This window comes from Cannabis sativa, chromosome 9, assembly GCF_029168945.1.
Source record: "Cannabis sativa cultivar Pink pepper isolate KNU-18-1 chromosome 9, ASM2916894v1, whole genome shotgun sequence".
NCBI lineage: Eukaryota > Viridiplantae > Streptophyta > Magnoliopsida > Rosales > Cannabaceae > Cannabis > Cannabis sativa.
Genome location: NC_083609.1, coordinates 10502260 through 10574348, shown reverse-complemented (window position 1 = coordinate 10574348; position 72089 = coordinate 10502260). Strand labels below are relative to the sequence as shown.

The window sequence follows — 72089 nt, the reverse complement described above, 5'->3', positions numbered from 1 at the left end:
TTAGTCACCAACTCAAGAAGCAGCCAGAGTGGCGTACCTGCGTATAAGAGCCATTAGTCCGTGGGGGAAGGCCCGATGGAGGCTTGAAATGAGAACGTTACAAATGGTATCAGCATGATAACATATAACAGAACGTCAGGGAGAGTAGTGATATCACTAAGGTAAAGAAGATTACCTGGATTACTTATGGTGATACGGTAATGATGGAGAATACTTTTATATTTTACTGGGTGGTATATCTGGTATACGAGGTGACAATTGAAATTCTGAGAAAAAAATTTCTTATTAAGCAATGATGAAAGGTATTCTCACCTAGAATGGGAAAAGCTTATAAACTGAGATACAATTTAATGGGCATGTATTCAAGTAGTTGGTGAATGTTGGATCACAAAGTAGGTTGTTTATTACTAAACGAACTATATAATTGAGTGTAAAATCAGTTTTAGAGTGGTTAAGCAAGTATGAAGACAATGATGATTGCAAGGGAGCAACAATAGCATATGAACTAGGGAGTAAAACCTTAGGAGTAATGACAGGAAAAGAATACGAGAGTCTTAGATATTGATAAATCAGTACCATCAACGAGAGAGTCACTATAAGTTGGTATGGTAGTTCATACACAAGATTTGTCAATAAAACAGGGAATCTACTTGAGGTATATATATTTCTGGATGTGTTTGAAGTTATTATACCTGAACTTCAACTCAAAGAATATAATAATAATGTTGTATCATTAAATACAATTAAATAACTCGTTACAATTAAACATAAGTTTGATAAAAAAAAATATAAAATTCTGAAGTTTGTTTGGACTGATTGGTGCAAGAAAAGTTTTTAGGAGTTAAAGCAGCGCTTAATTACCGCTCCAGTATTAACTCTTCCTTCTGATAAGGAAAAGTTTTTTATTTATTGTGATGCCTTGAGACAAGGTCTGCGCTGTGTTCTTATACAAACTAGAAGGTAATAGCTTATGCTTCTCAGTAGTTAAAAGAGTACAAGCAGAGGTACCCTACTCACAATCTACAACTCACAGCAGTAGTATTTGTGCTAAAGATTTGGCAACATTACTTATATGGCAAGAAATGTGAGATAGACACTGATCATAAAAGTCTGAAATACTTCTTTACCCAGAAAGACCTAAACATGAGACAAAGGCGTTAGCGTGAGTGTTAGGTTTTATGCCCTAAATAAAACTCCATTTCAATGTAATCTTTTTTTATTCAACATCAATAAAGAAACAGAAGTATTTTTCATTCATTTGTGTATGTTTTGGCTCACTTTATCAATTGCTTGTCTAATTGATTTATAAATTCATCTTAAACCCTTTTCACATACTTGATCATGTTTATTGTGTTGTCATCACATTGGAAAGTAAACATGACTATGTGAATAAAGTTTCCTAGATTTATCAGACACAGGGTTTTACTGATATGATAATCTACAACAAGAGTTTACTTGTATTTGGAGAAATACTATGTTCTTTCCAGAACATTGGTTAAAGTAAAGCTCAGGTTGGATGCATGGAGTATGCATCGGAAGGGACCGATATTGAACTTTGACTTAGATTTAATTAAACTTACCGTAAAATCTATTCAAGTCAATATCGCCAAGTTGATCCTAGATCAAATGATCTTAATCCTGTTATGATTAGGCTCAATCTTGAAAGGCTATTCGTGTTCCTTTGAATTGTTAGTTAAGCCTACTTTTAGGTCAGGGTGATACATACTTTTTGGGAACACGGTAGTGCAATTGAGTGGGAGCGCTAGCATAAACATGGAATCTATAGCTTCTACCTGGCGAATAGTGAGCAAAGGATGATCTCCTTCGAGCTTGACCAAACGAAAATAAATGGTGGAGATCTCATTTCACATAAGCTGAAATATCATTTATACGGGGTCAAGTGTTTTAAGGATAAAATACATAGTAGGGTGTTACGGTAATTTAATCCCTTTACTGTGTAGATCATTCATATAGAGGATCATTGATCACATTAGGATTATAACAATGGATAACTAATGATGTGTCTATATGGTGGAACATATAGAGCATTCTATATACTGAGAGTGCAATTCTAAGTTCTATGCGTGGATTCAACGAAGAATTAATAAGTTAGTGAATTTTAGTGCTAAATTCTTGATCTACTTATTGGAAACTCGGTTATATAGACCCATGGTCCCCCCACTAGTTGAGATAATATTGTTTGTAAGACTCGTGTAATTGGTTTTGATTAATCAATTATAATTCACGAATTAGACTATGTCTATTTGTGAAATTTTCACTAAGTAAGGACGAAATTGTAAGGAAAGAGTTAATAGGGGCATATTTGTTAATTATGATACTTTGTATGGTTCAATTAATAAATATGATAAATGACAATATTATTTAATAATTATTTATAGTTATTAAATAGTTAGAATTGGCATTTAAATGATTGAATTAGGAAATTGGCATTTTTGAGAAAATCAGATACAAAAGGTGTTAAAATTGCAAAATTGCAAAAATCAAGGCCCAGTCCACCTAAGCCATGGCCGGCCACCTTTATAGGTATTTTAAATTGATTTTTTCATTTTTATTAATGCCATATAATTCAAATCTAACCCTAGTGGAATGCTATAAATAGATAGTGAAGGCTTCAGGAAAATTACACTTTCTGAATCAGAAAAACCTGAGCCTTCATTCTCTCTTCTCTAGCCGCCACTCTCTCTCTTCCTTCTTCCTTTGAATTTCGAAATTACCTTAATTAGTGATTAGAGTAGTGCCCACACAGATCAAGCAATACCTCAATCATAGTGAGGAAGATCGTGAAGAAAGATCATCAGCAAAAGGAGATTCAGCATCAAGGATTCAGAGAAAGAGATCCAGGTTCAGATCTTGATAATATTCTGCTACAGAAAGGAATCAAGGGTTAGAGATCTGAACGGAAGGAGTCATTATATTGCTCTGCACCCAATGTAAGGTTTCTTAAACTTTATATGTGTTTAATTTATCGTTTTAGAAAGTTCTTATTTAGGATGTTAATAAACATACTTGTGAGTAGATTTAAGATCCTGGTAAAATAATTTCCAACAACTGGCCTCAGAGCCATGGTAATTGATTTACTTGCAAGAAATTTGGACTTTAAAACGATTGTTTGTATGTTCTTTGGATGGTATCATGTTGTATTGAGTGTTATTTGATGATTGATTGATGTTTGTGAATTTTTCGTGAAAAATAATTGCGATTTTATCTCTGGAATTATTTTTATTGGATAGTATGGAAAAAATTAAGCAAGTTAGCCTTTTACAGAACTTAATTTGGATTTTATTTGAATTAGTTATGATTTTTTGAGATTTGAAAAAATCGGGGCTGTGCTGATATTTTCCTGCGATCGCAAATCTGTCCGTACAGTTTCGAATTTTTTTGTTTTTCTTCAATTTTTCATGGAATTAACTTCCAATTTTTTGTATAGTTTTGTATTTATACTATTACTATTCCTAATTCAATTCTAATTATCATTTTGAATTAATTTATATTTTTTTAAATTTAATTCAAGATATTAGTGTAATTTGAATTTGAATAGAATTAGTATCTATCTTCTTGCTTAAAAAAAATCTATCTTATTTTTAAATTTGATTATATTTTTTTTAAATTTAAGGTCAGATTTTATAAGATATTTATAAAATCTTTTAAGATATTTTAAAATATCTTATCTTTTAAGATATTTTTAATTATATCTTATCTTTTAAGATTTTTTTTAAAAATCTTTTTAGATATTTTGACCTTATTTAAATTTAAAATAAGATATTTATAATCATGTAATTTTAAATAGATATAAGATAATAGTAGGTTTAATTTTAAATTTTTTTAATTTTTTGAAATTTAAATTTTATTTCCGAAATTAAATTTTTTTTAAAATTTTATTTTATTTTTCGAATATTAAAATATTTTTAATTATTATTCGAAATTATTTATTTAAAATTAAATAAATCCTACTTCCAACTATCCAGCTAACCCTGTTGCAGGAGTATGTGTTTTAACTTGTGTGTAAGTTTTCAAAACCTATTATTACTTGATTGCAAATAGCCATGGTTACCTTTTGCCAGATCTAATGATCAGATGGCTCCCTTGGTCAAGATAATAATTTGTAACAGGTATAATTTACAATCTTCTTTCATCTGTGTATGACCTAGCAACATTTTATATTCTCCTAAAACAACTTAAACAAGATTTTTTCAAATCTGTCACAGGTTTAATTAAATCTGATTTGAAAGATATTTAAGTTGATTTTTTTTAGATTCTCCTAAAACAACTTAAACAAGATTTTTTCAAATCTGTTCCATTTTATATTCAAATTTATTTTTTGAATTTAATTAATAATTGAAAATTAATTAAAGTTGATTTTTTATTTAAATCAATTTTGATTTTTAATTTTTCATTATTATATTATAACACTTGTTCGATATTTATTTGAATTTATTTTTCAAATTTAAATAATAATTGAAAATTAATTAAAGTTGATTTTTTATTTAAACCAACTTTAGTTTGTAATTTTTCATTATTATAATATCGAATTTAAATGATTATACAAAATACATATATTATTTTTAAATAATGAGCTTTTAATCAAGAGACATTCGATCTCCATTGTGGGTTTTACACCGCGTTTGTTTTAGTGAGTAATCCTCCCTAATGGAGGAACGTTCATTAGCAATTTCACACCGTTTAACCTCGCATGATAAGTAGTTTGTAAGTGTTTTGTATGGTATAGATCACCCTAATGGTGGCGACCATACTTGACTTGCAAGTTATGAAACAATGGTGGAAGCTCATAAGATAGAATTGCCTTGACTCTCGCCTAAACGGGACAACGCTGAATTCCAATCTTGATCGAATAAAAGGTTGCTAGAATGGTTATCATTTTAGATGAGCTGACAACTCTATTCAATGGATGATGCTTTGACTCTCGCCTAAACGGGACACTGTATCAGTTTGTTGAAATACCTTGGAAAATAAACTATGTTAGATTTAGTATTTCTGTAACATATGTCATTACTTGTTATTTTCTAAATTGTGTATGAATTTATGAGCCAAAACCTTACTTCTGTTTTATTGATGTGTTGTAGTGTCATTATGAATAACCCTCACCCCGATCCTCTCTTAGTTACTATCTTAGCAAAAGAACTCTATAGTGTGAAAATGCATCCTGGTAGTTGCATTAACTCGCACCTGTTGATGATGAATCTGAAGTTCCAAAAGGCAAATCTACTAGGAATTGATTTATCAAGAGAACAATGGGTCCAACTTATCCTTAATAGTCTTCCTCCGGAGTATAATGAATTTGTTATCTCTTACATGATCAACAATTCTAACTCCTCCGACATGGACAAGCTCGAAACAGAATTACGAGCCCATGAACGGAACTTGATTGCAATGGGTCCCCCTGGGTTTGCAATCAATAATCGAAGGAAAAGGACTAGGTATGAAGGATCTAGCAAAACTGCTTCTTCAAGTACAATTATCAGACATAATCTTCTATGTTCGAATTGTAATGGAAAGGGTCATCATGAAGAACGATGTCCCAAGCTTCTAAACAATTCAAACGAAGGTAATGCTTTTGTCTTTGAATCATGTGTTATAGAGAACGACAAATCCATCTGGATTGTTGATTCTGGGTCTACTAACCATGTATGTTCTTCCACTTAAGAGCTTGCTTGAAACTTGGGAAAATCTGCTTCCAGGAGAGTTACAGCTTAAAGTTGGCAATGGCGAATTAGTGTCGGTCAAAGCTAGAGGAAAAGCCCGCATCAAGTTTCAACAAAGATTTTTAATTTTAGAAAATGTTTTATTTATTCCAAACTTTAGTAGAAACTTGATTAGTGTCTCATGTTTGCAAACACAATCTTATATATTGAATTTTTCGAGTACAAATTGTTCAATTTCTCGTAATGGATTTCAAATATGTGTTGCTATAATGGAACAAGGGCTTTATGTTTTAAGACCAAGTACTCAAATCTCACTAAATAGTGAACTTTTCAGTGTAGCTAGACCTAGAAACCTAAAAAGAAAAGAGATTGATAATGATGATCAAACTTATCTATGGCATTTACGTTTAGGTCATATAGGCTTTGATAGACTCAATAGGCTCACCAAAGACGGTCCATTGAAAAATGTCGTCTTAGGTGAACTGCCAGTATGCGAGTCCTGCCTAGAAGGAAAAATGACTAAACGTTCTTTCTCTGCAAAGGGAGAGCGTGCCAAAATCCCTCTAGGGTTAGTGCATTCCGATGTCTGCGGACCTTTGAATGTCAAAGCCCGAGGTGGTTATGAGTATTTTGTCACTTTCATTGACGATTTCTCTAGATATAGTTTTCTTTACCTAATGCAAAAGAAATCTGAAACGTTTGAAAAGTTTCAAGAATTTCATGCTTTGGCCCAAAACCAATTAGGTAAATCATTAAAGATCTTGCGAACTGATAGGGGTGGAGAATATATGGATATGCAGTTCAAAGATCATTTAATTGAACTTGGAATTGAATCCCAATACACTGCCCCAGCAACTCCACAACAAAATGGAGTTGCAGAAAGAAGAAATCGCACTCTTTTAGAAATGGTTAGGTCTATGCTGAGTTATTCAACTCTGTCTACGTCCTTCTGGGGATATGCAATACAGATGGCAAATGACATTCTAAATGTTGTTCCATCTAAAGCAGTCCCTAAGACACCCGTCGAACTTTGGAATGGTCGAACACCTAGTTTACGCCATTACAGAATTTGGGGGTGCCCTGCTCATGTCTTAAGAAAGAAAGAAGGCAAACTTGAATCACGTACCGAAGTATGCATGTTTGTCGGAAATTCTAAAGAGACTAGGGGTGGACTATTTTATAGTCACAAGGATAATAAAGTGTTTGTTTCTACAAATGCTACTTTCCTTGAAGAGAACTATATTAAAGACTACAAACCGAAAAGTAAAGTTGTTCTAGAGGAATTGCTATCAGATATAAGTCCTTCCAATGTTCCGTCCTCTTCCACTCGTGAAGAAGACGATCCCACTCCCTCAGTTGAACAAACTGAGAAATTTACTACTAAAGTTTCTGTTCAGAAGACAACCGTACCTCGTCGTAGTGGGAGGGTTTCAACAAAACCTGCTCGTTATGGCTTGGATGGTGAAATCAATACGGTCGTAGGTGACGGTATTGATGACGATCCATTAACCTATAAACAGGCAATGGCTAGTCCGCAACGGAAATGATGGTCAGCCGGAATGGATTCAAAAATGGATTCCATGAAAAAGAACAAAGTCTGGGTATATGTAGACGCACCTGACGACTATCATCCGATAGGATGCAAGTGGGTTTACAAGAAGAAAAGAGGAGCTGGAGGCAAAGTCGAAACTTTTAAAGCTAGACTTGTAGCCAAGGGTTATACCCAAAGAGAAGGCGTGGACTATGAGGAAACTTTTAGTCCTGTTGCCATGCTCAAATCCATCCGAATTCTTCTCTCCTTAGCTGCTGCTTTCGATTATGAAATCTGGCAAATGGATGTCAAGACTGCCTTCCTTAATGGGGTACTTGAAGAAACCATCTATATGGAGCAACCAGAAGGTTATGTTCTTCCTGGGCAAGAAAAGAAAGTTTGCAAGTTAAACAGGTCTATCTATGGACTTAAGCAAGCTTCTCGCTCATGGAACAAAAGATTTGATGAAATCATCAAGACCTACGGCTTTCTTCAGAATGAAGATGAACCTTGTGTTTACCAACTCAAGGAAGACCAAATAGTAGTATTCCTGGTCCTTTATGTTGATGACATTTTGATCATTGGAAACAATATCAAGAAAATGACTCACATTAAGGAATGGCTCAACACTCAATTCGAAATGAAAGATTTGGGTGAAGCAGCCTATGTTCTTGGTATTCAGATTATCAGAAACCGGAAGAACAGATCTCTTGCTCTCTCTCAAACAGCCTACATAGACAAAGTCTTAGAGAGATTCTTCATGAACAATGCCAATGGGGCAAACATGCCCTCTAGATTTGGTATTCGTCTATCTAAGGAACAGTCACCGACTGATCCTCAAGAGATAGAGGACATGGCTAATATTCCCTATGCCTCTGCAGTTGGAAGTCTAATGTATGCAATGTTGTGCACTAGACCTGACATCTGTTATGCTGTTGGAATTGTGAGCAGCTATCAGTCTAATCCAGGACTAGAACATTGGAATGCAGTTAAGTATATTCTGAAATACTTAAAGAGTACAAGGAATTTTGTGTTAGTCTACAAGGGTGGTGCTTTAAATCCCATAGGCTACCCTGATTCAGATTTCCAGGCAAGTCTTGAAGACAGGAAATCAACATCTGGGATGGTGTTTACTCTTGGGGGTGGAGCAGTGGTTTGGAGAAGTGCTAAACAAACCTCAATATTGGACTCAACTATGGAAGCTGAATACATAGCGACGGCCAAAGGCTGCTAAAGAACTTGTCTGGCTAAGAAAGTTCTTCACCAGCATAGGAGTTGTTCCTGGAATGGAAAAGCCTCTGGTACTACTCTGTGATAACAATGGAGCAATAACAAACAGTAAAGAACCTCGAAGCCACAAGAGAAGCAAAACACATTGAAAGGAAGTATCACATTATCAGAGAATACGTGGCAAGAGGGGATGTACTAGTTGAGAAAGTTGACACAGAGGACAACCTGGCTGATCCATTTACCAAAGTCTTGGCCGTGACAGCCTTTGAAAAGCACCGTCAGAATTTAGGATTAATTGAAATGTACTAATTAGTTTTATATTAGTGCAAGTGGGAGTTTGTTAGGTTTTATGCCCTAAATAAAACTCCATTTCAATGTAATCTTTTTTTATTCAACATCAATAAAGAAACAGAAGTATTTTTCATTCATTTGTGTATGTTTTGGCTCACTTTATCAATTGCTTGTCTAATTGATTTATAAATTCATCTTAAACCCTTTTCACATACTTGATCATGTTTATTGTGCTGTCATCACATTGGAAAGTAAACATGACTATGTGAATAAAGTTTCCTAGATTTATCAGACACAGGGTTTTACTGATATGATAATCTACAACAAGAGTTTACTTGTATTTGGAGAAATACTATGTTCTTTCCAGAACATTGGTTAAAGTAAAGCTCAGGTTGGACGCATGGAGTATGCATCGAAAGGGACCGATATTGAACTTTGACTTAGATTTAATTAAACTTATGGTAAAATCTATTCAAGTCAATATCGCCAAGTTGATCCTAGATCAAATGATCTTAATCCTGTTATGATTAGGCTCAATCTTGAAAGGCTATTCGTGTTCCTTTGAATTGTTAGTTAAGCCTACTTTTAGGTCAGGGTGATACATACTTTTTGGGAACACGGTAGTGCAATTGAGTGGGAGCGCTAGCATAAACATGGAATCTATAGCTTCTACCTGGCGAATAGTGAGCAAAGGATGATCTCCTTCGAGCTTGACCAAACGAAAATAAATGGTGAAGATCTCATTTCACATAAGCTGAAATATCATTTATACGGGGTCAAGTGTTTTAAGGATAAAATACATAGTAGGGTGTTACGGTAATTTAATCCCTTTCCTGTGTAGATCATTCATATAAAGGATCATTGATCACATTAGGATTATAACAATGGATAACTAATGATGTGTCTATATGGTGGAACATATAGAGCATTCTATATACTGAGAGTGCAATTCTAAGTTCTATGCGTGGATTCAACGAAGAATTAATAAGTTAGTGAATTTTAGTGCTAAATTCTTGATCTACTTATTGGAAGCTCGGTTATATAGACCCATGGTCCCCCCACTAGTTGAGATAATATTGTTTGTAAGACTCGTGTAATTGGTTTTGATTAATCAATTATAATTCACGAATTAGACTATGTCTATTTGTGAAATTTTCACTAAGTAAGGACGAAATTGTAAGGAAAGAGTTAATAGGGGCATATTTGTTAATTATGATACTTTGTATGGTTCAATTAATAAATATGATAAATGACAATATTATTTAATAATTATTTATAGTTATTAAATAGTTAGAATTGGCATTTAAATGATTGAATTAGGAAATTGGCATTTTTGAGAAAATCAGATACAAAAGGTGTTAAAATTGCAAAATTGCAAAAATCAAGGCCCAGTCCACCTAAGCCATGGCCGGCCACCTTTATAGGTATTTTAAATTGATTTTTTCATTTTTTTTAATGCCATATAATTCAAATCTAACCCTAGTGGAATGCTATAAATAGATAGTGAAGGCTTCGGGAAAATTACACTTTCTGAATCAGAAAAACCTGAGCCTTCACTCTCTCTTCTCTAGCCGCCACTCTCTCTCTTCCTTCTTCCTTTGAATTTCGAAATTACCTTAGTGATTAGAGTAGTGCCCACACACATCAAGCAATACCTCAATCATAGTGAGGAAGATCGTGAAGAAAGATCATCAGCAAAAGGAGATTCAGCATCAAGGATTCAGAGAAAGAGATCCAGGTTCAGATCTTGATAATACTATGCTACAGAAAGGAATCAAGTGTTAGAGATCTGAACGGAAGGAGTCATTATATTCCGCTGCACCCAATGTAAGGTTTCTTAAACTTTATATGTGTTTAATTTATCGTTTTAGAAAGTTCTTATTTAGGATGTTAATAAACATACTTGTGAGTAGATCTAAGATCCTGGTAAAATAATTTCCAACAGTGAGCTGGTAAAGGATTATGACTATGAAATTCTTTATCACCTTGGGAAGGCCAATGTTGTAGTTGATGCCCTGAGTAGGAAAGGTCAGAACCAGATGAATACAATGAAACAGATCTCCAGCAACTGGCAGAGGAATGAGCAACTTGGCACTAATATAGATGATGAGAGAGTGGGTATTGCATTTGATCATTCAGATGAGTTCGATGCTCCCTTTTACAACAATGATCATGTGGTTGAATTGGGTGGGAATGATGACTACAGAGGTACCTCCATTGAGGATGGAACTAACTCCAAGCACCAAGTAGAGTGACAAATAAGACCCCCCGTAGTAAGAATTGTCAAACACCAGGAACTAGTAGTAGTCGGCCAGGTCCTCTAATAATACTCCTGTATCTGAATTTGAAGTTTCTACTAAATTCAAACCTCTTATGCGGACAAGGGAAGACATAAAGGAAAATAATGTGTATACATCTCTTAGTGATGCGCCTTTAAGGGAGAAATATCTTGGCAAGTTGTACAAAAACAAGGAAGAATTGAAGAATGTAGTGGGAAGGTATGCACTAAAAAATAATTTTGAGTGGATGGTAAGTAAGTCTAGCACTCACTACAAAAAAACCCATTTTCCCCGACTAGTTTTTTGGTCATTAAAACTCATTAATTAGTCACCTAAAATTTTTTGTGACTAATTATTTTTAGTCACTATTTAGTCGCTGAATGTCGGTCGTAGAAGAGATTAAGTGACTAATATATTTAGTCACAAATAATGTTATTTTCTATGACTAAAATTCTAAAGACCGCTTAGTTTAATTTGGAAATTAGCAGTTAATCATGTTTAATTATGAAAATTATTTATAGCTATTTAAATAATTATTATACTGTTATTATTGAATTCAAAGATGCATTTTTATGTCATTTAGTAGTTTTCATAAGTTTGCATTTCTGGTGCCCGGTATCATGGAACTCGGTGTTTGGCTCAATAAAATCACAACTTAGTATGTTAGTAGTGTGGGACGGTTTATTAGACTTTGGGAATGTCGGGAATGGCCGAGAATTTAGAATTTCCCAAAAATACCCCTTTAGTGTTATTTATGTGATTTTAGTGTGAATGGGCAAAATGGTCATTTTGCCCCATTGTTAGTTTGTCTTTTTGTGACTTAATAATTGGATTTTATGTGTTTAATAATGCTTTATGTTGGCTGAAATAGGTGGGTTAGGTGGCATTTCTTTCATTTTACAAAACTTAGAAAAATTACAAAATTTCAAAAGAGAAAAGCTCTCTCTTTTCCTCTCTCTATTCGGCCATTTGAGCAGCAAGGAAAAATGGATTTCCTCTTGAATTTCAAGCTGGTTTTTGGTTAGATTTTAACCTCTTGTTGTTGGTATGTCTTCTCTAGCTTCTCTTTTTAGTTTTCTTGAAAATTTGATGAAAAATGAGTAAATACATGGATGATTTTGAGGATGTTGCTGCTGTTGTTTCTATGTTTTAAATGTTGATTTAAGTATGTTTAATTAGGTTCAATTGCATGCTAGTTATTCTTGCTCTATTTGGATAGATTTCTTGTTAAAAAGCTTGAGTTTTCAAAGTGAATTTGTGTGAATTGTTGCTGTAGTTGTTGCATGAGATAGGTTTTAGTTTCTGTAGTTTTTATATGCTTGATTATGAGTTTGAATCATGGTTTGGATGCATGTTAGTTGATATTAACCAAGTTTGAGTTTTGGAACTCAAAGCTTGGGCTTTAATGGCACTTTTTGTTTATGTGCATTCTGGGTGAGTTTGATGCTTTAGAAATGTTCTAAGGGATATATAGAACAGGTCTGGAAGGTTTTGTGTGTTTTGGAGTTGATTTGAATGAGTTATGAAATTTTGAATATCTTCCTGCGAGGAACCGGAATTTCGGTTGTGCATCCGGAATTCCGGATGGGTTTCGAAAATTCCCAGAACCGAAATTCTGGTTGGGCAACCGGTCTACCAGTTGGGGAAATTTCAGAAACCCTAGTTTTCCTCGTTTTTATGTTTTTTGGGGCATTGCCATGCTTTTTATCGATAGGGTAACTTTTAGTTCCTAGTTTAAGTCCCCGGGAAGTGATTTAGCGTATCACTTATAGTGTTGTGATTTTTATGGTTTAGGAGCCTGTAATCCGCCGCGCAGATAGTTCCAGTCAGGTTGACCGGCACACCTGAATTCGGAATCCAGGTAAGATTAGTATAACAGTATGCATATGTAGATTACATGTTTAGCGTGCATGTATGAAGCCTGTTAGATTACATTAGATATGTATGTTGGCTTCGAACCATCCAACTGTGTCACGTCGGTACAGGCTGGAGTATGACCAGCAGCCGGAGTATGACCGGTTCGACCGATTAGGCTGACACTGTATCACGTCGGTACGATGGCCGGAGTATGACCAGCAGGCGGAGTATGGCCGGTTCGGCCGATTAGGCCGATACTTAGGTTGGTGGTTCCGTACTATTTGACGTATCACGTCGGTACGGTGCCGGAGTATGACCAATGGCCGAAGTATGACCGGTTCGGCCGATCAGGCCGATGCCGTAACACGTCGGTACGAGACGGGAGTATGACCAAGGCGGAGTATGGCCGGTTCGGCCGTCAGGCTGTTACTTGTCAATAGTGCGAAGTCCCCTATGAACGTTCGAACTCGATGCCGTGTTGGACACGGCAGTTAGGGGGACTCAGTATCGTGTTGGACACGGCAGTTAGGGTTATGGTCAGGGGTATGGGCGTCTGATCATGACCGGGATTTATGTATGAGTATTATTATGCTTTTCTTACTGAGTCTGTCGACTCACAGTGCTATGTTTATGTGTAGGTAAAGGCAAGGCTAAAGCTGATGGACCGTGAACGAGCCTATGAAGATTTTACATGTCGGGGCGGTTAGGCCTGGAGCGTACGATCATCGGGACAGCGAGGCTATTTTTGTTATTAGTCGCTAGGCGATAAGTATTTTGTACAAACAGTAAATTTTTGTAAATGGTTTTGTAATCGGGATCCCGAGTCTTTTGTATAAATATTTTACAAGTTTAATTAAAAAGCAAAAATTTTAATTAATCACGTTTTCCATAAACCTCGTTGATTAGCAACGAGCTGCACAGTATGTTTAAAAATCACGTAATACTCCTACGCTAGTTAGGGTGTTACAATTTGGTATCAGAGCCGTCAGGTTGTCTTTCGAAGATCGTCACGACATGTACAATCATCATCAGCAGTTAGCTCGTTCCACGGTTCAGTAAGCCTTTATTGCTTTAGTAGTTTATTTATTTATTTTATGAATAAGAAAAGCCTGATAGGAAACATGTTAGTAGCCTGATAGTAGAATAGGCGCATGTTTCGTTTTTAATTTCCAAATTAAGCGGCATTAGCAAGCTCTCGATGATCGTGACCTGAAGTGCCAACTCGGGGTTTCGAGGCTGTTCAGACTAGATGGACGCCAGACAAAATATTAGGAGTCAGGGCATCTCTGTCAGGTCAGATCAAGGTCGAGGAGCTCAGTTTCCCCCAAGTGTTACGGGCCGAGGTAGAGGTCCCAGGGGCAGGGCTCGTGGTTGGGGTGATGTCAACTCGCCACAGGCTGCCCAGGATCCCCAAGCCGATCAGGGAGCCTAGAATTGGGAGGTTAGATTTGCTGAAATGCAAGCCCGGATAGAAGAGCAAGACCTCGAGATACAGAGATTGCGGCAGCAGGGTGCTCCTGCAGTGCCTGTGCCACAAGTTCCAGTGGCAGCCGCCCCTTCTGCTCAGGCCGAAATAGTGGTGGCGGCCAACAGATTGGAACCTTTGTATGAACGGTTCCGGAAGCAAGCACCTCCGGTCTTTCTTGGAGGTCCAGATGTGATGAAGGCCGAACAGTGGTTGACGGTGATCACCAAAATTCTGAACTTTATGGGTGTCACCGGTAATGACAGAGTGGTGTGTGCCACTTTCCAGTTCTAGGAAGACTCTCTGGTCTGGTGGGATATGGTGTCTCAGATTCACGACGTCACCACCATGACCTGGGAAAGGTTTCGGGAACTCTTTAACGCCAAGTATTATAACGAGGCGGTCAAAAGCGCCAAGAGGAAAGAGTTCACCCACCTGACCCAGCGGGAGAATATGAGCGTGACAGAGTATTCTACTCAGTTCAACCGGTTGGCGAGGTTAGCCTCGGGAATAGTGCCAACCGACTTCAGCAAGAAAGAGAAGTACCTGGATGGGTTAAATGCGAAGATTAAACATGACTTGATGATCACTACTGACGACAAGACCACCTATGATGAGATGGTGGAGAAGGCACTACGAGCTGAAAGCGCAGTTGGATGTATGTCGAAGTCAGCTAGTACTCCGGCGAGTGGCGGGGCTCCTACCCCTCCTGCATCAGACTTTAGCAGGGGGAGTAGTGGTTTGGCCATGGACCAGAAGAGGAGAGCATCCACTGCATCCGGCGGCTCGAGGCAAGACAAGAGGTTCCGAGGGAACCAGAATCAAGGCAGTCGTCAGGGTAGTATTGAGACCCGTTATTCCTACCCGGAGTGTTTCATTAGTAAGAGGCATCCTCCTGGTGAGTGCTTAGGTCAAGGATGTTTTTGTGTGGCTGCCAGAATCTTTAGTAAATTGGATAGACCGTATGATAGATATGAATAAGGATTTGGAACCCTATTACCTGGCGGAGAGTTGGTTATCTCCAACAGGTGGATTAGGTCTATGCCGATCAGGATAGATGGTAGAGAGTTAAGTGCTGACTTGATAGAGATGAGCCTAGTAGAGTTCGATATTATTTTAGGAATGGATTTCCTATCTAAATATTCGGCGAGTATTGATTGCAAAAGGAAGATGGTGATCTTCCGACCGGAAAGTGAAGAACCTTTTGTGTTTGTTGGTTCAGTTCGGGGATCTCGGATTCCGGTGATTTCGGCCATGTCAGCTAGGGAATTATTGCATGGTGGATGCTTAGGGTTTCTGGCCGTGGTGGTGGACACCACTCGGCCAGATACCATTCGGCCAGAGGACATTAAGGTGGTTCAGGAATTTTTAGATGTTTTTCCCGAAGAACTTCTAGGGTTACCACCTCAGTGAGAGATTGACTTCGTGATAGATTTGGCACCAGGGGTGGAACCGGTTTCCAAAGCCCCATATAGAATGGCTCCAGCTGAACTTAAGGAGTTAAAGATTCAGCTGCAAGGGTTGCTTGACATAGGGTTTATCCGGCCTAGTGTGTCACCCTGGGGAGCCCCGGTTTTATTCGTCAAGAAGAAAGATGGAACTATGAGGATGTGCATCGATTACAGAGAATTGAACAAGCTGACAGTGAAGAATAAATATCCATTACCTAGGATCGATGATTTGTTCGATCAGCTTCAGGGGAAGACGGTCTTTTCTAAGATTGATCTCCGTTCGGGTTATCATCAGTTGAGAATCCGAGAGGAGGACATTCCGAAGACGGCTTTCCGCACTAGGTATGGACATTATGAATTCCTGGTTATGTCGTTCGGACTAACCAATGCTCCTGCAGCATTCATGGATTTGATGAATAGAGTATTCAAGGATTTCCTCGATACCTGTGTGATTGTGTTTATCGACGACATCCTCGTGTACTCTCAATCAGAAGAGGAGCATGAATTACATCTTCAGATGGTACTGCAACGGCTTCGGGAACACAAGCTTTATGCCAAGTTCAAGAAATGTGAATTTTTGCTAACTCAGGTGTCCTTCTTAGGGCACATTGTGAGCAAAGTTGGGATCAAGGTGGATCCCGAGAAGATCGAATCCGTCAGGGATTGGCCGAGTCCGAAGACAGTGACAGAGATTAGAAGCTTCTTGGGCTTAGCTGGGTACTACCGTAGGTTCGTGGAAGGGTTCTCTAAAATTTCAATGCCCCTAACCGAACTCACAAAGAAGAATCAGCGGTTTGTCTGGTCAGACAAGTGCGAAGCTAGTTTTCAGGAGCTGAAGCAAAGGTTGATTACCGCTCCAGTGCTAGCGTTGCCTTCAGACAACGAGAAATTTGTTGTTTATTGCGATACATCCAGACAAGGTTTGGGGTGTGTGTTGATGCAAGCCGATCGGGTCATCGCGTATGCCTCCCGTCAGTTAAAGGATTACGAACAGCGATACCCGACTCATGATCTAGAGTTGGCCGCGGTGGTTTTTGCATTGAAGATTTGGCGGCATTACCTTTACGGAGAAAGGTGTGAAATCTATACCGACCATAAAAGTCTCAAGTATTTCTTTACTCAGAAAGATTTGAACATGAGACAGAGACGTTGGTTGGAATTAGTGAAAGATTATGACTGCGAGATTCTTTATCACCCTGGGAAGGCCAATGTAGTGGCCGATGCCCTGAGCAGAAAGGGTCCCGGGCAGGTAGCTAGCATGGTTCAGATTTCACCTCAGCTAGCAGAGGATATGGTTAGATCCAGCATTGAGTTTGTGGTAGATCAGCTTCACAACTTAACGCTGCAATCTGATCTGTTGGAAAGAATTAAGGCCGCTCAGATGACGGATCCAGAGTTAGTGAAGATCAGAGATGAGGTTTTGGCTGGTCAAGCCAGGGACTTTTCAGTGTCAGACAACGGGATGCTTCTGTATAAAGCTAGGGTTTGTGTTCCGAATAGTGTGGAACTCAGGAATGAGATCTTTGAGGAGGCTCATTCTACCCCGTATTCTCTGCATCCCGACACCACTAAGATGTACCAAGATCTTAAACCGTAATTCTGGTGGAGCAGTATGAAGAAGAATTTGGTAGAATTCGTATCGAGATGCCTCACTTGTCAGCAGATTAAGGCTGAACATCAGAGACCAGCAGGGTTGTTGCAGCCTCTAACCCTACCAGAATGGAAGTGGGAAGATATCACGATGGATTTTGTGGTCGGTTTACCTAGGACCACGGGTTTGTTTGATTCCATTTGGGTAGTGGTGGACCGATTCACGAAATCTGCTCATTTTCTATCGGTTAGAACAACATTTACAGTGGATCATTTGGCAGAATTGTATGTCAGAGAGATTGTAAGACTTCACGGGGTACCGAAGTCTATAGTTTCGGATAGGGATCCGAAGTTCACCTCCAAATTTTGGCAGAGTTTGCAGCGAGCAATGGGTACAAAGCTGAAATTCAGTACAGCATTCCATCCTCAGACAGATGGTCAGTCCGAAAGGACAATTCAGATATAGGAGGACATGTTGCGAGCCTGTGTTATGGATTTTGAAGGCTCATGGAATAAATATCTACCGTTGATAGAATTTTCTTACAACAATAGTTATCAGAGTACGATAGGGATGGCTCCCTATGAACTGTTATACGGTAGGAAGTGTAGATGTCCCATTCACTGGGATGAGACAGGAGAGAGAAAATACTTAGGTTCAGAGTCAGTGCACCGGACCAATGAGGCAATAGAGAAGATAAAAGCTAGAATGCTTGCCTCACAGAGTAGACAGAAAATTTATCAAGATCCGAAACGTAGAGATGTTGAGTTCCAAGTAGGGGACCATGTGTTATTACGGGTATCTCCAATGAAGGGGATCAAACGTTTCGGGAAAAGAGGCAAGTTATGCCCTAGATTTACAGGACCTTTCGAGATTCTCGAGAAGATAGGTCAAGTGGCATACTGGTTAGCGTTGCCTCCAGCTTTATCAGTAGTTCACAACGTATTCCATGTCTCGATGTTGAGAAAATACGTTTCAGATCCCTCTCATATACTCAGTTATGAGAGCCTATAACTGCAGCCAGATATGACTTACGAAGAACAGCCAGTGCAGATCCAGGATAGAAAGGATAAAGTTCTTCGGAATAAGACCATAGCATTGGTCAAAGTTCTCTGGAGAAACAGCAAGGTGGAGGAAGCCACCTGGGAGCTAGAGTGAGATATGAGAGCTCAATACCCAGAGTTATTCAGGTTAGATTTCGGGGACGAAATCCTTTTAAGGGGAGAATAGTTGTAAAGACCGCTTAGTTTAATTTGGAAATTAACAGTTAATCATGTTTAATTATGAAAATTATTTATAGCTATTTAAATAATTATTATACTGTTATTATTCAATTCAGAGATGCATTTTTATGTCATTTAGTAGTTTTCATAAGTTTGCATTTCTGGTGCCCGGTATCATGGAACTCGGTGTTTGGCTCAATAAAATCACAACTTAGTATGTTAGTAGTGTGGGACGGTTTATTAGACTTTGGGAATGTCGGGAATGGCCGGGAATCTAGAATTTCCCAAAAATACCCCTTTAGTGTTATTTATGTGATTTTAGTGTGAAGGGGAAAAATGGTCATTTTGCCTCATTGTTAGTTTGTCTTTTTGTGACTTAATAATTGGATTTTATGTGTTTAATAATGCTTTATGTTGGCTGAAATAGGTGGGTTAGGTGGCATTTCTTTCATTTTACAAAACTTAGAAAAATTACAAAATTTCAAAAGAGAAAAGCTCTCTCTTTTCCTCTTTCTATTCGGCCATTTGAGCAGCAAGGAAAAGAGGATTTCCTCTTGAATTTCAAGCTGGTTTTTGGTTAGATTTTAACCTCTTGTTGTTGGTATGTCTTCTCTAGCTTCTCTTTTTAGTTTTCTTGAAAATTTGATGAAAAATGAGTAAATACATGGATGATTTTGAGGATGTTGCTGCTTCTTGTTGCTGCTGTTGTTTCTATGTTTTAGATGTTGATTTAAGTATGTTTAATTAGGTTGAATTGCATGCTAGTTATTCTTGCTCTAGTTGGATAGATTTCTTGTTAAAAAGCTTGAGTTTTCAAAGTGAATTTGTGTGAATTGTTGCTGTAGTTGTTGCATGAGATAGGTTTTAGTTTCTGTAGTTTTTATATGCTTGATTATGAGTTTGAATCATGGTTTGGATGCATATTAGCTGATATTAACCAAGTTTGAGTTTTGGAACTCAAAGCTTGGGCTTTAATGGCACTTTTTGTTTATGTGCATTCTGGGTGAGTTTGATGCTTTAGAAATGTTCTAAGGGATATATAGAACAGGTCTGGAAGGTTTTGTGTGTTTTGGAGTTGATTTGAATGAGTTATGAAATTTTGAATTTCTGCCTGCGAGGAACCGGAATTCCGGTTGTGCATCCGGAATTCCGGATGGGTTTCGAAAATTCCCAGAACCGGAATTCCGGTTGGGCAACCGGTCTACCGGTTGGGGAAATTTCAGAAACCCTAGTTTTCCTCGTTTTTATGTTTTTTTGGGGTATTGCCATGCTTTTTATCGATAGGGTAACTTTTAGTTCCTAGTTTAAGTCCCCGGGAAGTGATTTAGCGTATCACTTATAGTGTTGTGATTTTTATGGTTTAGGAGCCTGTAATCCGCCGCGCAGATAGTTCCAGTCAGGTTGACCGGCACACCTGAATTCGGAATCCAGGTAAGATTAGTATAACAGTATGCATATGTAGATTACATGTTTAGCGTGCATGTAGGAAGCCTGTTAGATTACATTAGATATGTATGTTGGCTTCGAACCATCCAACTGTGTCACGTCGGTACAGGCTGGAGTATGACCAGCAGCCGGAGTATGACCGGTTCGACCGATTAGGCTGACACTGTATCACGTCGGTACAGGCTGGAGTATGACCAGCAGCCGGAGTATGACCGGTTCGACCGATTAGGCTGATACTTAGGTTGGTGGTTCCGTACTATTTGACGTATCACGTCGGTACAGGCTGGAGTATGACCAGCAGCCGGAGTATGACCGGTTCGACCGATCAGGCTGATACTGTAACACGTCGGTACGAGTGGAGTATGACCCGGCCAATGGGAGTATGACCGGTTCGACCGATCAGGCTGTTACTTGTCAATAGTACCGTCCCTATGAACGTTCAGAACTCAGTACCGTGTTGGACACGGCAGTTAGGGGGACTCAGTATCGTGTTGGACACGGCAGTTAGGGTTATGGTCAGGGGTATGGGCGTCTGATCATGACCGGGATTTATGTATGAGTATTATTATGCTTTTCTTACTGAGTCTGTCGACTCACAGTGCTATGTTTATGTGTAGGTAAAGGCAAGGCTAAAGCTGATGGACCGTGAACGAGCCTATGAAGATTGTACATGTCGGGGCGGTTAGGCCTGGAGCGTACGATCATTGGGACAGCGAGGCTATTTTTGTTATTAGTCGCTAGGCGACAAGTATTTTGTACAAACAGTAAATTTTTGTAAATGGCTTTGTAATCGGGATCCCGAGTCTTTTGTATAAATATTTTACAAGTTTAATTAAAAAGCAAAAATTTTAATTAATCACGTTTTCCATAAACCTCGTTGATTAGCAACGAGCTGCACAGTATGTTTAAAAATCACGTAATACGCCTATGCTAGTTAGGGTGTTACAAAAATTTAGTTACAAAATATATTAAAGTTAGTCACAGTAAGATTAATATATTGGTCACATAAGTACCAATATGCACTTTCACCAACTAAAATTTAGTCACGAAAAAACTAATATTTTGTGACTAAATAGTTTAGTTAGCAATAATAAATAAAGAATTACATAAATTAATTATTCAGTGACTAATATTTAGTCATAAAAACTAATTGTTATTTTTTTTAATTTAAAATATATCATTTAATTTTCAAAAAATATATATTCATTTAAATTATATAATAAAAATAAATTATTCAAAAAGCTATATTTAAATAATATTGAACACATTTATTGATTACATAAAAATTACAATGGCAATCATAAAAAATTCAATTACATAATCCTTGCTTGAATTGTATTGTCTATGAACTACAACAACAAACTCCATGAATCAGAGTTGCCAACATGGAAAACAGAAAAAAGTTACCCCAATACAAACCAAACTAAATGAACAAAAAAAACTAACACTAAATTAAGCAAACAAACATAAAAAAGAATGTGAAGCCTCTATCCTAATCTGGCTCCAACTAAAAAGCTAAAAGCACACACCCCTCAAACTCTTAAAGCATCCTCTGAGCATCTGTAGGCATGATCTGTGAAAGAATTATAGAAAAATTATTAAAATCAGCAGCAGTACATAGCTGTCACTAAAATTTAGCCATTATGATAGTTCCACTTTGCATTATCTTGCAACAGAGAGGGATCTACAGCAGTGAGAGAATTTAAACATAATATAACAGTACTATAAAATCTCACCTAAAAAATTAGTAAATTACTACAGAACAGAGTTAGTTTTGAAACATAGGTGCTCATTCTCAAGCCTGTAAACACCAATCATCATTCATTTTATCTATCATTACTCATGACTCGATAAACAATGTCCAAGAAAACAAAGAGAAACAGAGAAAGTGGTACCTGTAAAAATTCCAATGGCCACGACGAATAACTTCCAATGAAGCCAAAAGAAAATCTACTAATCTTGACTCAACAACTCCAATTCGGAACCCCATCACTGTTTCCACCCATGTTACTCTTAAAACAACATTCAAACCCTGCAATTTCAATTTCATATTACTATTACAACTTGTTTTCTTTCATGTATATAGACATAAGCAAGCTCACTGAAGAGCCTTCCAGAGTGGTATGTTTCGAATTGATGCTTTCGTAAGCTTCCAGCACGAAAGTAGCAGGCTGTTGACAACATGTGTCTTAACAATGTAATCTAATGATATCATATGAATCAACACTCAATTTTGTTTAATATTCTACTACCTCATATTCATATTTATTTGCTTAATTACTTAGTAGTTAGTAAGTTTAACATATATACATATACCTGGCTAGTAAGTTGGTCAGCCATGAAGAAATCAACCATCAAAACCTGCATACATACAGAGAGAAGACAAAGTAGTAATTCAAATCATTAGTTGATATTGGTCAATACAGAGTATTGTGAATTATGATTGAATGAATAAATGTACCTTGTAAAATGGAGAGCAAATTATGTTACGAATCACTCGAATGAAGCAGTAGCGAGTTGGGCGGTTAAAGATGTCAAATGGGCTAACCAGGAATACTATGAAAACCTGCTGAAAGAATAATAAATTATTAGAATGATGATGATGATTATGTTATAAAAATAATTTGGATTTTGAACTAGGATGACCAACCATAAGGAGGAGTCCTGGAATGGCATCAACTTGGGATGGAGAAAATCCACTGGCTCTCAAGATGAGATGTAGAACCATAGCTGCCACAACTGCAGTCATGAAGGTTGTGCATATGAGGAAAGCATCCCTGTACTTGAGAGCTGTAGTTGGAGAGAATTCGAATATGAAGTTGTAATTGATTCTTGTCTTCTTCCACATGAACAGGTTACATCCATACATAAACAGGTGCAAACTCAGCAATGCAAACACACTGCACAGTTGACATCATTTTTAATTACTTAATTTCAGTTTCTTATTAATTAATTTATTACCAATAATAATAGTAATAAAAAAGAAGAGGGGTATGTATATAAATGGACCTAAAAACAGGGTAGACAGTTTCCATATAAATAATTCCTTTGGTAGGGGAGAAAATGCCTAATATATGTGCCAGAATTGCGTACACACTAAATAGTGATACAAAACAACCTGTTAACAACCCTGCAATGCATCCACACGTACACCAAAACAAAACAAAAGTTAAATGTTATATCCCATATAATAAAGGTTCACTACTGTTTAATTTAAAGTGGGGCAAGACAACACTAATCATTACTTAAACAATTTCAATTCTCACATGACTAATCATTCATTTATATGTCTACTCTACTTAAACAATTTCAATTCTCAATTCAAACTATATGTATGCTATAATGTTGTACTTTTTGATTGTGAGGTTGGAAAAATACCTTTTTATGGTAGTGTCAATTGTAATAGTAGTAGTGTTATATAATTGGTTTATTGGACCGACCATTAAGAGAAAAGGGTCTACAATTAGTTAAATAAAAGGTTAAAAAAATATAAGCGTGCTGCAATAAGCTCACAGTATACTTCAATAAAATTATAAGCTATCAATGTTTTCTCTTCTCTGATCACATGTTCAGCCTGAAACATAAAAAATTCCTAAAGCTTAAAAGACCATACAAAATTAAGTTATCCCCATTAATCTCAACTTTTTTCAAGTTAAAGCAGGTATCAAAAAGAAAAAATAGAAAAATAAGTTCAAATGATTGCTAAAGTTTATCCACGGCCAATTAGCCTCAATACATAAGAGCACAAATAAACTATGCTACTCTACAAAATGTAAAATCCTTATACCAATGAGAAAGTAAAAGCCCTTTCACAATGAAAAAAGAAAAAAAGAAAATTACTGTTCTTTTTTATTTCCAATCACCAACCAGTTTATAACTCTCTCTTTCTCATATGAAGAAGTAATCTTTCATTATAGCCTACACTACATCTTCAAATTTAGCATACACAAAAAAAAACAATATCACACCACGAACCAGTAACTTTTGGCTAAAATAGCAGAAGACTTTATTATTGATCCAAAAACTAGTGGGTTCTTACAATTTCTAGTCAATCCAATCTACCTATTCTGACATACTTCTCAGCAGGTCGCCTGATAATTACATCCACAAAACAAAAGGGTATTCTTTAGTCAATTTTGTAATTTACGTCAAAACAGACTGCCAAATAACAGAGTACAATAAACTTACTCTACTCTCTTCAACATATGCTGCGGAATTGGGCCAAGAACACGTTCCATCATGGCAAGATGCTCCAAATTCTCATGGGTTTGAAACAAAGCCTCACCCTATACCAATGACAATAAAAATAAGCATATGTATTATAGTTGGTATAGTTACACTTTTTCTTACTTTTTGAGCAAACCTTGAACGTAAAGAGCCCAATAACTACAAACTCAGGAACTAAGTTATGAGACTCTGCAATCCTTTTCAAGAGCCTGAGCCATGGTCCAATTCGAGGATTGGGTGGCGCAGCCCATCCAGGCTTGCCAAATCACCATATAAGCCCACAAATCACCATATCCCATTACCCCCAAATCACCAGCAACATCCTCTTCACGCAATTGAGGGACCCCTGTACCAAATCACCATATCCCATTACCCCCAAACACAAAATTTTCACATAACATAATTAATCTATTCATTCATCTGGGTCGTAATAAATTATATGAGAAGAAGTAAAGTTGAAAAATACCAATAGGATGCACAGTGAGGGCAGGTCTATTAGAGACAGCAGTGTGTTTACAAAAGAAGATAACTTCATTGACAACTTCGCCTGTGGCATCCTCCCACCATTTCTCCAAGTGATCCTCTCGGATTATACTGTTCCCGTGTACAAGCATTCTCACTCCTTGATTCGAAAAACTCTTCATATCCTTTGGTTTCAAAGTTTCAAATAATTATGGCATTCAAAAGAGAAACCCAGATATGAAATCGATACATGCGTTTGTAAAAAGGAATACTTGGGATATGAAATTGAACAAGGAATACCTGTAAAGAAGGGAGAGGTTGCCATCCGGGCATGGCGAGAAGCGCATTAGCCGGGTTGATTGAAGCCAGATCAATACTCGTCGCTACTAGCAGCGTCACCATCTCCCTATCTCTCTCTCTAGTTCACTGTCGAGTGGAATCTAGTTCCTGTCGTTTACTCAAAATGTTGTCGTTGTGTGTGAAGCAGAGGTTATGGTTGGGTGTGTTGAGTCTATCGTACGTGGTGAGGCTAGGTGGAGACGGTGAGCTGGGGTGATGAGGTTGTGAGAGAAAGCTGAGATAGAGTTTAATTTGGAGAAGAAGACGAGAGAGAGAGGTAACTGTGCCATAGTTATGGTAGGAAATTGAAATTAGAGAGGAAAAATTTGGAGTTTACTTCCAAAAATAAAATTAGGAAATGAATATTTAGTAGCAGTTTGGTTTTAATAATGAATAATTATATTTTTTTAAAAAAAATAATTCTATTATTTGTTATTTTTATATATTGGTTAATATTTTAATAAAATTATTTTCATATTATATTAAAAATAATATATCAAACTAACTTTAATATATCCAAAAAAAATATATATATTTATATATTATCCATACGTATATGAGCAAATATAATAGGTAAAATATATAATTAAATGACACCTTGTCAACTCATTTCAACTAAATTTTATTATTAAGTTTGATTCATTACTTAAAAAACTTTATTATTAAAAATTATTAATAAAAGTAAAAAAAAAAAAAGTACAACCAAATAAATATAATAATAAATTATTTGTTATGACATTTTGTTAGTAAAAATAATTTTCTTAACTATATATTTGCTACTAATTCAATAACTATATATATATATTTTTTAAAAAATATAATTTATGTTAATCACATTTTTTTAAGGATTAAATATAGTAGTTGATGTAAAAATAAATAATTACTTGGTACATATAAATTATTAATAATTGTAAAAATAAAATATTTTAAGACTAATATTTTAGTTGTAAAAGATCATTAACTTTTATTGACTAACTATTTCGTCACAAATTTTGAATTTTTAATGACTAGATAATTTTAGTCACTAAAAATTATTAGTCTCGCCACTATTATAATTTGGCGCAACAGTTTTAGTGACTAAATACTATTTTAGTCACTAAATATAACAAACAGTGACTAAAAAATTGGTCATTGATTTTTTTGGTTCTAAATAAACATTGTCTCATGACTAAAATTATTTGCGACTAAAAATTAGTCACAAAATCTAACTATTAGTGACTAAGTTGATTTGGTCACAAAAAATCTAGTCGCTGAAAATGTATTTTCTTGTAGTGACTGATGTGTTTTACGTTACTTGTAAGGATGAAAATTGTAAATGGAGATTAAGGGGGAAGAAGAAGGCACGTTGTGACATGTTTGAGGTTACTGTGTTTCACAACGAACACACATGTAACTTGGATTCTAGAAATTCTGATTACCGTCAAGCAGCACTATGGGTTATTGGTCACATTATTCAGAACAAGTACACATCAGATGGATCTAACTATAAGGCAAAAGACATACAGAGGGATATGTTTGATGAGTATGGCATCAAGATGAGTTATGAGAAAGCTTGAAGGTGCAGAGAGAAGGCAGTTATGTACAAGAGGGGTACTCCAGTAGAATCTTATACGAAGTTATATGGTTACTTCTACATGCTGGAACAGAAGAATCCAAGTACTATTACTGACATTGTCAACGATGATGACCGGTTCAAGTACTGTTTCTGGTCACTCGATGCTTGTAGGAGGGGATTTAAGTTTCGTTGTCTTGTGATTAGTATTGACAGAACATTCTTGAAGACGAAGTATGGAGAAACATTGTTAGCTGTTGTTGCGTACGATCCAAACAACCAATTATTTCCGGTAGCCTTTGCAATTGTTGACAATGAGAATCATGACTCTTAGAAGTATTTCTTGCGGAAGCCGGTGAGGAGGTTGAAAATCTTATGTTCATATTGGATAAGCATCAAAGCATTGAACATGCTGTTGAGGTTTTTTCCCAGAAGCATGCCACTGTGCATGCTTCAAGCATATTACTATAAATGTCATTCACAAGTTCAAGACTGATGTATGCAACCAGCAAATATGGCTAGTAGCTTACAGATGGAACAAGACGGAATGTGATAGACATTTTGAGGTGTTGAAACAGATGGAACCTGCCATTGCTACATACGTTGAGCAAATAGGATTTGAAAAGTGGGCTCATCCTTATTGTCCAGTGATCGATACAGCATAATGACAAGCAACGCTGCCGAAAGCTTTAACAAGGTGACAGAAGAATTCAAAAAATATCCAGTAACTATTTTGGTTGAACTCATCAGGTTCACACTTCAAAATTGGTTTGATGATCGTCTAGAAAAGGCAAGTAAGTGCACTATCCCTTTGACTACTACTTTTGAAAATGATTTAATAGCACAACATAAAGATGGTATGTTTAGGAGTGTCCTTCGTAATGGTGCCCAATTGTTTAACGTTGGTACGAGTCCTCAAGGTGAGAGAGGTGGTGATGTGGACTTAGTGGAGAAAACATGCACTTGCGGACATTTGCAATTGCTCAAAATCCCTTGTCCCCATGCATGTGCCGCAGCAATTAGTCAGAATGCGAGCATGTACGCACTTTACTCTCCATATTACATAAAAGAAACGTGGAAGAAGATCTACGATGCGACAATTTATATTGTTGGCAAGGGGATGAGTGGGTACTGCCGGAACACATCAAGAACATAAGAATTGGGGTACCAGTGGAGAAAAAACCAGTAAGTCAGCCTAGGAGGAGCAATGCAGGTAGAAGACCGACGAAGCGTAGACCATCTAATGGTAAGGTGTTAGTGGAACCTCATGATTATTCGCTATGTGGCAGTGCAGGACACAATAGAGCTACATGTAAAGCTCGAGTTTGAACCATTTCTCAAATAGTTTAATAGCTATCAATATTAGATGCATATGTGTTGTATTACTGGTTGTTGTTTAACAGGATTGTATCTTGAATATTTAACAATAGGCATGGATATTTTTATTGTGTTTGCGACATTTCTGCGATGTATGTGCGATTTTATTTCATATTTTATCACTGTTGTTTTGTTTGCAAAAATTTGTTTTGTGTACGAAATTTGTGCGATATGTATGCGATGTTTGTGAGATTTCGTTTTACAATATTATATATTTTCTGTTGCATTTTTTTGATGTCTTTGCGATATTGGTGTGACATGTTTTGCGAGTTATTTGTCTTTTTAACAAGTTTTTTTGAAAAAATAACATTATTTTTTTGCTATGCCTATGCAATATTTGGCAATTTTACTGGTTAATATTGTCTAATTTTCACGATGTCTATGCGATTTTTGTGCGATATTTTTTGAGAGTTAATTGTCTTTTTCTGCAAGTTTTTTTTACAAATGTTACATTATTTGCGAAATCTGTGCGACATTTGGGCGATTAAACTTTTCACAGTGTAATATATTTAATATATTGCAAAAGATTATGTCTATATGAAGTATCTTACAAAAAAAACTATTGTCCACAAAAAAATGTACTATGCAAATAACTACCATGTCAAGTTCAGATAAATAAGTCCACACACCACCTATGTCTATGTTGGGTTTTATGCCCTAAATAAAACTCATTTCAATATAATCAGATTTACTTATTAATATAGATCAGAAATAACATTTAATGTTGCATGGTTCACATGATTTATTTCATGATTATATGTACATAATGTATAAATTCATCTGAAACCCTTTTCACATACTTGATCCTGTTTATTGTGCTGTCAACACATTGGAAAGTAAACATGACTATGTGAATAAAGTTTCCTAGATTTATCAGACATAGGTTTTACTGATATGATAATCTACAACAGAGTTTACTTGCATTTGGAGAAGTGCTATGTTCTTTCTAGAGCATTGGTTAAAGTAAAGCTCAGGTTGGATGCATGGAGTATGCATCGGAAGGGACCGATATTGAACTTTGACTTAGATTTATTAAACTTACCGTAATATCTATTCAAGTCAATATCGCCTAGTTGATCCTAGATCAAATGTTCTTAATCCTGTTATGATTAGGCTCAATCTTGAAAGGCTATTCGTGTTCTTTGATTTGTTAGTTAAGCCTACTTTTAGGTCAGGGTGATACGTACTTTTTGGGAACACGGTAGTGCAATTGAGTGGGAGCGCTAGCATAAACATGGAATCTATAGCTTCTATCTGGCGAATAGTAAGCAAAGGATGATCTCCTTCGAGCTTGACCAAACGAACATAAATGGTGAAGTACTCATTTCACATAAGCTGAAATATCATTTATACGGGGTCAAGTGTTTTAAGGATAAAATACATTGTAGGGTGTAACGGTAATTTAATCCCTTTACAGTGTAGATCATTCATATAGAGGATCATTGATCACATTAGGATTATAACAATGGATAACTAATGATGTGTCTATATGGTGGAACATATAGAGCATTCTATATACTGAGAGTGCAATTCTAAGTTCTATACGTGGATTCAACGAAGAATTAATAAGTTAGTGAATTTTAGTGCTAAATTCTTGATCTACTTATTGGAAGCTCGGTTATATAGACCCATGGTCCCCCCACTAGTTGAGATAATATTGCTTGTAAGACTCATATAATTGGTTTTGATTAATCAATTATAATTCTCAATTTAGACTATGTCTATTTGTGAATTTTTCACTAAGTAAGGGCGAAATTGTAAAGAAAGAGTTTATAGGGGCATATTTGTTAATTATGATACTTTGTATGGTTCAATTAATAAATATGATAAATGACAATATTATTTAATAATTATTTATAGTTATTAAATAGTTAGAATTGGCATTTAAATGGTTGAATTAGAAAATTGGCGTTTTTGAGAAAATCAGATGCAGAAAAGGTAAAACTGCAAAATTGCAAAAAGTGAGGCCCAAATCCACTAGTATAGGGCCAGCCACTTTTGTAGGAAATTTAAACTGATTTTTTCATTATTTTAATGCCAAATAATTCAAACCTAACCCTAGTGGAATGCTATAAATAGATAGTGAAGGCTTCAGGAAAATTACACTTAAATTTTCTATTTTTCCTTCAGAGAAAAACCTGAGCCTTTCTCTCTCCCTATCTTTAGCTACCACTTCTTCTTTCTCTTCCTTTGAATTTCGAACTACCTTAGTGTATGAGTAGTGCCCACACACAGCAAGTGATACCTCAATCATAGTGAGGAAGATCGTGAAGAAAGATCATCAGCAAAGGAGTTTCAGCATCAAAGATTCAGAGAAAGAGATCGAGGTTCAGATATTGATAATGCTCTGCTACAGAAAGGAATCAATGGCTAGATATCTGAACGGAAGGAGTCATATTATTCCGCTGCACCCAATGTAAGGTTTCCTAAACTTTATATGTGTTTATTTAATCGTTTTAGAAAGTTCATATTTAGGGTGTTAATCAACATACTTGTGAGTAGATCTAAGATCCTGGTAAAATAATTTCCAACAACTGGCCTCAGAGCCATGGTAATTGATTTACTTACATGAAATTTGGACTTTAAAACGATTGTTTGTATATTTTTTGGATGGTATCATGTTGTATTGAGTGTTATTTGATGATTGATTGATGTTTGTGAAATTTTCGTGAAAAATAATTGCGATTTCATCTCTGGAATTATTTTTATTGGATAGTATGGAAAAAATTAAGCAAATTAGCCTTTTACATAACTTAATTTGGATTTTATTTGAATTAGTTATGATTTTTTGAAGATTTGAAAAAATCGGGGCTGTGCTGATATTTTCCTGCGATCGCAAATCTGTCCGTACAGTTTCGAATTTTTTCGTTTTTCTTCGATTTTTCATGCTTTTTCATGTAATTAACTTCCGATTTTTTTGTATGGTTTTGTATATATACTATTACTATTCCTAATTCAATTCTAATTATCATTTTGAATTAATTTAATATTTTTTAAATTTAATTCAAGATATTAGTGTAATTTGAATTTGAATAGAATTAGTATCTATCTTCTTGCTTAAAAATCAATCTTATTTTTAAATTTGATTATATCTTATTTTTTTTAAAAATTTAAGGTCAGATTTTATAAGATATTTATAAAATCTTTTAAGATATTTTTTAAAATATCTTATCTTTTAAGATATTTTTAATTATATCTTATCTTTTAAGATTTTTTTTAAAATTAAATCTTTTTAGATATTTTGACCTTATTTAAATTTAAAATAAGATATTTATAATTTAAATAGATGTAAGATATTTTGCTAATTTTTTAAATTTTGTTATTTTATTTATTTAAATTAAATTTAAAATCTGAAAAGATATTTCATTTATCTTTTCTAATTTTTATTTAATTTTTTTTTAAAATAACATTTAAAATTTAAAAGTAGTTAGCAAATTTTTGAAATGATATTTAGGTTGGTTGAAACCTAATTTTTCAAAATTGTAGGTTTAATTTTAAATTTTTTTTAATTTTCGAATTTTTTCAAATTTTTTTTAAATTTTTCGAAATTTTTTTTATTTTTTAATTAATTATTTTCGAAATTAAATATTTAATTTAAAATTAAATAAATCCTACAACCAACTATCCAGCTAACCTTGTTGCAGGAGTATGTGGTTTTAGCTTGTATGTAAGTTTTTAAAACCTATTATTACTTGATTGCAAATAGCCCTGGTTACTTTTTGCCAGATCTAATGATCTGATGGCTCCCTTGGTCAAGATAATAATTTGTAACAGGTATAATTTACAATCTTCTTTCATCTGTGTATGACCTAGCAACATGATAGGACCCATCCAAAGTGTGCCTGTGTGAGCCTATGTCTTTAATTTTATTATAGATACATATAGGTTAATGTTGCTAAAATAAATTATCATAGTTATTGATAGAATTTATTTAGGCCCATTTAGTTTTTGGGCCTATTCAATTAATAACAGTTGTTCTTATTAAGGTTAAATTCCTCTCTTTTGGGCCTTGTGTGAGAGTTGGGAGCCATAGAAGTGGGTACGACATACTGAACCCAGCACCCCCTCACACAAACCACCCCAATTGTGAAGGCCCATTTGCCTGATTTGAATAACTGTACTAGGTTAATTAAACTAGTTTAACCTAATAAAATTGATTAGCAACATAATTAATTTCATTTATTTTGAAATTAATTTAAGAAAATTATAGTTTAAAGAATTTTTTATTCTAAGCTAAACTATATGTATTTTCTTGTATTTAATTAAATATAGAATTATAACCATCTAGATTCTTTCTGGAACTTAATTTAAATTTTTCATTAAATATTCTTATTTAAGTTGATATTTAGTTATCTACAACTAACCAACTTAAATCTGAATATCTTTTGAATTTCAAATTTCAAAATTAAGTTGAGGAATTTTAGGCATTGGTTATTAAGATTCTTTAGATATTTTTTAAGTTAATATCTTTTCGAATATTAACTTAAAATGGAATATTTTCAAATTAAGTGGTTACAACTTAATTTTTGATATTTAATTAAATTTAAATTTGAAAAATATTTAAGTTCTAGATTTTTTCTAATACAACTTAAATTAGATATTTTTTCAAATTTTGTGGAAAAGATACTTAGTCAAATAAGATATTTTCTAGATAGTTGTTTCTAGACTACTTATTATTTCTAATATTAAATAGGAAAATATTATAAATTGTGAAATTAATTATTTATATAATTAATTTTGGTACAATTTATTTTAAGTATATTTTTTCTAGTATTAAACTAGAAATTAATAATTAAGCCTTCTCTACACTTAGTTATTTATTTCTTGAATTTAATACATTTAATTAATTTGAAAATTAAATATCTAAGTTGATTTTTATCATCATACTTAAATATTTCTTTTTCATGAAATTTAATTAAATAGAAAATTATTTTTAGTTGAAATTTATTTTTTCAACTAAATTTAAATAATTTTCAAAATATATATTTTTTATTTTATTAATCAATTTTCGAAATTGCATTTCTTAAATGCTAGAATTTCGAATTTTATCTTGAAAAATAGATTAAGTTGTAAATTAATTATTTATTTTAATTAATTCTTGGATCAACTTAAATCAATGATTTTTTCATTTATTGATTAATTTAAAATAAATTGAATTAAAGTATATTATTAGAAATTGAATTAATTAGTCAAAGGAAAATCTAGATAGATGATATTTTTGCTTGAAGTATTTTTCTAGTGTATTTAATTAAATAGAAAATTAATATTTAAGTTGATTTTCATCATCATACTTAAATATTTGAAATTTTTCTTATATATTTAATTAAATAGGAAAATTATATTTTTTGTTGTAAATTAATTTTATTAATTAATTTTGGGCCAACATTAAATTAGAATAATTTTTCCAGGATTTATTTTTTATTTTAATATGCATTTTTCGAAAATTGTATTCTTAAATACTTTAATTTTTCGAAATGCAATATATATTTATAGAAAATTAAATTTGAGTTGTAAATTAATTTAAATTAATTTTGTAACAACTTAAATATTTTTTCTAAATATTTATTAGAAATTATTACTAAGATGGAAATAATTCATATTATTTTCATATCCATCTCAGTAAAATTTATAAATATTAAATTAAAATTTATATTTAGAATTTTTCATTCTAAATTGGAAATTTTAATTAAATAAATATATATTTAAAATAAATAGAATAAATAAAGAGAATCAAAGAAAATACAACTCTCTTTAAATAATGAGCTTTATTATTAAGACATTCGATCTCCATTGTGGGTTTTACACCGCGTTTGTTTTAGTGAGTAATCCTCCCTAATGGAGGAACGTTCATTAGCAATTTCGCACCGTTTAACCTCGCATGATAAATAGTTTGTAAGTGTTTTGTATGGTATGGATCACCCTAATGGTGTCGACCATACTTGACTTGCAAATTATGAAACAATGGTGGAAGCTCATAAGATAGAATTGCCTTGACTCTCGCCTAAACGGGACAACGCTGAATTCCAATCTTGATCGAATAAAAGGTTGCTAGAATGTTTAACATTTTAGACGAGCTGACAACTCTATTCAATGAATGGTAGCTTTGACTCTCGCCTAAACGGGACACTGATATCAGTTTGTTGAAAACCTTGGAAATTATTTAGGATTGTATGTTTTAGTATTTTCACTTGTCATTCCTACTTGCTATATGTTTATAATTTCTGAATTGTGTATGAATTTATATTGAACCATGTTATTTTCTGTTATTAAGTTGTAGTTTAATTTCGAATCTTCATTGTTGGTCTAACTTGGCTTGTTTATCTAATGAGATAAATCCCTAGTGGATTTTCACCATTAGACATACATAATAGTGTTTGATCTCGAAAGATAAATATTGTATATGCGACATCTAGCTGTTCATCAATTGATGACACCTTAGACTAGTATTTTTACGATATGAAACAAGAAGATTGTATAAATAAGATTACTTTGACATTCGCTAATCGAAGCATCGTTGGATTCTTATTTATAAACGAAATTATCCTAATTCCTCTTAGCTTATTCATTTCGAAAAAGCTCAATAACATATCATTGGATGAATGGTCTATAAATCATTTCATGTCATTTTATATGACGCATATGATTATAATCCCGAAATTCTATTCCCAATTGATATAAATCCTCAATCTTAGAAATCTCCTACTTGTATGGGCAAATCTGACTTAGAGTTTGTATTAGTAGTGCTGGTCCAAGATAGAATTACTCATAATATTTGGTATAAATTTAAGTCTTTGACTTTAATTTTAGATTCCAAATAGAAATTTTCTTATATTTCTAATTCCAGAATACAATACAGTTACACTTTTTCAAGTGTTTAATATCCATCTTCTATTAATGGATTAAAACTGTATGGAATATGAGTTAGGTATTCTGTGACCAGGATCCACTTGAAGTATTCTAAGAACTCTTTCATGTAACTAAACCTATGTCATCAATAGACACTACCATTTTTTTTAATCTATGGCATTTGTATCTTGTTCATAGTGGATTTGACAAGATCAATCTCTGCAAAGAGTTAATATGCCTATATCCACTGAAAGTAGTTTATCTCATTCGCAGATGGATGTACATTCAGGGGTGGATATGAGTTTTTTGTTGTATTCTTAAAACGATCACTCTAGATTATACCTTATGCAAAGAAATTTGAAATGTTTGAAAAATTTCATTAATTTCTAGCAATGGTTAAAACCATTAAGGTAAGTGGTTAAAGATCTTGCGAACTGATAGGGGTGGAGAAATAGTTAGTAGATATGCAGTTCAAAGATCATTAAATTGATTTTTGAATTATATCCAAACTTACCTCCCCAGAAATTTCGAGTTGCATGTTGATGATTAGTTACTAGTCGTTGCCTAATTCCTTCTATGGTAATACAATTTCAGAATGATGTAATGGTTGTATACTTAATGTAAATCATTACTAGATTCATGGATGACCTAATCAAAATCTTAAGAAAAGCTAGAACTGTTAACCATGTTTTGTTAGCTATTCTAAGTGATTAGGGGTGGACCATCCCATTGTCAATAGATAAGAAAGTGTTTGTTCAAACAAATACTACTTTTCTAAGAAAATGACTAAGTCTGAAAAACAAGTAGCAAATAAAGGAGATATTTAATTCTTGATTCCAAAAGTGTTCTATCATCTTATATAACATATGATGATCCCACTGCCTCTGTTGTCTTGTCACAACCGAAGAGATCAATACCATTTAGTTTTCTTAGACATAATTCACGGTGCCTTGTCGTAGTGGGAGAGTTTCTAGGAACTCACCTTCTTATGACTTGGGAGACACTAGTGATTAAAATCCATTGTGAGTTTAAACAAGTAATGGATTGTCAAGATAAGAAACTAAGAAGAAAAGCCAATAGAACTATGGTTTAATCCATTCACATGGAACAACCTAAAGTTTTCTATTATAAGGACATAAAAGGAAATTTCGTTTATAAGTCTATTCAATGGACTTAACAAAACTTCCTGTTCCTAGTATTATAGGTTTGAGTTTATCTAAACCTATGGCTTGTGGTATACCTGGTAATTACTTACTCTAATGCAAGCAACTTACTTTAGTAAGATGCTGAAGCATTTTCTTTCTAATGGCAATCTATAGAAGCTTCACAACTTCTTAGGTATAGATTTTATTTATCTAAGGAAAAGTCTTAACTATTCCAGAAAAGATAAAGCCATGAAAGAATTTCTTACATCAACAGTGAGAGGTCTTAGATATGCTTTTGTATGCCTTAGACCAGACACCTGCTGTTGAGTGGGAGTAATGAGTAGGTATCAGATTAATCCAGGAGAAGAACATTGGAAGACAATCAAGTAAATCCTAAGATAAAGAAGAGGAACTATATGTTAGTCTATAAGGGTGTGTTTAAAACTCTTAGACTACACCATATCAGATTTCGAAATTTGCCTATGTGCTAGTAAATATTTCTGATAAGATGGTGATTACTCTGGGGGTGGAATAGTGATTTTGGAGAAGTGTAAAAACCTATCTGAAGTCTCTAGGTCTACCAGAGAGAGACTGAATGTTAAAGCTGCAGGAAAGGTACTTATTCAGTCTAAGGAAAGTTCTATACATCTTTGGCACCATTCCAAATTGCCTTAAACTACTAGTGTTAATTTCCTGATTAACCAAAATGTAGTTGCCAAAGGAATAGAATCCAGTATCCCAAGAGAGTAGACATATAGAGAGGAATTTCACATTATCAATGATTTTGTGATTAAGGAAGAGTAATGGTGGAGAAAAGGTTGTGGTTAATTCAACCTTTCAGATCCTATTACGAGGAGTTTACTACTACTACACTTGATTTGTATATCAAGGTGTTGAGATTATTTGAAACGCACTTTTTGTTTTATATTAGTGCAAGTGGGAGTTTGTTGGGTTTTATGCCCTAAATAAAACTCATTTCAATATAATCAGATTTACTTATTAATATAGATCAGAAATAACATTTAATGTTGCATGGTTCACATGATTTATTTCATGATTATATGTACATAATGTATAAATTCATCTGAAACCCTTTTCACATACTTGATCCTGTTTATTGTGTTGTCAACACATTGGAAAGTAAACATGACTATGTGAATAAAGTTTCCTAGATTTATCAGACATAGGGTTTTACTGATATGATAATCTACAACAGAGTTTACTTGCATTTGGAGAAGTGCTATGTTCTTTCTAGAGCATTGGTTAAAGTAAAGCTCAGGTTGGATGCATGGAGTATGCATCGGAAGGGACCGATATTGAACTTTGACTTAGATTTATTAAACTTACCGTAATATCTATTCAAGTCAATATCGCCTAGTTGATCCTAGATCAAATGTTCTTAATCCTGTTATGATTAGGCTCAATCTTGAAAGGCTATTCGTGTTCTTTGATTTGTTAGTTAAGCCTACTTTTAGGTCAGGGTGATACGTACTTTTTGGGAACACGGTAGTGCAATTGAGTGGGAGCGCTAGCATAAACATGGAATCTATAGCTTCTATCTGGCGAATAGTAAGCAAAGGATGATCTCCTTCGAGCTTGACCAAACGAACATAAATGGTGGAGTACTCATTTCACATAAGCTGAAATATCATTTATACGGGGTCAAGTGTTTTAAGGATAAAATACATTGTAGGGTGTAACGGTAATTTAATCCCTTTACAGTGTAGATCATTCATATAGAGGATCATTGATCACATTAGGATTATAACAATGGATAACTAATGATGTGTCTATATGGTGGAACATATAGAGCATTCTATATACTGAGAGTGCAATTCTAAGTTCTATACGTGTATTCAACGAAGAATTAATAAGTTAGTGAATTTTAGTGCTAAATTCTTGATCTACTTATTGGAAGCTCGGTTATATAGACCCATGGTCCCCCCACTAGTTGAGATAATATTGCTTGTAAGACTCATATAATTGGTTTTGATTAATCAATTATAATTCTCAATTTAGACTATGTCTATTTGTGAATTTTTCACTAAGTAAGGGCGAAATTGTAAAGAAAGAGTTTATAGGGGCATATTTGTTAATTATGATACTTTGTATGGTTCAATTAATAAATATGATAAATGACAATATTATTTAATAATTATTTATAGTTATTAAATAGTTAGAATTGGCATTTAAACGGTTGAATTAGAAAATTGGCGTTTTTGAGAAAATCAGATGCAGAAAAGGTAAAACTGCAAAATTGCAAAAAGTGAGGCCCAAATCCACTAGAATAGGGCCAGCCACTTTTGTAGGAAATTTAAACTGATTTTTTCATTATTTTAATGCCAAATAATTCAAACCTAACCCTAGTGGAATGCTATAAATAGATAGTGAAGGCTTCAGGAAAATTACACTTAAATTTTCTATTTTTCCTTCAGAGAAAAACCTGAGCCTTTCTCTCTCCCTATCTTTAGCTACCACTTCTTCTTTCTCTTCCTTTGAATTTCGAACTACCTTAGTGTATGAGTAGTGCCCACACACAGCAAGTGATACCTCAATCATAGTGAGGAAGATCGTGAAGAAAGATCATCAGCAAAGGAGTTTCAGCATCAAAGATTCAGAGAAAGAGATCGAGGTTCAGATATTGATAATGCTCTGCTACAGAAAGGAATCAAGGGCTAAATATCTGAACGGAAGGAGTCATATTATTCTGCTGCACCCAATGTAAGGTTTCCTAAACTTTATATGTGTTTATTTCATCGTTTTAGAAAGTTCATATTTAGGGTGTTAATCAACATACTTGTGAGTAGATCTAAGATCCTGGTAAAATAATTTCCAACAGTCTAAAGTGAGCATGTTATCATCTGTAACATGCTCTAACGAACGGTCCAACATACAGTGCTCAATGTATTCGGTGGTAAACATTCCACAATCGCCACTACAAATTAAAAAATTAATAAATATTAGCAACAATTAAGTTAAGTAATTCATAATGGAGTGCAAAATTAAATAAATTAAAAAAGAGAGATTTACCTTGTTTTCGTCTGTGGTACAACTTCAGGAGCTGGCTGAGATCACCACAATCAACCGGAAGTACATAACTGTTCAATTCAAAATAACCACTAGCTCAAATTATGGATACAAATAGCTCGTTGTAAGGCTTCAAATATGACTCCATGTTCTTCTCAGTAGTGGCACCAATATCACAATCATATACAATAATCTCCCAGTTGTCAATATCTACCTCAACTGCCACCCATTGGTACTCTGCGGGAAGGTTCAACACAAAGTAAATATAATCCTGGTTCTCCCAACACGGCAAGTGTCTGTGCTCTATCCCCAGCACATAATTAAAAATAACCTCATCCTATTTCATTGTGCTCTTGTCACCTTCATAATAATTCTAATACGTCGAGAATATCTGTGGAGCAGATGTGTCTAAAACCACACCTTTTTGAGTGTACACTTCTGGATAGAGTTTCCATCTTCTTCTCAATAAGTGCGCCATGACATCAATTTGATGTGTTCCAAATGAAAAAAGTTAGACAGATATCGCACATAAATTGCATAAACATCGTACATAAATTGCACAAAAACTGTAAAAAAATAATTATTTTAAAATTAAATCGAATTAAATCGCACAAATGTTGCACATAAATTGCAAATAATAGCAAAAATAAAATAACATCAAAAATGTGTAGTAATTGTACATAAATTGCACAGAAGCCGCACAATAATCACAAAAATAAATAAAATAAAAATGTGTAGAAATCGCATGAAATTGCACAATAATCGCATAACGTTGATAATATTGCAAATAAATCCCACATAGATCGCATTTAAGTCACACAAAAATTTAAAAAATAATAAATTTGAACAGTTAAGAAATAACTTACAGTATCGTCAAGCCATTCTCCCTGCACCATCACTTTGACGAACTAGGATGGATTGGTTGGGCCAGTGTGAACATCCCTAGGACGGCAGTTGTCCCTCGCGTAAGTAATGCACTTTTAAAAAAAAAATTAACAGTCGCGAGTCTGCTGGTCTCAGAGTGTCTACTTCAACTAGCCCAGTTGGTTGTTTCTTCTTCCCCTCTGTGTAGTCATTCAAGAAAAGCGGCTTCCGTTTTCTCCTAACCCTGGAGAATACCACCCCTGCAAGTGACCCATCCAACTCTTGCGCATCCTGAGATTGTGTATCACCCAGGGCAATCATAATGGGGTCCGTTGGAGTAGAAGGAACCTCATCTACGTTGGGTTCCCAATCTTCTGAATACACATCATGTTGGAAGTTATTTTACCAGGATCTTAGATCTACTCACAAGTATGTTGATTTAACAACCTAAATATGAACTTCTAAAACGATAGGAAATTAAACACATAAGAGTATCAGAAATCTTACAGTGATTGCAGCGGAATATATGTCTCCTCCCACTCAGATCTCTAACCCTTGATTCCTTTCTGTAGCAGAGTATAATCAAGATCTGAGCCCGATAGTCCTTCTTTGTTGTTTCTGAATTCTACACAGCCTTCCTCACTATGATTGAGGTATTACTTGATGTGTGTGGGCACTACTCTAGCACTTATACATTTCGAAACAGTGAAGGAAGAGAGAGAGAGAGGGTGGCGGCTCAGAGAGAATTTTCTGAGAGAAAATTCTTTCAGAATAATACTGTGAAAAGGTTGTACAGTTGTGTGCAACTCTGAAGCCTTTGCCTTCTATTTATAGAAGACCACCAAGGGCTATGATTGACATTTGGAATTGAAAAAATCAAAGAGAAAAGGAAGCTAAGTGGCCGGCCTAGGCATTGTGGAAACAAGGCTTGTCACTTTTCCAACTTTCCTTTTCCTACACTGATAGTTTCCTGTTTTGTGAAAAACTGCCAATTCCATTGTTCAACCACATTAATGACAAATCTAATTATTTAATAATTAAAATTAATTATCAAATAATATATTATCATTTATTTTATTAATAATGAAACTAATTAAAGTTTCCTATTTAATAAATATGCCCTTCAAAATCTCTATTTACTGTTTTGCCCTTAATAAGTGATAAATTCTCAAATAGACAAGTCTATCTTGAGAATTTTTAATTGATTAATTAAAATCAATTAAATGAGTCTTACAAGTAATATCATCTCAACTAGTGAGAGGACCATGGGTCTATATATTCGAGCTTCCAGTAAGCAGATCTAGAATTTACCACTTAAATTCACTCACTTATTAATTCTTCGTTGAATCCACACATAGAACTCAGAATTGCACTCTCAGTATATAGAATGCTCTATATGTTCCACCATATAGACACATTATTAGTTATCCATTGTTATAATCCTAATGTGATCAATGATCCTCTATATGGATGATTTACACTGTAAAGGGACTTAAATTACCGTAACACCCTACAATGTATTTTATCCTTAAAACACTTAACCCTGTATAAATGATATTTCAACTAAGTGAAATGAGTACTCAATCATTTATCTCGTTTGGTTAAGCTCGAAGGAAATCACCCTTTGCTTACTATTCGCCAGATAGAAGCTATAGATTCCATATTTATGTTAGCGCTCCCACTCAATCGCACTACCGTGTTCCCAAAATGTATGTATTGCCCAGACTAAAGATTAGGCTTAACTAACAAATCAAAGAACACGAATAATACTCTTGAAATTAAGCCTAACCATATCAGGATTTCGATCATGTGATCTAGGATCAACTTATGATATTGAATTGAATAGATGTTTACGGTAAGTTTCAAAATCTAATTCAAAGTTCAATATCGGTCCATTCCAATGCATACTCCATGCATCCAACCTGAGCTTTACTTTAACCTATGTTCTGGAAAGAACATAACATTTCTCCAAATGTAAGTAAACTCTGTTGTAGATTATCATATCAGTGAAACCCAGTGTTCTGATAAATCTAGGAATACTTTATTCACATAGTCATGTTTATTTTCCACTGTGTTGACAACACAATAAACATGATCAAGTATGTGAAAAGGGGTTTGGATGAATTTATAAATCAAACAGACAAGCAATTGATTAAGTGAACCAAAACATACACAAGTGAATGAAAAATTACTTCTGTTACTTTATTGATATTGAATAATCTGGATTACATTGAAACAGAGTTTTATTTAGGGCATAAAACCCAACACATCATCCTCATCACAATCATCTCCCAACGGTGATGGATGTATCGTCTATAATGGTTGTGTCGCGTCTGATGGATGTGTCCACGATGATGGCTGTGTCGGCCCTGATGGTTGTGTCAACTTTGAAGGCTGCTTTTGTAACAAACTTATCACGGTCGTAATTTGATCCATGATAAGATTCTTCATCTCTTTCTGACTTCTCTTGAAGTCAGCCTTCATCTCAGTCTGTGCAATCAGAATTGCAAGTTGTTGTGCTTCGACCTTCTCTAATCTCTTTGCCAACCGTAGGTAGTCAAAGTCATTAGCTGCAGCAGAAGTTGGAGACACAGTGGCAGAGGTTGGGGGTACAGTGGCAGATGTGGAGGGCTCTGGTACTTCTTTGGGTGGTGATGGTGGAATAATTTTTGCACTTTGAACATAATTTGCCACCCATTTTTCTTGGGTCTCGAATGCGGTCGAATCTTGCGCCCCAGCTTATGTTTCTTCGACCTCATCCAAGCCCATATCCACCGCGGGGACCTCACCCTCACAATTGGTCTTCCAATAATCAACCTCCCAATTCCGAGGATACAAAATTTGAAGAACAACCATCTGCAAAAAGTGAACATCGTATAAATATCGCAATCATGTCACACAAAACATAACATAAATCGCAAAAAAATGACACATAGTCACAGTAAATCGCACACAAATCGCACAACACATCGCATAATATCACACACATAGATTAATATAGTTGAATGTCGCAAAGATGTCGCACAATTGTCGTATAAGGCACATAATGGCAACAAATAAAGTAAAAATTGCATAAACTTAATTAATGGCGCACGAATGTCGCATAAATGTCACACATAAACATAGATAACACTTATAGCAAAAATAGAGAAAGATTCACATACTATTTTATCAAATAGTGCAGCCACATCAGGTTGCTTCACATCGTGTTTCGCGACTGAATCGGGAGTGCTCCAGTTCAACATTCGAAGGAATCGAGTCCCTTTGCACTAGCCATACTACTTACCCAAAACTTGCATGGCCTCAAATGCCCAATATTGTAGGGCAGGTGCATATCCGTACACATTATACTTCGCTTCTGGTTGAGTAACATTTTTCTCCTTATTGTGTTTCTTTTTTGTTTTATCGTTCTTACTCGAGACCTTATCCATGTAGTTTTTCCTAAGTTGTTGCATATTCTTAGTTGTGGAAGACAACAACTTTTGATAAGAAAGAAGGCCCCAAGGATACTCGAAGAAGTTGTCTATATTTTCTACTAATTTTAGCATATCTGCCCAGATATACACACCCTCGGCCCGTGATAATAGAATGCATTCGACAAATGCACATAACCTCATCTGCAACATCACATGCCTCAAAAGCTAGCCAAAGGGTTTTAAAGGTCACCCTTTTTAAATTGTTGAGTTAGTCTCGCAGTATCCGATCAGGATCACATTGTGTAGTCAATTCTTTTGACGAAGGACCACTGCTCATCTTTAGGCCTATGATCGAACCGAACTTAGACTGCCCAAATCTAGTTTCAGTTTTACCCACGTAAAACCACACTTCATCATCTTTGACCTCACTCACTTTTTTCTTCCTTAGTAACAGTTGATGCACAATAACCCCAGAGAATTTCAATTCACTAGCATTCCAAAAAACTTCAAAGTGCATCTCCTTCACCTTCTGAGTCAAGTTAAAAACTTCAAATTTAGCATTTATTGAAGCAAAGTACTCGTTCCCTCTATAAGTTATACGCACTGGAAAGTACTCTGACAATGGGAGAATAAGTTCTGGAGCCATCTGCATTTACAAACAAAGATTATAATTAATTAGATTATATCGCATAATAATCGCACAGAAGTAGCATAAAGACATGCATATATCGCAAAAATTACACATATGTCGCACAAACATCGCGTAAAATTGCATAATAACAGCAAAAAATTTATAGGCTACTGTCAATTAGCATTGCACAAATATCGCATAATATCGCCAAAAAATATATAACACAATAGCAGAAAATTTATGAGGTACTGTCAAGTAAATCGCACAAAAATCGCATAGTAATCGCATAATATTGCCAAAAAATATACAACACAACAACCGATTCCAACTCCCATAATTTTGCTCAAAATCGCACAATATCGCACAAAAATCGCTCAACATACCCAAAATACATATATCTATGTAAACTCGCACAATATCGCACACAAATTGCATAATGTCGCAAAAAAATACAAAACCAGGAAAAAAAAATTAGCACGAAACCTATAATTTTTCCAGATTTTTCTTGCACAATTTATCACAAAAACACATACTAAATCACAACTTTCGGTTTAAGCACAAATTCATCCACAAATTAAGGCATATTTTAAGGATAAATTAAAACAAAAATTTCAAAAAAAAATACCTCTTTTAGCTTAACAGTGGAATGTGGACGGTGGCGGTTGGCGGGGACGATGCTCTGAGACTAGTGTGAGTGGGTTTTGGGGGTTGCTGGGGTCTCGAGTGGGTCGATGGGTCGTCGGGGTAGATTGGGTTAGTCTTCGTATCGAGTGGGTCGATGGGGTGGTCTTCATCTCGAGTGGGTCTTCGTGGGTCGATGGGGTCGATTAAGTCGAAAGGATTGTGGGGTTGGGTCGTCTGGTTCGAATGGAAGGGGTGGGTTCGACGATGTTGGTTCAAACGGAGGGGGAGGATCTTGGATGTGGGTTCGAATGGAGAGTGAAGGAGGAGAGAGAGAAGGCTGTTAGAGAGAATGGGAGAAAAGTGAAAGGATATGGGTAATTTTGGAAGGAAAATGAAAAATTAGCATATATTTACTATGTGTAAATTTTTGATTTAATTAAACACCATATGTAATTTTTTTAGCATAATATATCAAATTTTCCTTTTTTTTATAGTTGGTAGCTTTGTTTTTTGTTTTGTTTTTTTTTTTTTTGAGATAAAGGTTATTATATTAAAACAAGAGTTATAATACAACAGATATTAGTGGAGGTGGAAGTTTATCCAATTATAAACACTCAGTATTTATCAAAAAAGCATACTTAACTAGCCTATGAACCAGGGCCGGCCCTAGGCATAGGCGGGCTAGGCCCGTGCCTAGGGCCCACACTTTCCGGGGGCCCGAAATAAAAAAATAAAAAAAAATTATTAGGCTTTTATAAGTAAAATTTAAGTGTATTATAAGCAATAAATATTTATAGCTTAGTTGGTTGAGGTGGATGGTATAAAGTCCAAGGTCATGAGTTCAAATCCCATAACACTCTTCTTTTAATTTTTTTTTATATATTTTTGAGGGCCCCAAAATTTAATTTGTCTTGGGCCCATATATTTTCAGGGCCGGCCCTGCTATGAACAATAGTATTTACAAATCTATTGACATGAGAGATATGCACTCTAGTTGGTAGCTTTGTTTTGTCCTTATAATTTTAGCATTTCCCCATTTTTAATTTTAATAGCATGACAAAAGGTAATTTACTTTGTACAAAGTGAAGCATTCAAGCATATATTCCTTTCCTATGTTTTGGTTGTTCAATCCAATCAAATAGTAAGTTAGTGGGCGTACGCAAAACGCATTCATTGGCCCTTAATTTTTTATATATTTATTTTTTGTTTTTTCGAATCATTGGTCTTTCCAAATATATATTAAACTTTTCTTATTACTAATATATCAAATACAAAAACATAATTTTATTAAATTCAATCCAAAATATTTAAATATGACTTTCTCTTATTTAGAGTCTTGTTTAATCTAATTTTAAATTGAAACTTGGATATAAACCAATCACTTTGTATAGATAAATTAATTTTTTAGTAGTTTATACTATTGGAGTCGTTGTGTTTCGCTACATTATATGTTTGCACTATACTATATATTTTATAAAATTCTTATTTCACAATCATTAGACAAAAATAGTATATTTTTATGAGTGTTGTAAAATAATTATTACGGGTGTTTATCCGATTTAATTCACACTTTTTTGGTCAAACAACATTTAATCTGCACTAAGTGTGGATTTCATATTTTGGATCACATCTGATCCGTATAACAGTTTAAATCCATTCCAATCCAATCCGCAGTTATTTTAAATTGGTTATTTTTTAATGATAAATTATTTAATATTTCATAGGAAAAAAAAACTATTGTTTCTTAATCTCTAATAATAATTTATTTCTATCTCCATTTATATATAAACCAAATCAATATATATATATATATCAATATATATGTACTCATTTTTAGATTTACACTAAAATATATATGTATTCATTACTAAAATAAATAAGTTAACATATATATTTAAATTTATGTGTATGTGTCAATGTGAATAAGAATAATTTTTCGGTGTTTTTTATTATAAAACAAATAAAATACACCAACTCATATATATTACTAAAAAAATTTAAGAAATTAGAAGTTTGTGTTTTTTTTTTTAATATTACTAGAAAATTAATATATATTACATATTATAACTTTTTAAAAATATATATATATAATTAAGTGCGGATTGGATTGGATCAGTTACTTTTTAAGGTCAAACAACATCCAATTCGCACAAGTGCGGATTTTAGATTTTTTTTAATCCAATCCAATCCGCGCAGTGCGGATCTCCGCATTTTGCGAATTGGATTGGATTGGATTGGATCAGATACTTAGTGAACACCCCTAGTAATTAAATCCCAGGGAATTACCCCATATAATGTTTTTTAACTTTTTTTTTTTCAAATTTACAGTTTGGGTTTCTATAGTGGTTGCAACGCTAGTTGCAATAGGGGTTTCTATACGATTTTTTGTTGCGATTTAAGTTACAACGGAAGTTGCAATAGGGGTTTCTATGTAGAATTCCGTAACAATGCAAAAAGAAAAAAAAAAACTGTTTTGAAGTGTAAAAATAAAAAAACCTATATATTTAGTTTTTGTATGGACTATGGAGAACAAATCTTATTGGGTAATTTTATATTACATTCCCTGAAATTACTTTCTAGTATCCTCAGAATTTTTTTTTTACTTTTTTGTGTGTATATTAAAATTATTTAAGACTATTAGTAAATTTTATAAATTTTTTAAATAGTTTACTATTCTTTTTTGGCTTCTACATTAACTTTAACAGAATATCATATTAATTAACAAAATATTCTTTATTAATTTTATAATATTATTATATATATTTAAAAATAAAAATTATGTAGATATTTTATATAAAGAAATTTAATTTAAATTTAAAATATTTAAAATATTATAGATATTTTTAATCATATTTTAAAATTTATTAGTTTAACCTTGAATTAAAATAAAAAAAAATTATGTAAATATTTTATATAAAGAAATTTAAATTTAAAATATTATAAATATTTTTAACTTTATTATTATTTATTTTATATTTTAAATTGAAATGATTGTAATAAGGAATTGATTGCTTTCCGTTTTAGTTATGGTAAACTGATTCACACACTATATTTTTCGTAAAGTTTGGGAATAAAAAACTTTTATATCAAATTTACGAATCCAGTCTATATATAGACACACTCAAATTTAGTTATGTGAGTTTTGATTAAGAATATGGTAAATTACAATATATGCATTATCAAATACGTTACCTAATTAAAAAAAATTAAAAATTTAAAAAGTACGTATATATAAGGTAAAGTTAAAAAGTACAACTTTTATTAATCAATTAATCAAATTTACCTCTAATTTTATATTTAATTGAAACATAACTCTTTTTATATGTATTGTACCCAAAATACCCTGACATAAGAGAGTCACATGGAGAGTATCTTGAAGTGACGAGGGCAAAAATGGTACAATGTTTAAGAAAAAGGTAAAAATTATAGACTTTAAAAAAGATGGTAAAAATAAAAGAGGACAATATGAAAAGGGTATAGAGTGTAATTTCCTCTATATATAATCATATCCAAATGATACACTAATAGCTAAATTTTTTTTCTTAAAGATCAAAATCTCAAACCAAATTTAAAAATTAAAAAAAAAAAGCATTACCTAATTAAAAAAATTAAACATACATATATTGCACTTAACATCAACTAATTGAACCTAATTAAAAAAAAAAATTAATTATACGTGCATTGCACGTAACATCCACTCATTATTACATTGAAAAAGAATTACAACACTAAAAATAGCAAACCAACATTTTAATAGCAACTAAGAGTTGGCATCTGATTCAATTTAATATTTTTCTCCTCATTTGATTCAATCCAATTAGTAATTGGATTTAAAAAATCGTCATTCAAACCAATCTAATTAGACCTCAAAATCCAATCTAATCCAATCCAATTACTAATTGGATTGGATCGATTTTTTTAATTAAATATCTAATTACACACCTAAATTTTAATATTAACTCAAAAATATGTAGAAAAATACGTATAAACTAAATATCACATTTTATTTAAGTTTAATACTCCATAAATATACCATCATTACAAGTGTAATGCAACTAAAAGTTTGAAATAATTAAAATAACATTGCTAAGTAATAAAATAGAACAAAACATCATGAAAATAAATACATAAAACAACCAAATGTTACAAATTCAACACTAAAAAATCCAATATAAATAATGTAATTAGATTGGATCAGTTTTTAATTAGATTTTGAGATTAACATCCAATAATCGATACAATTCAATTAGAATCTAACTTTTAACATCTAATCTAATCCAATTATAATTGAATATCCAATCTTTTGTAATTAGATTGGATTGGATCGGTTCGATTCAATTAAATTTGATTGGATATTGGCCACCTCTATTAGTAACTTTAATTACTAGAGGTAATTACCACAAACCAAACACTACCTAATTAGAGTATTCTAATAATTACTAGAGGTATGTTAAAAAAAAATAATTACTAGAAGTAAAGCTATAATAATAAGGCTTGAGAAACTTGAACCCTCTCCTCTTTTTTCGCTTTTATCTCTCTTTCTTATTTTTTTGGTTTGCTAACCCATTATTCTTCTTCCAAATACGTCGGAGATGGAATACAGACCCACGATCATGGTCACCAACGACGACGGGATCGACGCGCCGGGCCTACGAGCTTTGGTTCAGGTTCTGGTCTCAACTTCTCGCTACATTGTTCAAGTCTGCGCCCCTGACTCGTACGTATTTCAATTTCACTATCATTCAGCTAATATATTTATTCTGGATCGTTTTGTATTCGTTTTCAGTCTACAATAGAATTGTTCGATGAGATAAGGGTGTAGTTTTCTTAATCTAGTATAGTTTGATTAGAAATGGCTCGAATGTGTTTACAGTGAAAAGTCAGCTGTTAGTCACAGCATCACTTGGCGCCACCCACTTGCTGTTAATAAAGTAGAAATTGAAGGAACCACTGCCTTTGCAGTCTCTGGTTTGCCTCGAAAGACCTGTCTTTAATTTATTACATTAAATTACTCATATAATTAATGGTTGTCGTTTTCTTTTTTCATGTGTTATGCTTAATATTTTTGAAGCCGCGATTGTTAAAATTTTGCTAGTTTCATGGGCAGGATTTGTTTGCTTGTTTGTTTGTTTTCCAAGGAAAATTTTCATGTTTCATGCATCTTTTTATGTTCAGGAACTCCTGCAGATTGTTCTTCAATTGGCCTCTCGAAAGCATTATTTCCTTCAATTCCTGATCTGGTATTTTACTAATTTACCAGTTCATTGTTTTCTTCATATCTGTTTAATCTTGAAATACTTTGCTTAAAATTGATGCAACTTTTTACCTTCTAAAACAAAAGTATGATCCTTTTTAAGCTGCTGTGACAAGAAAGTATGAATATTTCCCATAACCTGGCAAAAGTTTGATCCTTTTAGTAGTGTTAAAGAACTCTTAACATTTAATTTCCAGGTGACTGGAGTGTGTAGTTAATTTTCTTTTAATGGTCACTGATTTGCATATTTGCATCGACACAGGTGATCAGCGGCATTAACATGGGTAACAACTGCGGTTATCACATGTGCGTAATATTTCATCAACTGTTCATTATACAGTAAAGAGTATAGTATGGAATAATGTTGCTGAATTAGTTGAAGCGGAGTGGAAGCAATCCTAGTGTAGGCTTTCCCAAGTATATGACTGTATAGCTTGTCTGGAAAACCTGTTCACTTCCTAACGAGTGAATTTTCACTCTTAAAAGACTACAGATTAGCCTTAAGAAAGACACTGCAGAGAAATTTTAACTGATTGACTATCAGTAATTTTGAACTAATGCTTAATTGGGGATGTATTTATTCTCAAAATTGATCTTGCTTGAGTTAGCTAAACACACTTGATGACGTGTTCATTTTGTATTTGTTCTAGCTATTTACCCAACCTATTCCACCAATGTGTTCTTACTGAATTTGTTGGCTTGTTTGTGGTTTTAAACTAATAGCTGGGTTTCTTCTGTTAACTGTACTGTAGTGTTTACTCTGGTACAGTCGGTGGAGCTCGGGAAGCTTTCTTTAATGGTGTACCTTCTATCTCTGTATCTTATGATTGGTAGGTGCAAATATGTGAATGGTTATATAGATGTCGTCACTGAGAATTTATTCTTGCATCAGATTTTTTCATTGAAATTCAATATTTCACACGTTTTTGACAAACCTTCTTTGTTAGTCTTGATTTTTATTACTAGCAAAAATAGAGGAAACAATGAAACTTGTATTTGGATACTTGACTTGCAGGGTTGCAGGTAAAAGCCATAATGATGACTTCACACTCTCTGCTAAGGCTTGTTTACCAATCATCGATGCAATTTTGGTGGAGGTCAAGAACCATACATTTCCAAAAAAATCATTTTTGAATATAGATCTGCCTACAGATGTCGCTAATCATAAAGTAAGTAGGAAGTATCAATAGAGTAAAAACTTGTCAAGAGCATGCAAAAAGGCTTTAAACTTAGAACTATGTTTGTAAGACATGTTTTTGGCACTCAAAACCATAGTCTATTTTGAGGCTTACAACTCAAAATGTGATAGGATTGCTAAGCCTCTTATACGACTACACTAGAAGGAGGGCTGGACAAACGGGGTAGGGGTAACTTGTGTCTTTTTGGTGGGTGAGTTGGCTGTGAGTTTGTTGGAGGGAAGCTTTATTGAATTCATATAAGAGAGACCATAGTCTCATACAAAAAAAAAGAGAGAACTCTCCATGATGCCTCGGGGCTTTCGGCTTATGATTGGCCTCATGAGAGAGAGAGAGAGAGAGAGAGAGAGAGAGAGAGAGAGAGAGAGAGAGAGAGAGAGAGAGGTAAAAAAGTAAAGAAAGAAAGAAGGCAAAACAACTAGGTACCTGTTTAAGCCTCTCTATACAATGAAGTTCCTGCTTTTCCTCCCATAACCCCATCATCTATTCTTTGAGTCTGATTGACTTGTGTGTCTTCAATGCTAATTTCTATCTAACTGTGCCTTCGAAGGGATATAAGCTAACTAAGCAGGGTAAGACCATATTCAGAATGGGATGGACAGAAGTTTCTTCTGATATGGAAGGAGCCAAAATGTTGTCAACCATGACAATGGAATCAGATTCAGCTGGGTCTGCAGAAGTTGATACTTCAGCTGTGTCAACAGACTATCGATTCTTCCAAAGAAAAGTATGTCCTGTTATCATTTTACTTTCTGCAGCTTTTGTATTATCATTTAATTTACTTTTGTTTCTTGCCATTGTTCTGCTGTATATTTTTCTATTCTTCATGTTTCCTTGAAGTTTGATAGTTTCTATGCTTGGATATTGTGTGTGGTACACATTAGAATTCATATTTCGAGTCTCCTAAGATTGGAAACAAAAGAAGAATACTTATATTGAAGCTAATAGCTGCTGCTGAATTCGGTTCTAAAGATTCTGAAATGACTGCTGTTTGTGCATTATGATTATGTATTTTTTGGAAGTACTTGATTGTAAACGCTTAAAATGAATTGGGAAAACTTTACTTTTCCTTGTGTTCTAACTTCATATTTTAAATTTAATTGCATCCTTTTTGACAAATATTGAATAATAAACGCGTTTTTGCTTTTGTAGGTTATGGGTGCTGAATCAGATAAGGAGGATGATACAGATCACCGAATTTTGCAAGAAGGATATGTGTGTATATTTGGTTACTTCAATTTATAGAAGAGGTTATTCCTGTGATTAACAATGTTCTTATGATTTCATTTTCCAGATTACTGTCACTCCCCTTAACGCCATCTCTCGTGCTGAGATGGATTGCCAGGCCTACTTTCAAGAGTGGCTACCAAGAGTTGCTGAGCGCTTCTCTTCATCAGCGCTGTGATGCTCTAAGATACATCTTTTGAATAAAATTCTACCATATTAATAAGGTATACAATTTTCTCTCAAAGAATATATTATTTTTAGCTGTAGAAACGCGATTAATATTCATTTTAGTAAAATAAACCAAATCCTGATTGATGCAGGTTTGGCTGCAGCAGTACCTAATTGAAAGAGCTGTTTTGGATTTGGATTATGATTTAGTATTTTTTTTTTTTTTTTGTCAAGAATAAAATATTGTATTAGAACTACACTGAAACTGAGTTACAAATGGGAGGAGTAGCTTCTTCCAAAAAAGCTCATTGTCAATTCAAAGAAAAAACAAAAAAAAAAAAACAAAAAAAGCTCATTGTTTAGTCAAAGTGCATGACATAAGAAAAAGATGCCCAACTCATTACGATATGGGAATAAGATGAATGAGGTTCCATCTCAAAACCAATTGGCAATGAGAGTAGTAGCACATTCCTCTTATATATTCTATTTTCTTTCCACACATTAACAATGTGGGACTCTCTAACATAATTCAACAATAAAACCAGCGACAACAAATCTAATTTATAATGCAGACCAATAACAAACCCAACTCCAATCCCATCCAAAGAGCCAAAATTTTTGTTAGAAATGTTGAAAGACCACCTGTATTACAAAAACGAACTCCAATTAGTGTCCCTTTTAAATTTTTATATATATTTATTGTAGAAAATTCTTACTTAGAACAAACTAAATCTAAACAACCGGTTAAAGATGAAATAAAAATTATTTAACCAAAGGGAAGAGAGATTCGTTTAGTTACGACCCTAAATTTTAGAAATTTTTACATGAAAAATCCTTTTTACACACTTTATTACAAAATTACCCTCACACGCCTATTACTACATTTCTACTTACAAAGTTATTTTTATTACACATTTACCACTTACTCATCATACCATGCATACACGTGTGCTCTCCCCATGCATCATCAATCAAATCATACTCTCTTCCCTCTCTTTTTTCTTTTTGTTTTCATTTCATTTTCGATTCTTCATTTCTGTTCTCTAAGTTCATTTTGAATTCAAGTAACCTCCATTAACCACCCATAATTTATCACGTTTTTCCCTCTTATTTTTGGTTCATCCACGAATTTTCAACTTCCTCTTAGCCCACGATTTAGCAACTGTTTTTCCCTCTCTGTTTCAGTTTTTTTCAATCTTATTTATAGGATGGCAATCACTCGTTCATCTTCATCCCCTTCTCCAGTTCTCAAACAGAAATCAAAAATGGGCAAGAAATCTTTGGCCAACAAATCCAAGGGTAAACGCCCAATCATTGATGATTTTGATTCTGATTTTGAAGCTCCAATGCCGAAGCGTGTGAGACCCCATTCTTCGAAGAAAACGAAGCTGAACTTGGAGGAGCACACGCTTCCAGAAATTTCTGGGAAAAAATTTCAAAAATCTATTACACATGCTGAAGATCGGACTGAGGTTGGTTTTTAGTTTTATTTTCGTTTCCCCCTTTCTTCCATTTATGCTTTACCCAGATTTTGGCGTTTTCATGTTCATTATGCTTTGTGTAATTTTAGGGTTTCATTTGCGCATTTTGTTTCATGTTTTTAAATTTTTTAGTTATTTATTGTTGCTTTTGATCATTTCATTTGATTCTGGTCTGGGTGTTGTTCTTTAATTTGGTTTTGTTTTCTTTATTTTCAGTGTTTTTTTGTGCTTACAGGTTATGTGTTTTGTTTTCGTTTTTGGTGTTTTCAATCAGTCGTCGGTAGTTTCTTTTCAGTTTTTTAATAGTTTGTTACTGGTATGTTTTGATGTGTTTTCGATTTTCATTAGGTTTAGTTGTTTGCTGTTATATTTTAGATTTCAAAACGATTTTCAAATCTTTGCTCTATATTTTTCTATAGTTGTATATGTTTTTTAGTTTGTTTGTTGTTTTAATATAGTTTTATTGTTCTTTTTATACTGCATTTTTCAATTTCTTTTAGGGTTAGTTGTTTACTATTTTTTTTATGTTTCCAAACGATTTCAGGTATTTACTGTTATTTTCTGTGTAGTTGTTTGCCATTGATAGTTTGTTTTTAGTTTGTTTGTAGTTGTATTACAGTTTTCATACTGTTTTATTCAGATTTATAATTTATCTTGGCCACTTTTCGTTATGTTGCGGAGTTTGGGACTGTAAATTTAATCCTTCTGATTTTTACAGATCTAAGTGTGTATGCACCAGTGTTTATTCCGTGATAGATAATATTAAAAACACTTTATCTGTTAATTTGCTTTCTTTGTTTCGTCGGACTCGGTTGGGCATTTTCTGGATATGCCCGAGTTTGTTTTTCATCCGCAAGTCGTACATAGTTTATTACTAAGGGAAGTTTTACAGCCTAATCCTAAGGAGTTTTGGGCTAAGGTTGCTGGCCGTTGCATACGGTTTAGTGCCGAAGAATTTTACCTAATTTCTAGTTTAGATTGTTTCGGTGATTGCAACAAGTTGTTGTTTTTACAGGAAACAAATCAATCGGTAGAAACATGTTTCCGTGGTGTAAAAACTATTGACAACAAAGCCATCGAGGATGCTTTTTTGGGTAGTCGGTGGGGTTTGGATGAGTCTATTGGTTTGAAAATGGCTGTTTTGTATTTCATTCAGTGTTTTCTTCTTAGCAATACTCCTGACAAAGAAGTGTCTAGGTTTGTTCTAGATGTAGTTGATAGCGGTCGGTGGGATGAGTATTGTTGGGGTAGGGAATCATTTGAATTGACAATTGACTCATTCAAAGGTAGGATTGAGCATGGGATCATTATGAAAAATAGAAAGGCAGAGAAGGGAGGCCAATATGATGGCTGGTATAGGGCATTGGGATGTCCTTGGGTTTTCACTGTTTGGTTTTATGAATGCTGTCCTGCAATGGTGAACTCTTTCTGTAAGAGAGTTTCATCTTCTATTCCCAGGATTCTGAACTGGAGCAACACCATCGTCACCAAAAATCCAACCCTTCGAGACTTGAAGGGCAAGATTTTTGATTTACCTTTGGAGAAGGTACTTTACAGTTTCTTTACTGTTTTTTTCCTGTTTCTTTTCAGTTTTATTTATGTTGTTGTTTTTTGGTTTTTCCAATTGTTTTAATTTTTTTTTCATATTATGTTTGATTATGCTGTTCAGTTGAAGATAAAAAACATGCGTCCTACTGATGAAGAGAGGCAGCAGCTTCAACTTGACGGTCTATTTATCGATGAATCTATTGATGAATGTGGTGTAGCGAAGCAATCCTTCGAGGGTGGGTCATCTTCAAAGAAGTCTGATTCAGCAGATATTGATTGGATGAAATCTAAGCTGGAGATGCTCATTTCGAATCAATCATCATTGGCCGAGGACTTCATTTCATTGAGGTGTTTTGTTGATTTTAATTTCAAATCCGTAATGACTGTAATTAAGGATATCCAAGAGAAAGTTAATGCCATTCATCGTCGTCCTTCTGACGAGGTATTTATTCTTATTTTATTGTTTAGGTTTTTTTATATTTTTTTTGTATAGTTTCTTTACTATTTTATTTAAGTTTCATTTATGTTGGTTGATACAGGGAAAGTCATCGGATGAATTAGTAACTCAAGATTCTGATGATGATGCTGATGATGATGATGATGATGATGATGATGCCGAGGTTGATGAGAAGCAATTGCCTGATCCAGAAAATATTGATTCCGACTCCGACGATGGTGGTGAGTTGGTTAAAGTTGGTGGGGATGCTGATGATGCTGACAAGGCTGTTACCGCCGTTCCTTCGCCGATGTGAATCCTTCGAGGATGTTGGAGGAGTGATAAAAATGTTAAGGATGTTGAGAAGCCGGAAGGGCGATGAGTCTCGATTGAAGGGGGACGATTTCTTTGATGGGTTGAGCCAGCTTGTAATAGATGATGATCAAGTTGTGTTGGCTGGCTTGGAGGCTGTTGCTAAAATCAATGTAAGTTTACTTTTAATTGTTTTCAAAAAAACTAGGTTTCTTTTTGGTTGCTCATTAGTTTCTAGTATGTTTTGCAACTGTTTTAATGCATTCTTTATTTTTTAGGTCCCCGCACCCAATCCAGATGTTGTTGGTGAAAAGTCAGATGCCCTTCATACTGATGAAGAAACTGAGGATACTGTCTCTGATACACCTCTGTTGGATAAGAGAAAGCGTGCTCCGGCCTTGAAATCTCCATTTGTTGATTTCGGGTCTGCTGATGTCGGGAGCACTCCAATGGAGCTTATGTCCTCAGGTTCTCAATCAGCTGGGGATGATAGGGATTTCAAAATGGTGACTTATGTGAAGGGCCTTTATGCTCTTAATGATGCTTTTGCTGATCCCGTATCTACCGAGATTGAGGCAAAATTTGACTCTTGGATTGGTGAAGGATTGCTTAAACATCCTAGGTCACTGTTTTTATTAAATCTGTTTTTGTATTATTTTTTTTTCCAGTTTTATTCCTGTTTTAATGCTATTTTTTTGCTGTTTTTTTGTTGTTGTAGGCATTATAATTGTTATGAAGACGGCGCAAAGAAATTTACCCCGGGTTTTAGGCTAGGTGTTGATTATGTTGAGGATAAAACTTGGTTTTACCATTTGGCCACATGCGACATGTTTATGAACGACTCGGTAAAGTTTCCAATTTATATTGTACTTATGGTAGTTTGTTTTTAGTTGCTTTATAAATGTTTTTTAGTTTTGATACTACATTTCAGTTTTTTTACAGTTGTTAAACCTTTTCATTTGTGTTTCTGTGTTGTTTTTTTTTTCTCAGCATATGAACACCATATTCTATTACCTTCGGAAAAAAGGTAAGTATTCTTCCGCTGTGACGTTGAATTTCGCAACTACTGATTGTCTTTTTGATGATTCCATCCAAGCATTGTACCACAAATTTAACAAGGCCAAGTCAATGAAGACTAAGATGTCACACATTCACGCTGCCCACCCAATTGCGCATTACATCCGAGGTATGCGCATTCCCTGTTCCAAGCCTTGGTATGAAGCCGATCACGTGCTTTTCATCATCAATTTAAGAAGGGAAAGTCATTGGGTTTTTGGGCGTCTTGACGTGAACGAAGGGACGTTGTTTCTGTACAGTTCTTTGAGAACCGCGAAGATGAATGCCGCAGCTAGGAATGCGATGAAGGCTTATTCCGTGTTGCTGCCTTTGTTTTTCGATTTACTTGGGTTCTGGAAGAATAGAGCACAAGCTCCTGCCTCAGTTTCTGACCCTACAGCTCCATTCAGAATCGTGGAGCTTAGTGGTCTCAAGCGTCTCCCGGCCAGGCGAAGTGAGTGTTTCTTTTAAGTTTCTTTTATGTTGTTTTTTAGTTTCTAAACTGTTTATTTTTTCTCTATGTTTTTTAACAGTGATTGTGGAGCATATGTTGCTGCCTTTGCTGAATTCTTTATACACGGAAAGGATGTCCCTGCAGACTTTGACATCGAAGTTTATCGAACCCGACTTGCTTCACTTTTCTACTCGTACGGACAAAGGAAAATTGACGAAAGTATTGACAGCGAGGATGAGAAGCAAACCAAGTCTTCTAAGGCATCTAAATTGAAGAAATAGGATCTTTTAATTTGGTGGCTCTATTCTGTTATTTGTTGAATCTATTTACTTGACAAGTTTTAGTGTTGTTGTTTCAATGTAGGTATTATATTTGATTTTATACTATGTAGCTGGTTTAAAACTTTTAGGATATTTGACATTCACTCCTTATAATATCTTTATTGTATAGGTTTGTATTTCCCAAAGTTGTTTGTTTTTTTTAATTGTTCAAGTTCTTATATACGGTCGCACAACTATAGAGAAACTATTAACCAACTAAATACAAACTATGTTTTCATTTTTCCTAAATAGTGCTATGAATGTATATTTATTCTTCGTATTCCATTAATCCTTTTCCCTTATTCAAGTGATGTTTTATCAATTATTGACTGACTGCCTTTAAAACTGTGAAGAAGAAGTCATTCCGCCACTTAATATTTTACAAAGGGTCGCAACTGTAACAAAACGATTTTGAAACTATTAAAAAACTGTTTCAAATTTCATAAAAATGAAATCCCATGTATTTAGAACATCACAGATCAACCTATTTGAATTTGCACACAAAATTAAACAATTCAAATATTTCATATGTATCTATTTTATTGCTTGATTGTTGCATGTCTTTCGATTGTGTCCGTGTTGTCCACATTTGCCGCACCTGTTATGTTTTTTTGTATCCCATTCAGATAAAAACCTTCGTTTCCTTGGTCTTCCAGATCTTATTTTTTGGTTTGGTGGCAGAACAATGATATCTTTTATGTTTTGTGGCACATCCCAAGTTGTGTGATTGTGTACCGGATATGTTGAGCCGATGTATGTTTCAAGCCATGTTCGCGTGGTGTAATAACCCGAACAGTAGTTGTAAACATTCAAGTTCATCTCTTTTATAACAGCAAGCGCATGAGCACACGGTAACTCATCAAGTTGGAATCTGTTGCAACTGCATGTTTTCTCCTTCAGGTTGATGACCCATGATCTGGTTAGTTCAATGACTTCGAACATGGTCTCGTTTATTGGTTTTACCTGCGTATTAAGTGTAAAACTATTAATATGTATACCAACGAGAAACAAACTATAAAGAAATTATAATGCAACTAAAATATTAAACATGTCATTACATTTTCTGTCAATGATTCCACAAAGTTGTCGACTAATTTCTTTTCTGCTGTAGGTGTTAAAAATGTTGTTGTTTTATGTGCTTGTTTCCCGTTTCGTGTATGTCCATTGTTGAACCAATGCTCTCAATGACTCCATCGTTGTTGTGATTGGTAGCTCTCTAGGCCGCCAAGTTTGTCGCATTTAGAGATTCAAAGCAATGTTTGAAGTCATAGTTGAATACCTGTTGTTTTTGCAGTGGTATCTTGACCATTTGTGGTATCCAACTTGTTGTAAATATGGTCTTACACGGATGTCCAAGCTGTCCAACTCGCTCATATGGTATTCAAATTTCCTCTCTGTGTATGCTCTGGCTGCAGCGAAGAATGGTTTATCCAGCTTGCTTGCATTCTTCTTGAAGGTTGCTTTTAGGTTGCTTAACAGGTGGTATACACAATAGCAATGTGTGATTTCTAGAAATACTTGACAAGCTGCCTTACTTATGCTCTCATGTCTATCTGAGATCAAGCACTGTTCCTCTCTAATCCCATATGTTTCTCTCACTTTTGTGAAAAACCATTGCCATGAGTTGTTGTTTTCTGAATCCACAACAGAAAAAGCTAGTGGAAAAATGTGCCCATTTGCATCCTGTGTACAAGCAGAGAGCAGTGTACCTCCATATGTTGATTTAAGGAAAGTTCCGTCAACAACTATTATAGGTTTGCATTTCTTCCATCCTTTTATTGATGCATCCAGTGCGGCAAACAAGTACTTGAAGCTGTTGTCATCCTCTGTTTCCATGTGCACTATTGTTTCGGGATTAGTTTTTTGCAACATGTGCAAAAAACCGGGCAGCAACCTGTATGATTCGTTGGCTTTTCCTCGTAATTCTTCTTGCGCGTGCTCTTTGCTTCTCCATGCTTTCATGTAGTTCATTCTGACCCCATACTTGTGTTTCATTTCTCCTCTGATGTCTTGTGGCGTTTGAGTTGTTTTTATGTTGGTGAACCGTGGCTTGATGTAGTTTCCAATCAATTTCGTTGTAGCTTGTCTCTTGTCGGCAAATCTGATGTTTAGATCACAAGTGTGTATCACCTTTCTGTCGTACTTTCGAATGATGAATGACTTTGTTGGCCCGTTTCTGGATGCTGTTAGTGCCCACTTGCATTTTGGATCCAAACAACAAATCTTGTATGTTCTTGCACATGATTTTTTAACTCTGAATTGGAAGTTGTTCCTAATTGCATAGAAACCAAGCACACTCTGCAGTGTTTCTTTGTCTTTGTATATTTGTGCTTCTTCTATTTCAGGATGATGCGGATCTGTGATTAGTAGTTCGTCATAATCTGTGATTTCTGGTTCCTTTTTTCGGGTGTTTTCCAGTTGCTCAACCATTTCCTCTGCCACAAGTTTTGCATAGTCCATGAAGTCAAAACTTTCTTCCCCAAATTCCAGTACTCTTGCTTCAATTATATGTTGTTGATTTGTTGAGTCTTCTGTTGTTGCTGCATTGTATTCGATTGGTTGGAAGGCGCTTCTATGTGTAATTAATGAATTGTCATTTCCAAAGAATGTTGCATCGATGGTTGTTGTTGGGTTGTTGATGACATTCACACACATTGGGTATGTTGTGAAGTCGGGGTCTTTCGCCTTGAGTTGTATGTAGAAATGCAGGCTTTGATCATCCTTTATCCTCAATGGTTGGTATCCTTCCTTCACTTGATATTTCAGTTGCAAAACAGTGTTTTCTTGGTTGCATTCCAGGGCATCTTTGAGTTTCTGTTGCAATTCTTCATAGTTACAATTGGCAGAAATGTAGTGTCCACTGGCTTCATAATTTTCATAATTCATTCAATCATCGAATTTTCCATTGTAGAAGACTAGGAATGGAATGTCTTTCCTTTCCTGTGTTTTTGCAATGGTTATTAGTCCGAGGCAACGAATTTTAAAACTGGTTTTATTATGTTATGAAATAGAGTACAAACTTACTTCTATCTCTGTTCCTTTGTTCAAGCATTGTATTTCCTGTCCTGATTCCTGATTTTGCCATTTTTTTGGTTGTTAATAAACTACAAAGAAACGAGAATAAAACTATTAAGAAACTTCATTTAAATTTTGGGAAACTAACCATTTCTCAAACTGTTCTGTCCTCTATCTTTTCCACAATAAATTCCTGCAAAAAACGTAATGAAACTATTATTAAATGATTATGCAACTGTAAACCAACTGAAAAACCACAATTATATCCCCAAAATTACATAGTTCTTACTCATTGTCATTTTTCATCATGTTTATTCGAATCAGATCGATTTACAACTATTATAAAACTAATTTGCTACCATTAACATACATCTTACCTTGTATATATGCTAGCTCTTGGTACTTGTCATATAACACTTCTTCATGATTTCTAAACCATTTTCAAACGATAATGCAACTGTAAGCCAACGCAAAAAAAATTAAAAAAAAGTTATTAGTATCCCTTGGTTCCTTAATCAGAATCAGTTCTTGTTTATTGGTTTTACCATATGAATTGCCTGTTGCACACCATTGAATCAACCAGAATGCAACTAAAAATGCTATGTATCATTGTTGAAAAAAAAATTCAGTTCATACCTTTTTTTTGGATTTGAGGGGGAGCTCCAGATCTGTTCAATACAGATTTACATTGCTTCAATCTGAATTTTCGACGATCGTTTAAGTGATATTGCACTATAAAAACCGAAATCAAATGTTGAATTTCAGTTTCTCCACGGTTGTCCTGCTCTTTTTTTTAAAAAATTTATGTTTAGATCGTTGGATTTGATCGTTTCCTATTGAAATTCGACGGGATTTACAGCTGTTTTACGTTCGATCTGGTTTCATTATGGTTGCGTGGCCGACTGCATCGATGGAGCTTCATTCATCCTCTCCGTTTGTGACATGCGGCTGAAGGTAAGGGCAAGTGGTATTTTTGTAATATTTTCCTTTTGGGCTGTACAAATGTTCATTGGGCCGGCCCACAGTATTGTTGTAATATTTTTCCCTTTTTAGAATATTCCTGTTTTTTTCCCTAAATTTTATTATAGCTTATTGATAATATTTTACCCAATTAACCCCCAATTGTGGCACATCTTAGTCATCATATATGGCACGAAATAGCCACCACACAGACTCAAACTAACTAAACTATTAGGGTTGTTCATCCGATTCAATGTGCACTTTTTTGGTCAAACAACATCCAGGGCTGTTCATCCGATCCAATGCGCACTTTTTTGGTCAAACAACATCCAATCCGCACTAAGTGTAGATTTCATTTTTTTTGGATCCAATCCAATCTGCACAATAGCTCAAATCCAAACCAATCCAATCCGCACTTTGGATCGGTTACTTTTTAATATTAAATTATTTAATATTTATGAAAAAAATATTTTTTTTCACATAATTAGCAACAAAATAAAACAAATTATAGTTATTTTATGTCTCCAACAACACATTAAATAAATAAAATAACAAATAACAAATTCAAAGGAAGAAAAAAAAATTGAATTGAGAAAAAGGGGCTGTCCTTTTGATTTGATTGGAGAGAGAATATTGAATTGGGCTGCCTTTGATTATTTGGGCCGAACCCATACTGTGAAAAAGGGAGTTTTGACTTGGCTTTTGTTGGTTTGACCGAAGGTATATATATATCAAAGAAAGGGTTTGATTGGAGAGAGAAACTTTGTTTCTCTTTGGAATTGATTAGTGTGAACCGAACCTTTATTGGTTCTTTGTGTGTGTGATCTTTAACTTGTTGGGCTTTTAACATTGGCCCTGAAACAGAAAGTGTAGAAATTTTTAAAAATATCACTTTTGCACTAGTATTAACTTGTTTCTTTTAAGTGTGTTGGTTAGAACAAATAATTTCCAACAGTGGTATCAGAGCCAAATTATTTCCGCAAAGAGATTCAAAATTATACAATCAAAGAAGCAAGTTTGAAAGATATTGAAAATCAAGAACACAAGGATGGCAATCAAGAGGAGGAATTAGATATTGGAGATTTGGAGGACATTCTAAACCTTTATCTAATTTGATTTTTTAACAAATACAATATGAGTAATTTTAAAGTTGATGTTGATAAGTTTGATGGATCAGGTGACTATAGAATATGGAGGAGGAAAATAAGATCTCTACTGACACAACAGAAGCTGTTGAGGGTCCTTGAAGAACCCATTGAATGGCTTGAAGGAACAACCAAGATACAGCAAGAAGAGTATCTTGAAACAGCTACTGGGATTATCATATTCAACCTAAGTGATGCAATCATTAGGTTGGTTGATAAGGAAGAAACTCCAGCAAAGATATGGAGGAAGTTGGAAGTGCAATTCCAACAAAAGTCACTAACAAACAAGATCTTTCTAAAAGAAAGGATCTTTGGCTACAAGATGAATAGATCTAAAAGTCTTGAAGACAACTTAGATGAATTTCTGAAGATGCATATAGAGTTGGCTAACTCGGGAGAAGGAGAAGCTTTGAGTGATGAAAACCAAGCAATCATCATTCTCAACTCATTACCGGAATCCTATAAGGATGTAAAGATAGCAATAAAGTATGGAAGAACTTCGATTACCCTAGATGAAGTCATCTCTGCACTAAAGTCTATGGACTTAGAGATGAAGAATGACAAGTTGGGGAGCTCTAATGGTGAGCTGAACTTGAGTAGAGGAAGGCCTCATGAGAAGAAGCCTTGGAACAATAGGGGAAGGAGTAATAGCAAAGATTCTTCCAAGGGTGGAAGATATGGAAATGGGAAGTCTCCATCAAGAGGACAGAAAGATCCTAAAGGCTGCTATCACTGTGGTAAACCGGGGCATATCAGAAGGGACTGTTATTTTTGGAAGAGAAGTAACAGAGGAAGAACAGATGGTAGCAATGGTGACTCAAACCAGGGAGAAAATCATTTCTCAAAGGAAAAGGGAAAGAAGCATGAAGCCAATCTAAGTGATGGCTATGAGAGTGGAGAAGTTTACATTACTGCAACTAAATTCAAAGAAGAATGGATTTTAGATTCAGGATGCACTTTTCACATGACTAATAATAGATCTTTACTTTCTGATTTCAGGGAATCTAAAGGAGGGAAGGTCATCTTAGGCAACAACCAAACATGCCATATTGAAGGCTCAGGTAATGTGAGCTTTAAAATGTATGATGGTATTGTAAGAACTCTTACAGGTGTAAGATTTGTGCCTAACTTAGCTAGAAATTTAATTTCTATAAGTATGCTAGATGACCTTGGTGTTGTGAGTAAGATTGAGACAGGTACAATGAAACTAAGCAAAGGTTCAATGACCATAATGAAAGGCTACAAGGAAGAAGGATTATACTACCTAAAGGGAGAACCAATTTCACATTGTCACAACACAACAGAAACTCTTGAAGATTCTAAGGCAATCTTATGGCATAGAAGACTTGGGCACATGAGTGAGAAAGGTTTGCAAATTATGAGTGAACAAAATCTTTTATGCAAGGATAAAGTAAGTAAAGTTGATTTTTGTGAGCATTGCACATTGGGTAAGCATCATAGGCTTAAATTTAAAATTGGGACACATAATTCTAAAGAAATTTTAGAATATATACATGCTGATTTATGGGGTCCAGAAAATACAGCTACTCATGGGGGGAGTAGTTATTTTCTATCCATTGTGGATGACTACTCTAGGAAAGTATGGGTTTTTCTTTTGAAACATAAAAATGATGCCTTTGCAAAATTTCAAGAATGGAAAATTTCAATTGAAAATTTAACTAACAAAAGAGTTAAGACTCTTAGGACCGATAATGGTCTAGAGTTCTGCAGCGATTTGTTTAACATGTATTGCAGGAACAATGGCATTCAAAGGCATAAGACTGTAAGATTAAACCCGCCACAAAACGGAGTAGCTGAGAGGATGAACAAGACTATTTTAAATAAAGCCAAGTGCATGCTATTCCAAGCAGGGTTAGCTACGGGATTTTGGGGAGAAGCAGTACTCACAGCAGCTTATTTGATAAACCGAAGCCCATCAAGTGCTGTGGAGTTAAAGACCCCTGAAGAGAGATGGTCCGGCAAACCACCAGATTTATCCCACTTAAAAATTTTTGGGTGTGCAGCATATGCACACCAAGGAGATGGAAAGTTAGAGCCTAGAGTTCTAAAGTGTGTATTTTTGGGATATTCAGAAGGAACAAAAGGGTATAGACTTTGGGTAAGAGAAAAAGGTTTTAAAACTATTAATAGTAGAGATGCAATATTTGATGAAAATATTTTTCCATGCATTGCTACTAACCCAAATGTTTTAGGTTCTTGCCCTAGTACTAACCATGCAGGTAACTCAATCAACGTTGATCTAAGACCTACTACTCCAAGTGATGAACAAGGAGAAAACACTGTTCAGGTGGAACAGGGAGAAGACACTGTTCAAGTGGAACAGGGAGAAAACACTGTTCAGGTGGAACAAGGAGAGAACACTGTTCAGGTGGAACAGGGAGAGAATACTGTTCAAGTGGAACAGGGAGAAATCATTGTTCAGTTAGAACAAGGAAACCTAAGGGAAAGTCAAGCAGAGGAGTTGGAAGACTATCAATTGACTAGAGACAAAGTTAAAAGAGCACCTAGACAGAATCCTAAGTATAGCTTCAACATTTGGAATGAAGACATTGCCTATGCACTGTTAAGTACTTTGCAAGGACAGAAGAATAAACCAGAAAGTTGTGGAGAAGCTATGAAGAGCAAAAATGCTAAGAAGTGGAACTGTGCTATGGATGAAGAGACAGACTCATTGAGTAAAGAGAAGACTTGGGTTTGTGTTCCAAAACCCAAGGGAAGGAGTGTTGTGAAACATATGTGGCCTTTTAGACATAAAGAAAAATGCAGTAAGATAAATAAAGAGTTGGAAGATATGAGTAAGATCCTCAACTCTAATGGGATTGATTCAAAGATGTATTTCATGTTGAGTACCATACCAGATACAACATATACTATAGTTGCTGTTAGCAAGTATATGGTATTGACTGGGAAGATACATTGGTTGATTATAATATGGATCTTAAGGTACATAAAGAAGACAACATGCATTATACTTGCGTTTAGAAAGTCACAAAACCAAATGGAAGGGTTTTGTGACTTGATCTATACAAGAGAGAAAAACAAGGTGACACAAGGAGGTGTCACAAACATGAAGACCATGGTGTTTGTCCTAGCTAAGTTCAAACTGAACTTGCCATGGATAAACAAATGGTACTGACCCTTGGGGTCATTCAAGCCCTCATAGCATCATCAACTATCCTTGGGTAAATAAGAGAATCTGGGTGGAATTTGTTGTTACAGATTCACTTATTTACCCTTAAGTTGAATAACACCACTCATAGGGTTTGACAAATATACCCTTACATCAGATACAACAAATATCAAGACTAAAGAACATAAAGACAGTTACAACTGAAGCAGTTATAAAAACAGTTACAAATATCACTAGGGCTCTGCCCTAGATCAGATCACAGAACAGTATATAAAAGGAGGTGCTTTTCTCAGATACAACAAGGAATAATATACAGAGCAAAAATAAAGAGTCACAGCCAGAGAGATACAACAACAGAGAACAACATCAGAAATAACAACAAAGTAAAAAGAGAGCCTTTTGGCTGTGAGTTGTCATCTCCATGTGAGCTCCTCCTAGAGTGTTCATGTAAAAGAAAAGAGATTTTTGTTAGTATCAAAAGTGAGAAAAACAGAGAGAAATACAAACTGTTGTAAATCAAAAGTGTAACCTTTGTTTGATGATTAGTGGAATCAAGCTGAGGGCTTGACGGAGAAGTAGCCGGTTGTTTTGGGCGAACTCCGAGATCAAATTTGGTGTCTCCATCTTTACCATTTCTGTTTGTATTTCTAACCCTAATCTCTATATTGTTCATATTTGTATTTGTGTGTATGTTGAGTGTTCTTGCTATTTTCGGGTTAGATGTGTTCTTGGCCGAAAGTCAAAGGGATTTTTTGGGGTTCGGTTTTGAGTGGTTGGAGTTGAGTTAGTGTTTTTCTTGGTTTGATTATTTCGGGTAGAAAAGGGGCTGAAGAAAGAATTATTTTGGAACCCTAGAAAAACCTAACTGTTGCCGAAAATAAAAGCTAATAGCTTTGTATTTTTCTGGGTGTAGTTTCGGGTAAGTAGAGAAGAGCAAAGAGAAACTTAGAACCATAATCTAGAACCTGTAGCAAGAAAAGAAAAACATATTAGAAGATCCCATAGAATAGTTGTTGCTGTAAGAAGAAGAAGAGATAAGAAAACCTTACCTATTTCCTTAGCTGCCATTACAAGTGAGAAGAAAAGATCTTGAAGAAATGGGTGCGGCTGTAGAAGAAAAATAAGAAGAGGAAGAAAGCTTTAGAAATCCTAGAACACTACTACTTTGTTCTTGAGAGAAGAAGAAGAAGAGAAAGGAAAATTTTTGTAACCCTAACCCAAAAATTTTCTTTGCTGCCGTTAGAAGGAAAGAGAGAATAGAGTTTGAAATATTTTGAATATTTCTTTGAGAAAGTGTGGCTGCCGTGATAGTGAATATTAGGGTTTGTGTCATTACATTATATATTAGGGTTAAGACATAGGGTTTCTTTAGTCTTGTGGACCGAACTATTAATTTCCAACAGAGATGACACCAAAACTTTGATCTCGGAGTTCGCCCAAAACAACCGGCTACTTCTCCGTCAAGCCCTCAGCTTGATTCCACTAATCATCAAACAAAGGTTACACTTTTGATTTTCAACAGTTTGTATTTCTCTCTGTTTTTCTCACTTTTGATACTAACAAAAATCTCTTTTCTTTTACATGAACACTCTAGGAGGAGCTCACATGGAGATGACAACTCACAGCCAAAAGGCTCTCTTTTTACTTTGTTGTTATTTCTGATGTTGTTCTCTGTTGTTGTATCTCTCTGGCTGTGACTCTTTATTTTTGCTCTGTATATTATTCCTTGTTGTATCTGAGAAAAGCACCTCCTTTCTCAGATACAACAAGGAATAATATACAGAGCAAAAATAAAGAGTCACAGCCAGAGAGATACAACAACAGAGAACAACATTAGAAATAACAACAAAGTAAAAAGAGAGAGTCACTATTGGGCCGTAGCAATTGAATATCAAAGTGTGAAAAGGTTTGATTGGAGAGAGAAACTTTATTTTTTCTTGGGTTGATTGGTGCTGACCGAACCATTGAATGGTTCCCTTGAAATTTGTATTATCTTGTTTTAATTGTAAGACTTGATTGATGAGCTTTGAACATTGGGCCCTGAAACATACATTTGGAATTTGTGTTAGTTTTTAAAAATATCACTTTTGCATACTATTGTATTATTTGCCCTTTTTTAAGTGTGTTGGTATAACAAATAATTTCCAACAATATATATAAAAAATATTTAATTTTATTTTAAATTGTATGTAGAAAAAAATATATAAGAATAAAATATACATTTTATCTATTAAGTTTTGCAATATAATTGTATTATATGTATTAGACTTTTAAATTACTATTTTCTTTATATTAAAATGTTATTTGTATATATAATTTTTTAATTTTGTTATAAATATGTGTGGATTGGATTGGATTGGATCGGTTACTTTTACATATCAATCAATATTCAATCCGCACAAGTGTGGGATTTTGAATTTTTCAATCTAATTCAATTCGCATGTGCGGATATCCGCACTTTGCGGATTGGATTAGATTGGATCGTACGGATTGGATTGGATCGGCTATTTTATGAACACCCCATAAACTATGAATAAGATATAAGATATATTTAATTAATAAAAAAGTTTATAATTACAATATAATGTTTATATATTTATTTTAAAAAAATAATATTTATATTTATACTTTCAAAACATCAACGAATTAAATTTTAGAAATTTTTACATGAAAAATACAAAATCTTACTTTTACTATAATTTTACTTTCACACGGGTAGGAAAACTTTTATACTCTTTTGTTATTTAAATTTCTACACAAGGTGGCATAACATCAACTCGGGTGACACATGACAGATTTTATCACCTAAACAGAAGATTCTACCCTTGATGAACCTGTTAGATGTTATTTTACCAAGATCTAAATTTATTAACATATATGTTTGATTATAAAACTATAATCTAACATCTTAAATATAAATTCCCTAAAACAATGAAATAAACACATAAAAGTTTATAGAAAACCTTACATTGGTTGTAGCAAAATTATATGACTCATTCCGTTTAGGTCTCTAACCCTTGATCCTTTCTGTCACAGAGTATGATCAAGATTTGAACCTGAATTCTACTTCAGTTGATAGAATTCTACACAATCTTTCACACTATCTTCGACTTGAATTGTGTGGGCAACTCCTCAATCACTATCGGCTTCGAAATTTTAAGGAGAGAAGAAGAAGATTTCGAAAATAAGGTGGCTCTTTTCTATTTTCTATTTGTTTGATAGAGAGAGAATTAGGTTAAGCCTAGAAAATAAGAGCCATCTTATTATATTTATAGGATAAGTTATAGTGTTAGGTTTAGAATTAAAATGGGATTACAAAAGATAAAGATTTGCTTTAATTGAATCCTTATGGCCTAACCCTAGTGGGCCCTACATGATTTTAATTTTGCCATTTTATTTAAACTAATCATTCTTTTTACAAATGTCATGTTTTAATTCTAACTCTATAAACATCAATTCTATTTATTTAATAATTATAATTAATTATCAAATAAAATTATCATTTAACTTATTTATTAATTAGACTTTATAAAATCTCTTAATTAATTAACAAACCCTAAATCCTCTTTTCTTCTCAAACAAGCCCTTACTTAGCGAAAATTCACAAACAAGACAGTCTTATTCAGAATTCTAATTGATTAATTAAAATTAATTAATTGAGTCTACAAGACAATATGATCTCAACTAGTGTGGGGACCATAGGCCCATACAATCAAGCTCCCAATAAGTAGTTCTAGAATTTACTAAGTAAATTTTCTATCTTATTAATTCCTCCTGACTCCACTATAAATTTGGCATTGCACTTCTAATTACATAAAACGCTTTACATACCAAATTTAGATACGCTATAAATTATACATTATTTCAATCAAGATAATCAAAGATCCTCTATAGATGATTTACATCGAGTAGGGATAAGTTTACTATTCTACCCTTCAATGTATTTTTTTTCTTAAAACACTTGGGAGTGTTTGGAATAGGTTAATGTTAGCAAGGGGATGGTAATGTTAAACATTACCTTGTTTGTTTGGAAGGTTTAATATTAAAATGTCATTCTCTTGGTAATATAAATACCCTTGAAGAGGGTAATGTTGATACATTAAAAAAGGGTGGGATTAGTTATTCCCTTCCATTATATTAATTTGAATAACATTTTTAAATTAATAAATAAATTTAAATACCATTAATATTATGATTTATTATAAATAAAATATTACGATATATATATTTAGTCTGTAAGATCGGTTTTTTTATAACTGAGTTATTTTTATGTTATTAGCAATAACATATATATGCATTATACATAAATTTTATGAGAATGGTGTACATAAATGACGTAGCGAATAAAAATAAATAACATAGTGATAAATAGAAATATTTATTTTAATTAATAAAAAATACAATAAAATTTATTATTTTCTAATTAATAAATATATTTCTTTAATAAATAATTATTTTATTTTTATGCATAATTAACATTCTATAAATACAATAAAAAAATATTTTAATTTTAATTTTTTAAAATAATATATAAGATTCCTATACTCAACCAAACAGTATAATTCAATTAACGGGAATATGATTACATATTACCCTACACAACCAAACACAATTTACACATTTCTCTATAATCATATTCTCCTTCATAATATTTCCTATAATCAAACTATTTTGAACACCTCATACCAAATGCCTTAGCTTCTTATAAATGATATTTCAGTAAATTAATATAATTACTGAAATAAGAGCTCTTCCATTTATGTCTGTTAAGCCAAGTTCAAAAGAAATCATCGTTTTACTTCTAATAGTTATAGAAGCTATAGATTCTATATCTATAATTAGTGCTCCCACTCAATTGCACTACCATGGTCCCAAGATATAAGTATTGAGTCGATCCATTTAGTCAGCTTTAACGAACAAGTCAAAGAACACATGTAATACATTTAAGCTAGAATCTAACCATCTCAGGATTAAGATCTTTTGATCTAAGATCAACTAAATGAAATTGACTTTGAAAAGATATAACAGTAAGTGTTGACCGAGGTTTTCGGCAACTAGTAAAATATGATTATAATAATGAGCTGTAAGAAAGCGAGATGAAGACTTTTTACGTGGTTGGGGCGTTAATGAGCCTTAGTCCACGAGCCACTGCTATTAATGGATATCTTTAATACAGATTCTACACTTGGGAGAATGTTTCTCTCTTTAATACAGAGAATGTTCTTGGTGAGTTTTTTTCTCTTCTTGCTCTTTCGCAACCAAGATTCTCCGACCCCATTAAATGAGCTTTGAGGGGGTATTTATAGTGTTTTGGTGGGGTAATCCCTAGAATTGTTCTTACACATGTGTCTGTAAGTATCCATAAAGTTGGGCATTTCCGATGAATATACCATGGGTGATGCATGGTCAAATCCCTAGGTGCTGTAGGGTTTTTATGGAGAATGTCCTTTTTGTCTTATGATTGACGTGACTCTTCGCAGAGTAGCCGTCGCTAGACTTAAATGATCATTACTGTAGCGCTGCTGTTTGGGGGTTGTGCCGTCAGACTTTATTGCGTGTTACAGTCCCAACACGCTTCCTCCCATGCAGCATTAAATGCGACTTGATTTCTCGGGAGAGACCTGACACATCCCGGAGTGCCTTCAAGCTATGCTCGCTTCCGGGAGTACCTTGTACTCCGGGTATATCCTCCGGGACCCATGTGAATAGCGCTTCCTGGTGGCATAAAAAGACAGCAAATCTTTCCAAGTTATCTGATCCACGTGTTCCCTCTTGACTGGTCCACGTATATTGGGCGAATTTAGGAGCAACATT

General features: G+C 34.3%; 5 protein-coding genes and 3 long non-coding RNA genes across 8 annotated transcripts; 4 read left to right on the top strand and 4 right to left on the bottom strand.

Annotated features, from left to right (window-relative positions):
* Window positions 1-21334: 21334 nt before the first annotated feature.
* LOC115698803 (phosphate transporter PHO1-like) lies at window positions 21335-25419 on the bottom strand. The gene is made up of 12 exons (XM_061104678.1): window positions 25032-25419; window positions 24736-24916; window positions 24572-24615; window positions 24406-24525; window positions 24231-24328; window positions 24105-24133; window positions 23052-23172; window positions 22693-22942; window positions 22504-22608; window positions 22359-22403; window positions 21938-22074; window positions 21335-21615 (listed from the first exon to the last, which is right to left on the bottom strand). The coding sequence occupies exons 1-12, from the start codon at window positions 25131-25133 to the stop codon at window positions 21558-21560; spliced, it is 1290 nt and encodes a 429-aa protein (XP_060960661.1). The 5' UTR covers window positions 25134-25419; the 3' UTR covers window positions 21335-21557.
* Window positions 25420-27286: 1867 nt separating this feature from the next.
* LOC133031226 (uncharacterized) lies at window positions 27287-27778 on the top strand. The gene has a single exon (XM_061104677.1). The coding sequence runs from the start codon at window positions 27287-27289 to the stop codon at window positions 27776-27778; it is 492 nt and encodes a 163-aa protein (XP_060960660.1).
* Window positions 27779-49023: 21245 nt separating this feature from the next.
* LOC115723085 (uncharacterized) lies at window positions 49024-52838 on the top strand. Its single transcript, XM_030652501.2, has 10 exons — window positions 49024-49269; window positions 49426-49520; window positions 49728-49792; window positions 50069-50112; window positions 50559-50636; window positions 50822-50975; window positions 51553-51729; window positions 52155-52217; window positions 52297-52453; window positions 52550-52838. Exons 1-9 carry the CDS (start codon window positions 49145-49147, stop codon window positions 52405-52407), a joined length of 912 nt encoding a protein of 303 aa, XP_030508361.1. The 5' UTR covers window positions 49024-49144; the 3' UTR covers window positions 52408-52453; window positions 52550-52838.
* A 163-nt stretch (window positions 52839-53001) lies between these two features.
* Window positions 53002-69626, bottom strand: LOC115723309 (uncharacterized). Its single transcript, XR_009684287.1, has 2 exons — window positions 69244-69626; window positions 53002-53039 (listed from the first exon to the last, which is right to left on the bottom strand). It is a non-coding gene; the product is annotated as an uncharacterized LOC115723309 (long non-coding RNA).
* Window positions 54708-56178, top strand: LOC133030979 (uncharacterized). The gene is made up of 3 exons (XM_061104135.1): window positions 54708-55424; window positions 55548-55868; window positions 55966-56178. The coding sequence occupies exons 1-3, from the start codon at window positions 54708-54710 to the stop codon at window positions 56176-56178; spliced, it is 1251 nt and encodes a 416-aa protein (XP_060960118.1).
* On the top strand, window positions 56210-57965 carry LOC115723764 (uncharacterized). The gene is made up of 5 exons (XM_061103673.1): window positions 56210-56347; window positions 56453-56796; window positions 56893-57019; window positions 57165-57679; window positions 57764-57965. Exons 1-5 carry the CDS (start codon window positions 56210-56212, stop codon window positions 57963-57965), a joined length of 1326 nt encoding a protein of 441 aa, XP_060959656.1.
* On the bottom strand, window positions 58401-59127 carry LOC133030782 (uncharacterized). The gene is made up of 2 exons (XR_009684333.1): window positions 59063-59127; window positions 58401-58967 (listed from the first exon to the last, which is right to left on the bottom strand). It is a non-coding gene; the product is annotated as an uncharacterized LOC133030782 (long non-coding RNA).
* On the bottom strand, window positions 66374-67676 carry LOC115710190 (uncharacterized). Its single transcript, XR_009684389.1, has 3 exons — window positions 67325-67676; window positions 66805-67240; window positions 66374-66709 (listed from the first exon to the last, which is right to left on the bottom strand). It is a non-coding gene; the product is annotated as an uncharacterized LOC115710190 (long non-coding RNA).
* Window positions 69627-72089: the final 2463 nt, after the last annotated feature.

Coding starts and splice junctions, on each gene's coding strand:
- LOC115723085 (XM_030652501.2), top strand. CDS start 49,145: ATGGAATACAGACCCACGATCATGGTCACCAACGACGACGGGATCGAC. Junction 50,113..50,558: donor AACAACTGCGGTTATCACAT/GTGCGTAATATT, acceptor ACTGTACTGTAG/TGTTTACTCTGGTACAGTCG. Junction 51,730..52,154: donor ATCGATTCTTCCAAAGAAAA/GTATGTCCTGTT, acceptor TTGCTTTTGTAG/GTTATGGGTGCTGAATCAGA.
- LOC115698803 (XM_061104678.1), bottom strand. CDS start 25,133: ATGGTGACGCTGCTAGTAGCGACGAGTATTGATCTGGCTTCAATCAAC. Junction 22,943..23,051: donor ACTGTCTACCCTGTTTTTAG/GTCCATTTATAT, acceptor TCAACTGTGCAG/TGTGTTTGCATTGCTGAGTT. Junction 22,404..22,503: donor TTTGCTCTCCATTTTACAAG/GTACATTTATTC, acceptor GTATGTATGCAG/GTTTTGATGGTTGATTTCTT.
- LOC133030979 (XM_061104135.1), top strand. CDS start 54,708: ATGCCCGAGTTTGTTTTTCATCCGCAAGTCGTACATAGTTTATTACTA. Junction 55,425..55,547: donor TTGATTTACCTTTGGAGAAG/GTACTTTACAGT, acceptor TATGCTGTTCAG/TTGAAGATAAAAAACATGCG. Junction 55,869..55,965: donor ATCGTCGTCCTTCTGACGAG/GTATTTATTCTT, acceptor TGGTTGATACAG/GGAAAGTCATCGGATGAATT.
- LOC115723764 (XM_061103673.1), top strand. CDS start 56,210: ATGTTAAGGATGTTGAGAAGCCGGAAGGGCGATGAGTCTCGATTGAAG. Junction 57,020..57,164: donor ACATGTTTATGAACGACTCG/GTAAAGTTTCCA, acceptor TTTTTTTCTCAG/CATATGAACACCATATTCTA. Junction 57,680..57,763: donor CTCAAGCGTCTCCCGGCCAG/GCGAAGTGAGTG, acceptor GTTTTTTAACAG/TGATTGTGGAGCATATGTTG.
- LOC133031226 (XM_061104677.1), top strand. CDS start 27,287: ATGACAAGCAACGCTGCCGAAAGCTTTAACAAGGTGACAGAAGAATTC.